This window comes from Acipenser ruthenus, chromosome 38 (assembly GCF_902713425.1).
Source record: "Acipenser ruthenus chromosome 38, fAciRut3.2 maternal haplotype, whole genome shotgun sequence".
Taxonomy (NCBI): domain Eukaryota; kingdom Metazoa; phylum Chordata; class Actinopteri; order Acipenseriformes; family Acipenseridae; genus Acipenser; species Acipenser ruthenus.
This window is the reverse complement of record NC_081226.1, coordinates 5,097,738-5,169,826: the sequence shown is the minus strand read 5'-3', so window position 1 is coordinate 5,169,826 and position 72,089 is coordinate 5,097,738. Positions and strand designations below refer to the sequence as shown.

The 72,089-nt window shown below is 44.8% G+C and overlaps 2 protein-coding genes across 3 annotated transcripts; both read right to left on the bottom strand.

Annotated features, from left to right (window-relative positions):
- Positions 1-24,477: 24,477 nt before the first annotated feature.
- LOC117433957 (FK506-binding protein-like) lies at positions 24,478-31,920 on the bottom strand. 2 transcript variants are annotated; one of them, XM_034917487.2, is made up of 3 exons: positions 31,769-31,920; positions 27,662-27,973; positions 24,478-27,376 (listed from the first exon to the last, which is right to left on the bottom strand). In XM_034917487.2, the coding sequence occupies exons 2-3, from the start codon at positions 27,944-27,946 to the stop codon at positions 26,801-26,803; spliced, it is 861 nt and encodes a 286-aa protein (XP_034773378.2). In that variant the 5' UTR covers positions 27,947-27,973; positions 31,769-31,920; the 3' UTR covers positions 24,478-26,800. The 2 variants fall into 2 exon arrangements, with proteins under 2 accessions (XP_034773378.2, XP_033912305.2); XM_034056414.3 differs by lacking the exon at positions 31,769-31,920 and adding an exon at positions 28,937-29,412.
- A 21,723-nt stretch (positions 31,921-53,643) lies between these two features.
- LOC117969565 (major histocompatibility complex class I-related gene protein-like) lies at positions 53,644-70,868 on the bottom strand. Its single transcript, XM_059009240.1, has 6 exons — positions 70,679-70,868; positions 60,084-60,347; positions 58,872-59,153; positions 57,734-58,012; positions 56,657-56,779; positions 53,644-54,820 (listed from the first exon to the last, which is right to left on the bottom strand). Exons 1-6 carry the CDS (start codon positions 70,728-70,730, stop codon positions 54,801-54,803), a joined length of 1,020 nt encoding a protein of 339 aa, XP_058865223.1. The 5' UTR covers positions 70,731-70,868; the 3' UTR covers positions 53,644-54,800.
- Positions 70,869-72,089: the final 1,221 nt, after the last annotated feature.

Below are 72,089 nucleotides of genomic sequence, written 5' to 3'. Positions count from 1 at the left end.
GCTCCAGCCACATTCTCACATGTTTTCCTGGCAGGGAGGAATTTTAACCCCCTCCCTGCCAGTCCCAACCACGTTCATAAAGACGGGGCAGTCCCCCGTCACAGGGACAGACTGACCATTTGCACCCTCAACTTCTAGAAGATTGTTCAAAGGCCAAATTGTATGGTTTGGCAAATTCTTCTGATAAAACGACAATGATAGAGTGCTGACCTGTGACCCCGTATCTAGAAGGCAATTACAAGCTACACCAGCTACACGGATACTAGCTGTACATTTTGGACCAACCAACCCTTTAGGCAGTTTGACTTCTTGCTGTGCAAGATGCGAATGTATCGTCGATCTGTGTTTTTTTTCTTGGTGGGGACGTGATGGTTGACAAGTTCCTGTTTGTCCCTGTCACAAAGACGGCCGGAGTGGGTGGTGTCAGACCAGAGACAGGAAATAAACAGACAGAGATTTGTGGTTTGGTGCAGCTGAGCGAATGCTTTCGCTCAGCATTTAATCAACAGAACAGAAAATAAAAGGTTGGAACACAAAAACAGGACACGGCACTTGCGCCAAAATAAACAAACATACAAAACGACTAACACTAAACAAACGGTGCACGGACAGACACACAAACACGGTGAGTGAAAACACTTCTTATTATTATTACTTTGCTTTGCTTTTACGTTCTCCTCTCTCTCCCGTTCTCCACTCACCGAACACCTAACCAACCACTGAGTGAAAATGTGCATCTATATATACTGTTGTGCTGGGATTCAATTACTAATTAATTATTCACTTGAATCCCAGCACGTGAATTAATTACGTGAAACCCCGTGTTCACATATTATATTTTAAATGCACGTGCGTGATGTGCAATCCCGTGCCTAAATACAAATCTACACTTTTTAAATATACGTGAAACACAGACCCGTTTATATCCCGTGTACCAATGACTATACACCAACATTAACATACGCACGCATACATACACAAAACACACAAATGCACACAGGGGCGGGGCACTTTGCCACATATACCCCCCCTTGTGCGCAGCACACATGGCCTCAACGGCCACCTCCCCCCTTAAAAACCCAGCAGTCCAGAACAAAGTCTCGGGCTGGGAAGGGAGGCTTCAGTGGGCCCTTGGCTGGCAATGCTGTCAGCACCCCTGCCGGTAGTGGCACGGCTGACAGCCTGTTGGTCCCATCCTGCAGCGAAAAAGCTGCGGGGGCAGGTGGTCCCCCGACCTCCCCCTTCTTCGTAGCCGGCAGCTCCCTCCTGTGGGGCTCCGGCCACAAGAACTCCTGCAGCGAAACTGCTGCTGGGGAAAGTGGTCTCCAGACCTCCTCCCCCTTCTTCGTGGCCGGCAGCTCCCCTTTCTGGGGCTCCGGCCACCGTACTCCCTGCGGAGGTACGGGCAGCAGAGGCAGCTCCTGCTCCTCTGCTCCGGGCGGTGGCGGAGGCAGAGGCAGCTCCAGCTCCTCTGCTCCTGGCGGTGGTGGAGGCAGAGGCAGCTTCAGCTCCTCTGCTCCTGGCGGTGGTGGAGGCAGAGGCAGCTTCAGCTCCTCTGCTCCTGGCGGTGGTGGAGGCAGAGGCAGCTCCTGCTCCTCTGCTCCTGGAGGTGGTGGAGGCAGAGGCAGCTCCTGCTCCTCTGCTCCTGGAGGTGGTGGAGGCAGAGGCAGCTCCTGCTCCTCTGCTCCTGGAGGTGGTGGAGGCAGAGGCAGCTCCTGCTCCTCTGCTCCTGGTGGTGGTGGAGGCAGAGGCAGCTCCTGCTCCTCTGCTCCTAGTGGAGGAAGCGGTGGAGGTGGCGGAGGCAGAGGCAGCTCCTGCTCCTCTGCTCCTGGTGGTGGTGGAGGCAGAGGCAGCTCCTGCTCCTCTGCTCCTAGTGGAGGAAGCGGTGGAGGTGGCGGAGGCAGAGGCAGCTCCTCTGTTCCTGGCGGCGCTGGCTCCCTCCGCTGTGGCGGCTGGGCTGGTGCGCGCCGTGCTGCCTTCAGCAGCATGAATAGAGGCTGCTGGGGGACACCAGCCTCCTGCCCCTCTCCCCCCCAAAAATTTCCAGGGGGTTGGGCCTGTAACTCCTCCCTTTCCGGCTCTTGGGGCTGAACCAGCAGGCATTTTCCCTCTGCTGGTGGCTTGGGTCCCAGAGTTGTGGAAGCCCCGACTTGCCTCCCTTTGGGCTGTGGACGCACCGACTCCTCCCTTTTGGGCTGTGGACGCACCGACTCCTCCCTTTTGGGCTGTGGACGCACCGACTCCTCCCTTTTGGGCTGTGGACGCACCGTCTCCTCCCTTTTGGGCTGTGGACGCACCGACTCCCCCCTCTTGGGCTGTGGACGTTCGGGCTCCCCCCACTCAGGCGTAGGACGTTCGGGCTCCTCCCACTCAGGCGTAGGACGTTCGGGCTCCTCCCACTCAGGCGTAGGACGTTCGGGCTCCTCCCACTCAGGCGTAGGACGTTCGGGCTCCTCCCACTCAGGCGTAGGACGTTCGGGCTCCTCCCACTCAGGCGTAGGACGTTCAGGCTCCTCCCATTTGGGCTGTGGACGCTCAGGCTCCTCCCGCTCGGGCTGTGGACGCTCAGGCTCCTCCCATTTGGGCTGTGGACGCTCAGGCTCCTCCTGCTTGGGCACTGGCGAGCTGGCATAGGGGCATCCTGACCAGTCATGTCCCCCTTCCTCACACCGCCCGCACCAGTTCGGTGGCACCTCGGAGCAGTCCCTCCAGCGGTGATCCACCTCTCCGCACCAGGTGCACCAGGGGAACAGGTTCTCTGGCTCCTCTGGTCGCTGTTGCACTTGTGGCTGGGGCGGTGGGAGCAGCAGTCTACCTCCCCCTGCTGGTGGTGGAGACTGAGGCGACCCCTGCTCCTCCCTCTCCTGATGGACAGGGCAGTGGGCCACGAAGTGCTCACCTCCGCAGATGGGGCATCGTTGGGGTAGCTGTCCGAGGGGGTACCAGGGGCAGTTGGTGCTGGAATGCCCAGGCTCAGCACAGCAGTAACACCCGGGCTGCTGTTCCTCCTCCTCCTCACCTTGGAAGGGGCAGATCGCCACCGTGTGTCCTTGGACCCCACAGGCCATGCACCAGCCTTGGTCCTCGAGGCCCCCGAGGAGGTCCTCCAGGTCCCGGCAGCCGTCTCTCCAGCCTTCCATTTTCCCCTCGGGGTGCACCAACCAGTCCCATATTTTTCGGGACGGTGGGGAACCCGGTGGCAGTGGGGTGGCTACTGCTGGTTGGGGTGACCGCTGCTTCGGCTGCTTCCTGCAGCTCTTTCTCCCCATCCCTCTTCTTGCTCTTTTTTTTTTTTTTTTTTTTTTTGTAATCCAGAAATGCTGTTCCTGCTCTGGCCTGAGTCCTGGAGGCGCTGTAGATCCCACGCAGGACACCACGTGTCACAAAGACGGCCGGAGTGGGTGGTGTCAGACCAGAGACAGGAAATAAACAGACAGAGATTTGTGGTTTGGTGCAGCTGAGCGAATGCTTTCGCTCAGCATTTAATCAACAGAACAGAAAATAAAAGGTTGGAACACAAAAACAGGACACGGCACTTGCGCCAAAATAAACAAACATACAAAACGACTAACACTAAACAAACGGTGCACGGACAGACACACAAACACGGTGAGTGAAAACACTTCTTATTATTATTACTTTGCTTTGCTTTTACGTTCTCCTCTCTCTCCCGTTCTCCACTCACCGAACACCTAACCAACCACTGAGTGAAAATGTGCATCTATATATACTGTTGTGCTGGGATTCAATTACTAATTAATTATTCACTTGAATCCCAGCACGTGAATTAATTACGTGAAACCCCGTGTTCACATATTATATTTTAAATGCACGTGCGTGATGTGCAATCCCGTGCCTAAATACAAATCTACACTTTTTAAATATACGTGAAACACAGACCCGTTTATATCCCGTGTACCAATGACTATACACCAACATTAACATACGCACGCATACATACACAAAACACACAAATGCACACAGGGGCGGGGCACTTTGCCACAGTCCCTCAACAGAAACTGATCCTAGTTTTAATGTGGAGAGTTAGAGAAGCTGTGCTGGGCTTCCCAAGAACGCTGCTTCTCTCTCAATTCCTCCTTTTTCATTTCAACAAGCAATGCATTAGGTACATCGCTACAAGACCTCGCAACGTGTCCATCTTTCCCACACTTAAAACAGTACCATGGTCTGGGTTTCCCATCTGCTACTGCACTTTGCTCATGGCTTCCTGCAGCCACCATTTCTTGGTGCTTGTTCACCTTGGGTCGGGACGCCTTGTGAGAAGCTTTCTTGCAACTCTTGTCATTTGCAGCTTTCAAACTTGTTAGCTGTTTCTGAAGGTCAGCAATTTGTTTCCTTAGTTCTTCAGTCCCAATTGGAAAGACCTCGGGACCATGATCAGTAATGTCATGTTCATTTAAATATGAAGCATATACAGACTGGGGGTTAGATATTGTTTTTGTTCTAGAAAGTCCAAGGTGTTGCTTCATTCTGCTAACTTTTGCAGCTTGTCTATCCTCCTCAGTGCGTAGCAAAAGCAAAAGCTCTGAAAACAAAGGTGGTGCATTTTTTTCTGCTCCAGTTGAAGGTTAACAATAAACGAATTGTCCCAGTTTTGTGCAAAACTGTTTTAGCAACTGTCGGTTAGATTCATAAGAACATAAGAAAAGAACATAAGAAAGTTTACAAACGAAAGGAGGCCATTCAGCCCATCTTGCTCGTTTGGTTGTTAGTAGCTTATTGATCCCAGAATCTCATCAAGCAGCTTCTTGAAGGATCCCAGGGTGTCAGCTTCAACAACATTACTGGGGAGTTGGTTCCAGACCCTCACAATTCTGTGTAAAAAAGTGCCTCCTATTTTCTGTTCTGAATGCCCCTTTATCTAATCTCCATTTGTGACCCCTGGTCCTTTTTTCTTTTTTCAAGTCAAAGTCGTCCCCCGGGTTAACATTGTCTATACCTTTTAGGATTTTGAATGTTTGAATCAGATCACCGCGTAGTCTTCTTTGTTCAAGACTGAATAGATTCAATTCTTTTAGCCTGTCTGCAAAAGACATGCCTTTTAAAACCAGGATAATTCTGGTCGCTCTTCTTTGCACTCTTTCTAGAGCAGCAATATCCTTTTTGTAACGAGGTGACCAGAACTGAACACAATATTCTAGGTGAGGTCTTACTAATGCATTGTAGAGTTTTAACATTACTTCCCTTGATTTAAATTCAACACTTCTCACAATATATCCAAGCAACTTGTTAGCCTTTTTAATAGCTTCCCCACATTGTCTAGATGAAGACATTTCTGAGTCAACATAAACTCCTAGGTCTTTTTCATAGTTCCCTTCTTCAATTTCACTATCTCCCATATGATATTTATAATGCACATTTTTATTGCCCGCATGCAATACTTTACACTTTTCTCTATTAAATTTCATTTGCCATGTGTCTGCCCAATTTTGAATGCTGTCTAGATCATTTTGAATGACCTTTGCTGCTTCAACAGTGTCTGCCACTCCTCCTATTTTTGTGTCGTCTGCAAATTTAACGAGTTTGCTTACTATATCAGAGTCTAAATCATTAATGTAGATTAGGAATAGCAGAGGACCTAATACTGATCCCTGTGGTACACCACTGGTTACCTCGCTCCATTTCGAGGTTTCTCCTCTAATCAGTACTTTCTGTTTTCTACCTGTTAACCACTCCCTAATCCATGTGCATGCATTTCCTTGAATCCCTAGAACAATTCGCCTGGAACAATGCCATCTCTTTTCACTGCGGCATTCAATATTGATTGCAGTCTGTGTAAGTAATCAGAGGGTTTCTCCCCAACATTTTGGTGTGTATTTAGAAACTTAGCAAAGAGCTCATCTCCATCCTCAACAGTACCAAAAGCAGAATCCAATAGATCTAAATAGGCTCTTGGAGTTGCTTCTGCTCCTAAGGGCTTAACAATTTCAATTTCTGGAGGCAGAAGACTCTCTAGAATCCTTCTGGCTCAATGCACATCTGAAACAGTAGGGTCTTTCAATAGCAGCGCAACATTGTTGCACCATGTGTCATAATCAACTTCATGGTTTGGCCGAGGGCATTTACCCGAGAAGGTTCTAAGCTTAGTAGGTACGGGGAATTGAGATGCAACTTCCCCACTCTTTACAATATGCTCCACTACTAATCTTTGGACTTCAGGAGGGTTCATTTGATCAGAATTCAATGAAATGGGTATATTAGCGACATCCCCAAGCTTTAATAGAGTGTGGGTTACATCAATAAGGGGGTCCCTTAGGATGGGCACTGCTGTTAACCCAGCATGGGGGCTAACACTGGGTGGCACTGCCAATAACAGATCATCATGTTTTGGTGATGGGCTATGCACTGCAGCTTCTTCACTGCTGTCAGTTGATGCTCCTATGGAACCTTGCATCCTCGCTAGTTCTTTTTGTAGGGCATCTTCAAAACTTAAACCACTCAATTTTGCTATTCCCTGTAATTCACGGAGGTAAGATCGTGTTGTATTGTCACCAATTTTACTGGTGTAAACACTCGTCAAGGTCCTCAGGTGGCAAGTGATGCATGGATCAATAGAACTTGTCCTGAGGCATGGTAGATCAGGGTCAAGAGGTTGGATTGCAAGCCCATGCTCATATTCAACAATGACCTGTCCACTAAACTCAGGATCAAGATTAGTGACTTTTATTACTCTTGAAATTGACCCATAAGCTTTTAGGAAATCAGCTATTTCTTCATCCAAATCAGCGCTAGTCAGTCCACTAACTATAACAGAATTAGGGATTTTGATATTCTCTTTATCTATGGTATTCATTTTCTTAATTAATAGCTAGATATTATTAATTGCAAAATTAACTGCGCCTCTGGTGAGTTTCCTTACAATGAAACACTTCAGAAGGGTAACACATGTAATATAAGTAGCACAATTATTAGGGTCAGTCGGCTGCTTAAGCAAAACACACTGAGCATACATGTTTTCTGACAATTGTCAATTATTCACACTTCAAATTATTCTAGTAACCTTCTTCTGGCTGGGATCGCCAAGTTTTATGTAACCCAACTTTGGCTACTTCTAATTCTAGGTTCATATGAGCGGTTAGTATAACTAGAAATTAACAAAAGAATATTCAGTGTGTTTTTTTTTAACAGCTGGCATACATTTATTAAGACAGAAAGGTGTACCATATAAACATATATTCAGTACCTCTTGTCTAAAATAATACAGTTAGTTTGAAATAAGAAGTTCTAATTAAAACCAATGTCCTTGTTGGTGTGTATGTAGTGTGAGTCGATGTTCTCTGATGAATTTTAAACGTACAGCCCAATTATAAAATTTAAAATTAGGGATTGCCAGACATTTTTATTGGTAGTTGTAATTTTTTGAGCTGGTATCTTGGTTTCTTCCCCGCCCATAGAAATGTTCTCACTGCCTGATGTATATTTTTTAAATCCTTGCTCAGAAGTGGTATAGATATCATTTGAAGGGCAAATAAGATTCTGGGCAGCACATTCATTTTAATTATTCCTGCTCTTCCCATAAGGGACAGAGGTAGGCAAGTCCATCTTTCTAAATATTTTTTAATTTTATTAATTAATGGGGAAACATTATCCCTACATAAATTTCCAGAGCATGGAGATACCCATATTCCCAAATATGTCATGCCTCTTGGAGACCACCAAAAAGGCACCATAGGCAGGGGGTTAGCCTGAGAGGAGTTTATTGGCATAATCAATGATTTATTAAAATTAATCTTGTATCCCGCAAAGGCTCCAAAGGATTAAATCACCTCCACAAGTCTAGGTATTGATATATGAGGTTTAGTCAAAAAAAGTGATATTGCCTGCGTACAAAGATAGATGGTGTTGTGTTCCACCAATCTGAACACCATGAATATTGGGATTGCACCTTATGGCCTCAGCCAATGGTTCAATTACCATAGCAAACAATAGAGGCGAGAGTGGACACCCCTGTCTTGTACCCCTGCAAAGAGAAAACATAGACCATTCGTGATTACAGAAGCCATTGGATTCTGGTACAGAACCAGCGGCGACGCGTGGGGGGGGCACGCCTGGTCACGTGCCCCCCCAGATTTCTGCCAGGCAGTGGCTTAGCCACTGTGTTAGGATCGTTCACACTGAAACCTGAATAAGAAATAAATAAATTGCAATATTGTTATATTTTTCGCTTCCCATTATAGTCTACCTGTGTGTTAACACAGGACGCGGCGCCGGACGTGGCACGGGCGGCGTTGATTTTTCTTTTCGCTCGAGCGAACTTTTTATTTACCGCGTTGCTATCAACCAATGAGAGTACATAAGCAAGCTGCACTCGCTCAACCCCACACAGATGCATGTAACATACAGGCTATGATTACTGTATAGGCTGTGTATCCTAGCTACTACTACACAAATAGATGGGGTAGAGAACATCTAATATGTAATAGTAACCTATGTATTTACGTAGAATGCAATCGCCTCTCGACATATCTTGCTGCCAGCTGACCTCTCCAGCGGCCAGCCTACTAATAGAATTATCATTTTTCACGGATTGAGCAGCCAGCTTCATCAAGGCACGGTAACCAAGTCCATCCAGGTCTTGGAGATGGAGTAGTAAATGTACAACATATTATTAATTGAATAACTAAAGAAATAAATTAGAATGAAAAGAGTTCTGGACACTGCTAAGAGAGAAACGTCAAAACTGTTTCAATTCCTGAGTTCGGTTACCTATTCGTTTTCATTCTGATTATTTGTTTAGGCTACAGCGTGTCCGTCAGCTCAACAAAGCCCGATAGGCTAGCGAATGTCAGTGCAGTTCGATACCATAAAAACAAGTGGCTGGATTTGCTGTCAATCAACCAAAGTTTTTTGTTGGATCAGTTGTTCGTACATTTTTTACAATGTAGTTAATGCAACTGTGTCAGTCAAACGGTAATAAATTAGTCAGCATTTGTGAGATTAAATAAAATGGTTTGCTTTGAACACCAACTGTTAGTTAACAAAAATGAACAACCATACGTACAAATGAAATTATATCTAGTTATTTTTATTTATTATCATAATGTGAAATTGAAATCTGATGCGCATGTTAAAAGTTCAAGTCCTTTGCTTTGTATTTCCTTTTTTGTTTTTAATCGGGTGTTCTAAACAGAATCTTTTTTTTTTTTTGCACAACAGTGTATTTGGTTATTGGATCTTCTGTTAAAAAAAAAGATTGTTCTTTATTTTTCGAAAATAAAATGTCAATGCACTAATAAGAAATCAGGTTGCCAATTGCACCACTGTGACTCTGTTGCCAGAGTTTATTATTTAAAAATACGTAAGTGCGCAGTTTATTTCAAACTTTCAAGCCATGAGTCGCCACTGTACAGAACTCTAATATATTTGATATATCTCTCTCCCAGGCCTATACGTTGCAATACTTCAATCATGTATGGCCACTCCACCCTATCAAACGCCTTCTCAGCGTCCAAACCAACTATAACAGTTTCTACTTTGGTATTTTGTGAGTGCTGTATTACATTCAACAGTGGTCTCATGTTGTTATTAGATTGTCTGTTTTGTATGACTCCTGTCTGATCTGGATTAATAATATTAGGTAAAATACGCTCAAGTTGTCGGGCTAGCACCTTAGCAAGGACCTTTGCATCCGTGGTCAATAAGGATATGGGCCTATATGATGAAGTGTCTTCGGGATCTTCTCCCTTTTTCAGAATTAAGGTTATATTGGCTGATCTGAGTGACGGAGGAAGAGTACCCTTCCGAGATGCATCATTAAACATATTAAGCAAAGGCTGATTAAGAAGAGGAAAGAAAGTTTTATAGAATTCTATTCCAAATCCATCAGGGCCTGGGGATTTGTTATTATTTAAACATTGTATTGCTTCTGTAAGCTCAGTTTTGGATAGGGGCTCCTCCAGGCTCCATCTCTCACTGTCTGAAATCTGTGCAATATTGATTTTATCTAGGAATGTACTCATCACGGGTGGAATTTCCACAATCAGATTTATATAGGCTCTCATAATACTGCTTAAAAATATTATTGAGATCTTTTTTTAACATTTTTTTATTTTTATACTTATCTTTAATTGATGATATGAAGTTACTCTCTCTATGTCCCTGCAACAATTTGGCAAGATATCTTCCTGGTCTATTGCCATATTTATAGAAGCGCTGTCTTGCATATAATAACATGGAGCCTGCTTCTTGCGTGAGCAAAGCATCCAGAGAAGCGTGGGCAGCAGTTAATTCCCTAGCAATCTTTTTATTAGGAGACGCTATCATTTTCTTTTCTAGATCCGCTATTTTTTTTCTAAATCTGTCTCTTGTATTTTCCATTGTTTTTTTCTTGTGGGAAGAATATGATATTATCATCCCCCTAGCATAGGCCTTAAAAGTTTCCCAAAGCAATGATGGGTCTGTATCAGGCAAGTCATTGGTCTCTAGAAATATTTAAATTATATATTATTTAAATATTTATATATTATTATGTTTCCTATAGATGCCCTAGTAATTTTTTCTAGAGACTTCTCTGCTGATAAAAAATAATCTATTATTGAATGAGTCTGATGAACTGTTGAAAAATATGTAAACTCCTTGCTTCTTGGATTAAAAAGTCTCTATATCTAGAAGATCAAACTCTTTACAGATCTATTTTATGCAAGGGCCTCTATGGCTCAATATTACATGGGATCTATCTTGTTTAATATCCCAGACGCTGTTTAAATCCCCTCCAAGTATAACGTTTGCACAGGAAAAATCCTTTACCTTGGAGAATACATCCATAAAAAAAATAACATCAAAATTATTTGGTGCATATATATTTCCCAAAACAATTGACTCACCATAAAGAGAGCCTTTTATTAGTATATATCTACCCTGTGTGTCTTTCACACACTCTTCAATGATAAACGGCACATTTTTATGCATTAAAATGATCACCCCTCTACTTTTAGATGTATATGAGGAGTAGTAGATTTGCCCGATCCATTCTCTTTTAAATTTCTCATGTTCAATGTCACTTAAATGGCTTTCTTGAAGGAAAGCAATGTGGACATGTTCCTTCTTAAGAACATTTAAAATCTTTTTCCTTTTGATGGGATGATTGACCCCCCTCACGTTCCAGAAACACATCGTAATTCCCTTAAAATCAGCCATTGTTAGTTAGCGTAGCTTGTATTACGGATAATATATCAGACATTAAATCAGTAGTGTATATGTTCCTGAAATGCCCTGATCCTCTTCTGAACTGCTCTTTACATATTTGCCACATGTATCCATGGTAGATTGTAAATTTCTTATAACAACCTTTTTGTATTTAGTTAATTAGTTTTTGTTAATTGTTTTATTATTAATTATCCCCTGCACCTGGTAGCTATTGTTAAATTGGGACCAGGTGCAGGGTATTTAAGAGGTGCAGTCAGTCTGCTCAAGGCTGCTGAGTAGAGGGAGGCAGAAAGAGGTGCTCTGCTTCCCAGCAGTCATAAAAGAGTAAGTGCTGTGTAAACCCTTGAGTTTGTTTGTGTTGGTGCCAGGTAAACGGCTTAGCCGTCCTGCAAGTTAGTCAGGGAAATTACCTGTTTAGTTAGTACTCCAAAACGGAGTTAGGTGTTTGTTTGTATTTTGTTTTGTTTTGTGTTTGATTAAAACTAGCGCAACCGTGCTGAAAACTCCATTTCTCTGTGCTGGGTCAGTTATTAAAGGGGCAACGAACCCGTGAGAGGTGCAATCGTTTCACACACACACACATATATACATACATACACACACATTCTAACTGTATGTGTCAATGCCTAAGGGCAGTACACCATAAGAAAAAATATACATTACTAAAAATAAAGTAGACATTGTCTTGAAAATGCTATTTTACAACTTAAAGTGAAGTCCATAACTAAAGCGATGCAGCTGAACTGGCGTGTGTTACCTTATTCCAGTGTTCAAAGTCTCACTTGACAGGCCCAGAAGCATGCAGTTCATCTAGGAAGGCCTGAGCTAATTGCAGAGTTTTGAAGAATCTTGGTTTTCCATCCTGAAATATTCGGAGTGTGGCAGGGTACAGCAAAGCAAATCGAATGTTGTCATCTCGTAATTGCTTGCGTATTGAGTCAAACTCTCGGCGGTTCTTCTGAACGGCAAACGAAAAATCCTGGAAGAACATTATTTTCCTCCCGTTGAATCTCAGATCGCCCTTCTTTCTTGCAGCTTCCAATACAGCTTGTCTATCCCTGTAGTTGTGGAATCTCACGATAATGGGTCGCAGCCTTTCTTCAGCTCCAGGTTTAGGTGCGAGCGAGCGGTGAGCCCTCTCTATTTTAAGGATTCCATGCTTGGCTGTAATATCCAGTTGCTCGTGTATCCATTTTTCAAAAAAGTGTATTGGTGATTTACCCTCTGTGCTCTTAGGCAGACCTATGATTCTGACATTTTTACGCCTCCCCCTGTTCTCGGCATCCTCCACTTGCTCTTGTAACTCTTTTATCGCCTTCTCAGCCATCACTATACGCTTATCTCGATCAGTTTCTCTGTCCTCAATAAAAGATATACGTTCTTCTGTTGCTTGAATCCTTTTACCGGATTCAATAATTTCTGCCTTTAGAGTGTCGACTGAGCTGATAATTCGTTCAACCTTTGTGTCCAGTATACTTTAGATTCGTGTAGAGACATCTTTAACTATCTGCAAGATGAAGGCTTCAGGTATACAACAGCGGTCGGCATCTTGTCCCTCATCATGTCAGAGTAGCACTCCTAGTTTTGGGATTTTTCTTCGTTGATTTTGTGTTTATCTCGGTCAAATTCGCACAATATTCATCCAGGGACATTGTTACTGAAGGTTTAATATTTGTTACTGGCGAAGTAGAACAGGAGGGGGTCAAATGGTGGCAAAATACGATCAGGTTATGCGGAGCTCGTCTCTTTCACATCCACTCAGTTTAAGATTCACATGCTCCCCCATAGTTTGCTTTTCTAAAATTGTAAACCTTAGCTTTAGTCATTATTTTTGGGGTTTTAAAAAACACTTCAAATGAGATCATGTTGTGGTCTGAGTTTGCCAATGGCTCTCTGACCTCTGTTTTAGTTATTCTGTCTTCGTTATTTGAAAAGACTAAATCAAGGCATGCCTCCCCTCTAGTCGGTGCCTTGACAAATTGCGTTAGGAAACAGTCATTTGTCATTTCCACCATTTCAATCTTACATGGGAGGAAGTTGAAATCCCCCATTACTATGGCTTCTCCTTTTCTACACGCATCTGAATTTGGCGTGTAGAAACCACAACCACATTTCTGTAACACCTATCACATCGTAGTTACTTGTTAGTGTATTAGCTTCAAGTTCTAACATTTTGTTTCTCAGACTTCTACCATTAAGATAAATACATTAATAGCTGTCTTACCTGAGTTGTTGCCTTTGTTTTGATGTGGTCTCCCTTCTGTTTTTTTTTGTTTTCTCCCCACTTCCTTTCTAGTTGAAATACTTCTGGACCTCCTCAAGGATTCTATCTCCGAGTAGATTGGTTCTCTTTTTGTTTAAGTGCAGTCCGTCCCGCCTATATAGATAGTCCTTGTTGTAGAATGTGCTCCAGTGTTCAACAAAGGTGAAGCCTTCCTGTGTGCACCATGATTTCAGCCATGCATTTTGATTTTGTATTTCCAACTGTCCATATGGTCCTTTGCGAGGTGCCGGCAGTATCTCAGAAAATACCACAGTTTTGGACTTGTCTTTTAATTTCCTTCCTAGCTCTCTGAATTTGTTTTGCAGGAATCTTGGCCTGTCTCTTCCAATATTGTTTGTACCGATGTGGATGACTACTACCGGGTCGTCTCCTGTTCGTTCTAGTAGCCTGTACATGTTCTCAGTGATGTGCTTGACAGAGGCTCCTGGAAGGCAGCACACTGTTGTAGTAAGGGGGTCCAAACTGCGAACTGAACTTGCTGTGTTTCTCAATATGGAGTCCCCAACAATCATGACCTCCCTTCTTTTTGCTGCCTGGCCACCACTGTTTATAGGGTCAGGGATGTTGTTCCTTTCGTTCTCTTGATGTTGGTTTTGGTCATCTAAATGTTGAAGTGACTCAAATTTGTTGGATGTCTGGATTTCTGGTGGCTGTGTTTGACAAAGTTCATTTTTTTCCCTACTTCTGCCTATCTGAACCCAGCTGTTTCAACCCTCTTCCATCTCCCTGGTGGCTTTCAGTCTGCTAGGGGTGCAGACTTCCATGAATTGTGGGTGTGTCAGCTCCTCAAGCTCCTGTTGCTGTCTCATTTCCTCCAGCTCCATTTCTAGCACACTAACTAGTTTAAGCAAGTCCTGGTTTTTGCAGCACTTTACACACACTTGGTTGAGCTCTGTTGGAGAGCAGCCAGGACCCCGCACAGCAGCTCTGGGGCCCGTGCGCGCAGTGGCAAGGTGGCAGGTATTGTTTGGCGAGCCGCCGGGATACCGCACAGGGCACGTGCGCACCCAGAGAAAGTGGCAGGTATCGTTTGGTGAGCCACCAGGACACCGCACGGGGTCGCTGGGACACATGTGCGCCCGGAGAAGGTGGCAGGTATCGTTTGGTGAGCCACCAGGACACCGCACGAGGTCGCTGAGGCCCGTGCACGCGCTGGCAAGGTGACAGGTATCATTTGGCGATCCACCGGAACATCGCACAGAGCACGTGCGCACCCGGAGAAGGTGGCAGGTATTGTTTGGCGACCCGCTGGGACTCTGCAAGGGGTCGCAGGGGCCCGTGCGCGCGCTGGCAAGGTGGCAGGTATCGTTTGGCGAGCCGCCTGGACCCGTGCCTGCCTGTTGACAGTGGCAGGTATCGTTTGGCGAGCAACTGGGACACTGCACGGGGCCTGTGTGCGCACTAACAAGGTGGCTGGCATTGGTTGGCGAGCTATTGGGACCCTGCACGGGGTTGCTGGGGCACGTGTGTACCCAGAGAAAGTGGCAGGTATCGTTTGTCGAGCCACTGGGATCCCACACAGGGTTGCTGGGTCCCGTACGCGCCCGGAGAAGGTGGCAGGTATCGTTTGGCGAGCCGCCGTGACCCCGCATGGGGTCACTGGGGCCCGTGTGTACAGTGGCACGGTAGCAGGTATCGTTTGGCAAGCCACCGGGACACCACACTGGGCCGCTGGGGCCTGTGCGTACCCGGAGAAGGTGGCAAGTACCTTTTGGCGAGCCGCTGGGACCCCGCACGGGGCCCGTCTGCACCCGGAGAAGGTCGCCATTATCATTTGGCGAGCCGCTGGGACCGCGCACAGGGTCGCTGGGGCCCGTCCGCGCCCAGGGAAGTTGCCAGGTATCGGTTAGCGAGTCACTGGGCCCGTGCGCGCGCTGCAAGGTGGTATGTATTGTTTGGCGAGCTGTCGGGAACCCGCACAGGGTCGCCAGGAGAAGGTGGCAGGTATTGTTTGGCGAGCCGCTAGGACCCCACATGGGGTCGCTGGGGCCTGTGCACGCGATGGCAAGGTGGCAGGTATCATTTGGCGGCCCGCATGGGGTCGCTGGGGCCCGTGCGCACCCGGAGAAGTTGGCAGGTATCGTTTGGCGAGCCGCTGGGAGCCCGCACGCGGTCGCTGGGGTCCGTGCGCACCCGGAAAAGGTGGCAGGTATCATTTGGAAAGCCACCGGGACCCCGCATAGGGCCCGTGCGCACCCAGAGAAGGTGGCAGGTTTCGTTTGGCGAGCCGCTGGGACCCCGAATGGGGTCGTTGGGTCCCATGCGCACCCGGAGAAGGTTGCCATTATCGTTTGGCGATCCGCTGGGACTGCACACGGGGTCGCTGGGGCCCGTCCGTGCCTGGGGAAGTTGGCAGGTATCGGTTGGCGAGCCACTGGGACCCTGCACATGGTTACTGGGGCACCTGCGCGCCCAGAGAATGTGGCAGGTATCTTTTGGCGAGCAGCCGGGACCCCGCACTGGGTCGCTGGGGCATGTGCGTGCCCTAAGAAGGTGGCAGGTATCGTTTCGCAAGCCGCCGGAACCCCGCACGGAGTTGCTGGGGCCCAGAGAAGGTGGCAGGTATCTTTTGGCAAACTGCTGGGACCCCGCACCGGGTTGCAGGGGCCCCTGCGTGCTGGCAAGGTGTCAGGTATCATTTGGCAAGCCGCATGGACCGTGTACTGGGTCGCTGTGGCCCGTGTGCGCCCAGATAAGGTGGCAGGTATCATTTGGCGAGCCACCGGGACCCCACTCGGGGTTGGTGCGTGCCCGCAGAAGGTGACAGGTATCGTTTGGTCAGCCGCCGGGACTCTGCACTGGGTCGCAGGGGCACCGTGCGTGTGCTGCAAGGTGGTATGTATCGTTTGGCGAGCCGTCGGGAACCCGCACGGGGTCGCCAGGAGAAGGTGGCAGGTATCGCTTGGCGAGCTGCTAGGACCCCGCACAGGGTCGCTGGGGCCTGTACACGCGATGGCAAGGTGACAGGTATCGTTTGGCGATCCACCGGAACATCGCACGGAGCACGTGCGCACCCGGAGAAGGTGGCAGGTATTGTTTGGCGACCCGCTGGGACTCTGCAAGGGGTCGCAGGGGCCCGTGCGCGCGCTGGCAAGGTGGCAGGTATCGTTTGGCGAGCCGCCTGGACCCGTGCCTGCCTGGAGACACTGCACGGGGCCTGTGTGTGCGCTAACAAGGTGGCTGGCATTGGTTGGCGAGCTATTGGGACCCTGCATGGGGTTGCTGGGGCACGTGTGTACCCAGAGAAAGTGGCAGGTATCGTTTGTCGAGCCACTGGGACCCCACACAGGGTTGCTGGGTCCCGTACGCGCCCGGAGAAGGTGGCAGGTATCGTTTGGCGAGCCGCCGTGACCCCGCACGGGGTCACTGGGGCCCGTGCATACAGTGGCACGGTAGCAGGTATCGTTTGGCAAGCCACCGGGACACCACACTGGGCCGCTGGGGCCTGTGCGTACCCAGAGAAGGTGGCAAGTACCTTTTGGCGAGCCGCTGGGACCCCGCACGGGGCCCGTCTGCACCCGGAGAAGGTCGCCATTATCATTTGGCGAGCCGCTGGGACCGCGCACAGGGTCGCTGGGGCCCGTCCGCGCCCAGGGAAGTTGCCAGGTATCGGTTAGCGAGTTACTGGGCCCGTGCGCGCGCTGCAAGGTGGTATGTATTGTTTGGCGAGCTGTGGTGGTCGCTGGGGTCCGTGCGCACCCGGAAAAGGTGGCAGGTATCATTTGGAAAGCCACCGGGACCCCGCATAGGGCCCGTGCGCACCCAGAGAAGGTGGCAGGTTTCGTTTGGCGAGCCGCTGGGACCCCGAATGGGGTCGTTGGGTCCCATGCGCACCCGGAGAAGGTTGCCATTATCGTTTGGCGATCCGCTGGGACTGCACACGGGGTCGCTGGGGCCCGTCCGTGCCTAGGGAAGTTGGCAGGTATCGGTTGGCGAGCCACTGGGACCCTGCACATGGTTACTGGGGCACCTGCGCGCCCAGAGAATGTGGCAGGTATCTTTTGGCGAGCAGCCGGGACCCCGCACTGGGTCGCTGGGGCATGTGCGTGCCCTAAGAAGGTGGCAGGTATCGTTTCGCAAGCCGCCGGAACCCCGCACGGAGTTGCTGGGGCCCAGAGAAGGTGGCAGGTATCTTTTGGCAAACTGCTGGGACCCCGCACCGGGTTGCAGGGGCCCCTGCGTGCTGGCAAGGTGTCAGGTATCGTTTGGCAAGCCGCATGGACCGTGTACTGGGTTGCTGTGGCCCGTGTGCGCCCAGATAAGGTGGCAGGTATCGTTTGGCGAGCCACCGGGACCCCACTCGGGGTTGGTGCGTGCCCGCAGAAGGTGACAGGTATCGTTTGGTCAGCCGCCGGGACTCTGCACTGGGTGAGCAGGGGCACCGTGCGTGTGCTGCAAGGTGGTATGTATCGTTTGGCGAGCCGTCGGGAACCCGCACGGGGTCGCCAGGAGAAGGTGGCAGGTATCGCTTGGCGAGCTGCTAGGACCCCGCACAGGGTCGCTGGGGCCTGTACACGCGATGGCAAGGTGGCAGGTATCGTTTGGCGATCCACCGGAACATCGCACGGAGCACGTGCGCACCCGGAGAAGGTGGCAGGTATTGTTTGGCGACCCGCTGGGACTCTGCAAGGGGTCGCAGGGGCCCGTGCGCGCGCTGGCAAGGTGGCAGGTATCGTTTGGCGAGCCGCCTGGACCCGTGCCTGCCTGGAGACAGTGGCAGGTATCGTTTGGCGAGCAACTGGGACACTGCACGGGGCCTGTGTGCGCGCTAACAAGGTGGCTGGCATTGGTTGGCGAGCTATTGGGACCCTGCACGGGGTTGCTGGGGCACGTGTGTACCCAGAGAAAGTGGCAGGTATCGTTTGTCGAGCCACTGGGACCCCACACAGGGTTGCTGGGTCCCGTACGCGCCCGGAGAAGGTGGCAGGTATCGTTTGGCGAGCCGCCGTGACCCCGCATGGGGTCACTGGGGCCCGTGCGTACAGTGGCACGGTAGCAGGTATCGTTTGGCAAGCCACCGGGACACCACACTGGGCCGCTGGGGCCTGTGCGTACCCGGAGAAGGTGGCAAGTACCTTTTGGCGAGCCGCTGGGACCCCGCACGGGGGCCGGCTGCACCCGGAGAAGGTCGCCATTATCATTTGGCGAGCCGCTGGGACCGCGCACAGGGTCGCTGGGGGAAGTTGGCAGGTATCGGTTAGCGAGTCACTGGGCCCGTGCGCGCGCTGCAAGGTGGTATGTATTGTTTGGCGAGCTGTCGGGAACCTGCACAGGGTCGCCAGGAGAAGGTGGCAGGTATTGCTTGGCGAGCCGCTAGGACCCCACATGGGGTCGCTGGGGCCTGTGCACGCGATGGCAAGGTGGCAGGTATCATTTGGCGGCCCGCATGGGGTCGCTGGGGCCCGTGCGCACCCGGAGAAGTTGGCAGGTATCGTTTGGCGAGCCGCTGGGAGCCCACACGCGGTCGCTGGGGTCCGTGCGCACCCGGAAAAGGTGGCAGGTATCGGTTGGTGAGCCACTGGGACTCCGCAAGGGGTCGATGGGGCCCGTGCGCACCCGGAGAAGGTGGCAGGTATCATTTGGAAAGCCACCGGGACCCCGCATAGGGCCCGTGCGCACCCAGAGAAGGTGGCAGGTTTCGCTTGGCGAGCCGCTGGGACCCCGCATGGGGTCGTTGGGTCCCATGCGCACCCGGAGAAGGTCGCCATTATCGTTTGGCGATCCGCTGGGACTGCACACGGGGTCGCTGGGGCCCGTCCGTGCCTGGGGAAGTTGGCAGGTATCGGTTGGCGAGCCACTGGGACCCTGCACATGGTTACTGGGGCACCTGCGCGCCCGGAGAATGTGGCAGGTATCTTTTGGCGAGCAGCCGGGACCCCGCACTGGGTCGCTGGGGCATGTGCGTGCCCTACGAAGGTGGCAGGTATCGTTTTGCAAACTGCTGGGACCCCGCTTGGGGTTGGTGCGCGCCAGCAGAAGGTGACAGGTGTCGTTTGGTGAGCCGCCGGGACTCTGCACGGGGTCGCAGGGGCCCGTGCGCGTGCTGCCAGGTGGTATGTATCGGTTGGCGAGTCGTCGAGAACCCGCACGGGGTCGCCAGGAAAAGGTGGCAGGTATCGTTTGGCGAGCTGCTAGGACCCCACACGGAGTCGCTGGGGCCCGTGCACGCGATGGCAAGGTGGCAGGTATCGTTTGGCGAGCCACAAGGAGCCCGCACCGGGTTTTGGGGCCCGTGCTCATGGTGGCAAGGTGGCTGTATCACTTGGCGAGCCGCCGGGATCCCGCACGGGGTCGCAGGGGCCCGTGCGCGTGCTGCAAGGTGGTATGTTTTGTTTGCTTAGCCAGCGGGTCCCCGCACGTGCACGCCCAGAGAAGGTGGTAGGTATCAGTTGGTTGCGCCGCTCTGACCCCGCACGGAGTCGTTGGGGCACGTGCACGCCCGGAGAAGATGGCAGATATTGGTTGACGAGCCGCTGGGACCCATCACGGTGTCGCTGGGGCTGGTGCGCGCCCGGAGAAGGTGGCAGGTATCATTTGGCGAGCCACTAGGACCCTGCTTGGGGTTGGTGCGCGCCAGCAGAAGGTGACAGGTATCGTTTGGCGAGCCGCTCTGACCTCGCACAGGATCGCTAGGGCCCGTGCAAACAGTGTCAAGGTGGCAGGTATCATTTGGCGAGCTGCTGGGACCCCGCTTGGGTCGCTGGGGCCCTTGCGCGATCTGGGAAGGTGGCAGGTGTCAGTGTGTGTCTCAGTGTGCGTCTCTGTGAGTGTGTGTGTGTGTGTGTTATGTATGGTTGTGTTCTTTACCTGCATCACTCTGTGGATGACTGGCTTGGGGTCATGAAGTTCTCCGCTGTGGAGCTGCTGTGTGAGCAGGTAGGAGGCAGGGTCTTCAATCTTCTCATTCTGGACATCTGCATACGAGCGAACCTGAGAGAGGGTCTTCAACAGGAACGCTGTGAGCCTGAGAGAGAGGGAGATGAGAGGGAGACTGAGACTGACAGAGAGAGACTGAGACTGACACAGAGAGAGAGAGAGAGACAGAGAGAGAGAGAGAGGGAGACAGAGAGAGAGAGAGAGGGAGAGAGAGAGACTGAAATGGAGAGAGAGAGAGGGGGAGAGAGAGAGAGGGAGAGAGGGAGAGAGAGGGAGACAGAGAGAGAGAGAGAGAGAGAGAGGGAGACAGAGAGAGAGAGAGAGATAGACTGAGACTGATAGAGAGAGACAGGGATACTGAGACCGACAGAGAGAGACAGAGACTGACTGACAGAGAGAGAGAGAGAGAGGGAGACGGAAACGGAGAGAGAAACACGTCCACCGAACAAACAAACAAACAAAGGAAAAATATTTGACTGTTTTATAGATTTGAAAAAATAATTTGATTCAATTTGGCCGGAAGGTCTATTCTTTAAACAACTCCAAGGTGGTCTAGGGAGTAAAGTATATGACATTGTAAAGTGTATTCAGAAAAGTGCGATGTGAAAATTGGTAACAAAAGAACAGAATTCTTCACACAAGGATGTGGAGTGAGACGGGGCTGCAGTCTGAGCCCAGCACTGTTCAACATTTACATAAATGAGTTGGCTACAGTGCTGGAACAGTCTGCAGTCCCTGGTCTCACTTTACACAACACAGATATTAAATTCCTGCTCTATGCAGATGACCTGGTCCTGCTGTCACCCACAGAGCAGGGTCTTCAACAGAGCCTGTCACTGCTAGAGCAGTACTATCAGACCTGGGCCCTGGCAGTAAACCTGGACAAGACCAGAGTTATGGTCTTCCAGAAAAAAAGCCAGATCTCAGGGAAAACAGGTACCGCTTCACTCTGGGCAACACCACCTTAGAGCATAACACCAGCTATACATACCTGGGTCTGACCATCAGTGCATCAGGGAGCGTTGACCTGGCTAGAAAAGCATTACAATTTGTCTTAATTATTGACAGTATTATTGAACTGACTCTTCTCTATGGCAGTGAAGTGTGGGGACCACTCATAAACCCTGATTACAAAAAATGGGACAAAAGCCCAACTGAATCATTACACCTGGAAATTGCAAAAACTATTCTACAGCTACACAGAAACGTACCCAACAATGCATGCAGGGCTGAACTGGGCCGGTACCCATTGCTCATCAAAATTTAAAAGAGAGCAATAAATGACTGGTTCTGTGTAAACCAAGCTGACCCACGTGCGTACTACATAGCACTGCAGAGCGACACACTGCACCCAGAACAGAATCCTCTCAGCCAGCTGGTACTGAAGGCACACACCTACACGCATCTACCTGACTGTCCGACATAAAAAAATCCTGGAGCGCCAGAGAAAACCGGCTGTGCTGTCACTTCCTGTTACACTGCCCTAAATACAGGCAGGCACTGCCCAGCAAGTCACCCTATCCCTCAGAAGATGCAACAGTGGCTCTTGAATACAGCATGCCTGACAGAGAGCAGCCGTGTCTAATGGCCCTGCACACCGAGAAAGGTTTGCTCAACCCATTACTAACCTTTAAAACGCTAAAAACATTTGAGCATAAGAGCTCTCTGTAAAAAATAAAAGCAGGGCCAAACCTGAAGGCTCTCAGCACTTTTACAAGGTAGGTGTGGTCGACCCTATCAAAAGTGTTCTCTTGATCAAGGGAGACCAATCTCACATTAAAAAGACATGTTTCACTCAATGTTAAAAAGTCTCTAACTAAAAACAGGTTATCAAAAATAGATCTTCCTGGGATACAATAACTATGTATTTACACATTTTACCTCTATTTGTGAGACATTTAGAAATTATTTTTAAATCAGCACATAACAGTTCCTTAAAAGGCAGAAGGTCTCCTTTCTTGGGCAGCAGTGTGATCACTGCCCTGCGGCAGCTGAGAGGCAGCTCTTTTCTCTCCAGACTCTCCTTCAGCACTTGGAAGAAGTCCTCCTGGATCACCCCCCCCCCCCCGGAATGATTGAAAAACACAGTGAGGAGGTTGTCTATCCCAGGCCCCTTCCCACTGGAGAGCTGTGTGATGGCAGTGGTCAGTTCCTCAAAGGTCAGATCTTTATCCAGTCCATTCTGCTCCTCCTCACAGGCTGTGTAGATCTTGGAGCAGGCTCTCCATGTCTCCAGAGTCACACTGTTCTTTTGTAAATAGCTGTGTGTAGAACTCCACCGCCACCTCGCTGATCTCCTCTCTGCCGCAGGGCGTCCGCACACACCTCAGCTGCTGGCTGCACATTCTCTTCTTCTTCAGGCCAAAGAAGTAAGAAGTGGGTGTGTCGATGTCCCTCAGCCCCATGAAGTGAGAGTGCACTACCGCCCCCTTCACCTTCTCCTCCAGCAAGCTGCCCAGCACATTTCTTTTTTCTTGTATTTTTTGGAAGGTTTGCTCATTAGAGTGATCTTTGTTATATTCTATATTTATTATCTATTTCTCTATCTCCCTGTCTGCTTTGTCCAGTGACCTGGTTGCCTCCAGGGTGTAATGAAGAACATAAGAACATAAGAACATAAGAAAGTTGACAAAGGAGAGGAGGCCAATCAGCCCATCTTGCTCGTTTGGTTGTTAGTAGCTTATTGATCCCAGAATCTCATCAAGCAGCTTCTTGAAGGATCCCAGGGTGTCAGATTCAACATTACTGGGGAGTTGGTTCCAGACCCTCACAATTCTCTGTGTAAAAAAGTGCCTCCTATTTTCTGTTCTGAATGCCCCTTATCTCCATTTGTGACCCCTGGTCCTTGTTTCTTTTTTCAGGTCGAAAAAGTCCCCTGGGTCGACATTGTCTATACCTTTTAGAATTTTGAATGTTTCAATCAGATCGCCGCGTAGTCGTCTTTGTTCAAGACTGAATAGATTCAATTCTTTTAGCCTGTCTGCATCCGGCATGCCTTTTAAACCCGGGATAATTCTGGTTGCTCTTCTTTGCACTCTTTCTAGAGCAGCAATATCCTTTTTGTAACGAGGTGACCAGAACTGAACATAATATTCTAGGTGAGGTCTTACAAATGCATTGTACCGTTTTAACATTACTTCCCTTGATTTAAATTCAACACTTCTCACAATATATCCGAGCATCTTGTTGGCCTTTTTTATAGCTTCCCCACATTGTCTAGATGACATTGTCTAGATTGCAATTCTCACATTGCACATAAGGCAAGTTTTCACCATTTGGCTGCTGACATACAACATAGTGTACTGTTTTCAGAGTGGTCTTCATTCTTACAGTCTTAACATAAGAACATAAGAAAGTTTACAAACGAGAGGCCATTCCCTTGATTTAAATTCACTATATAAAAAAGCATTTTGTTGGCCTTTTTTATAGTTTCCCCACATTGTCTTGATGAAGACATTTCTGAGTCAAAATAAACACCTATATCTTTTTCATAGATTCCTTCTTCAATTCCAGTATCTCCCATATGGTATTTATAATGCACATTTTATTGTCTGTGTGCAGTGCCATTTACCATGTGTCTGCCCAATTCTGAATGCTGTCCATATTATTTTGAATGACCTTTGCTGCTGCAGCGTTGTTTGCCACTCCTCCTATTTTTGTGTTGTCTGCAAATTTGACAATTATGCTTACTATACCAGAATCTAAGTCATTACTGTAGATTAGGAAGAGCAGAGGACCTAATACATCCCTGTGGTACTCCACTGGTTACCTCGCTCCATTTTGAGGTTTCTCCTCTAAACAGTACTTTCTGCTTTCTACATGTTAACCACTCCCTTTAAGTAAGACCTGTTGTAATTAATACTGTAGTGATCCGTGCATTTGTGTTTATGTACCGTACTCCTAGCTGTCTGTTTGTGTTTGCATGCTGTGTGTGATATTCCCTCCCTGCTGTATTCCGCCATTGCTTATTTACATTTTGTGTCTTTATAAAATGGGTCATTAATTTTCTCTGTCCTGATTGGTCAAAAACATGGGGATGTGAATACTACAGTATTTTCCAATGGGTTTAAACCTTTTTCCAAAAAGGGGCGAATCACTTGTAGATATCCATACACCACTAGAATTTTGAAGAAAAAAAAAAAAGGTAGCCATTTTAAATTTATCATTATTTGTTTATTTAGCAGACGCCTTTATCCAAGGCGACTTACAGAGACTAGGGTGTGTGAACTATGCATCAGCTGCAGAGTCACTTACAGTTATGTCTCACCCGAAAGACGGAGCACAAGGAGGTCAAGTGACTTGCTCAGGGTCACACAATGAGTTAGTGGCTGAGGTGGGATTTGAACCGGGGACCTCCTGGTTACAAGCCCTTTTCTTTAACCACTGGACCACACAGCCTCCTAATTTATTAATTTATATTAATAAACATGACTAACCACATTTAATATATAATTATGAAAAAAACCATTAGGCATATTTAAATTCGCAAAAAAGATGGTGGACAAGTTATATCAATTTTTATCTTTTGGGAAACCAAACTCGATGAGATTTTGGATGAGTCTGAATCAGACACCAACACTTATTCAAGTGGCAAAAAAATGTAATACTGCTAGTATCAAACTTACTGATGCACAGCTTCTGGACATAGAAAAAGAAAAGGAAAAAAAATACACAGAAGTCCACTGCCTGGGCATCGTGTGTCCTTTTTAGGCCACTGTCTGAGTATTTCAAAATGCAAACAACATCTTTGTTGTTACTGGAAATGGTACCGCAAATCTGGCATGAATACCTCCTGTCACTGCTCCCGGATCACAAAGGAAAAGAAGGTCAGCGTGACTGTCCTGCTCCACTTCCTCAGACAACGACAAGGGCAACAATGAATCAAACACCATGGTGCTCGAAATCGCTTGCTGCAGCTCCACCTGCTAAATCTAAAAAAGGGCCTGTAAATCTTCAAAGCTGCCATTTCAATGGCAATGTTCAATTTAACATCTATAAATAATGCTCCGGCTTTGCCTCGTGACTTACAACGCACCCGGGGCGTGTGGATATTCGAGTACATCCCACACCGTCGTGCCTTATTGCCTACCGGTCAGACCACAGGGGTCGCTGGTGTACGGTGAGCCGAGGATACCCTGGCCGACCTAACCCTCCCACCCCCCGGGCGGAACTCGGACAATTGTGCACAGCCCCCTGGGAGCTCCCGTCGTCGGTCAGCAAAGGAATCGAACCGGCGACGTCTAGATTATAGGGCGCATCCTGAATACTATTCAGAATAAATTACAAATTGTACTAAATGACCCAGCCCGGTGGATTATATGATTTTCATTTTTAACCGATAAACGATCAAACACCACCGATACCAAAAAATTATACTGGTGGATAGCCAATAAACACCGGAACAACTGACTTGTTTCTATCATTGGTTCGTTCTGAATACTTTAAACCCACCCCAACTACTGAGTGACTGCATATTCCTACATTTCTATTGGACTCCGCTTGCGAGATTTAAAACGAGATTACAATCAGGAATGGAGACTTGTTCACAGGATTTAAAGCTGTATTACAGTTAAGATACAGAGGATTTAAAACAGAATGGATGATCTCCAGTTCGACACTGTTGTGAGCTCATTGCAATTGACCCTGAGACTTTTGTTGAAATTAATGCTTGTAGGCCTATCACTATTGACCAATCAATACACTACTACAAATATTTTGTATGAAAGACTTTTAAAAGTGGAAAAAGACAACAGTTGATTTTTTACACTTTAAATACAGAACAGCACATTGCTTGCTCATAGCCCTGGCTAGCTGCCCTCTTTCTCTTCTCCTCTCCACCCTCTGTCCCTCTCCTAGTTGAACAGCTTGCTCATAGCCCTGGCTGGTTGCTCTCTCCTCTCCTCTCCACCCTCTGCCCCCTCTCTCCTAGCTGAACAGCTTGCTCATAGCCCTGGCTGGCTGCTCTCTCTCTCCTCTTCTCTTCTCCACCCTCTGCCCTCTCCTAGTTGAACAGCTTGCTCATAGCCCTGGCTGGCTGCTCTCTCTCTCTCTCCTCTTCTCTATTCCACCCTCTGCCCCTCTTCTAGTTGAACAGCTTGCTCATAGCCCTGGCTGGCTCTCTCTCTCTCTCCTCTTCTCCTCTCCACCCTCTGCCCCCTCTCTCCTAGTTGAACAGCTTGCTCATAGCCCTGGCTGGCTGCTGCTCTCTCTCTCCTCCTCTCCTCTCCACCCTCTGCCCCCTCTCTCCTAGTTGAACAGCTTGCTCATAGCCCTGGCTGGCTGCTCTCTCTCCTCCTCTCCTCTCCACCATCTGCCCCTCTCCTAGTTGAACAGCTTGCTCATAGCCCTGGCTGGCTGCTCTCTCTCTCCTCTCCACCCTCTGCCCTCTCCTAGTTGAACAGCTTGCTCATAGCCCTGGCTGGCTGCTCTCTCTCTCCCTCTCTCCTCTTTTCCTCTCCACCCTCTGCCTCTCTCCTAGTTGAACAGCTTGCTCATAGCCCTGGCTAGCTGGCCCCTCTGCTCCCTCTCTCTCCGCTCCAGGTCTCTCAGTGCCTGCAGAGCTGATTTCGAGGCTGGTTCCAGCTCCAGGACCCTGCGCAGGTCAGCTCTGGCCTGCTTGAACTCCCCGAGCATGGAGAGGGCCAGCCCCCTGCGGTACAGGGCCTTGGTGCAGCACGGCTGGAGGCCTAGGGCACGAGTGGCGCTCAGTAGGGCATTGTGTGGTTGGCCCAGGCGGAGCTGGCAGGCCGCCAGGTTGGCGTGGAGCTCAGAGCGGACTCGCTGGAATTCTGGGTCCCACTCGGCTGGCACGACCCTCTGCAGAGTGACAGCGAGGCGCGTGGCCAGGGAGTATCTGTGCGCTGCGCCCCACATGTCTCCCTCTCTGAACCTCACACCCCCCTTCTGCTTGTGCCTCGCGATGGAACCCCACTTCTCATCGAAGCTCAGCTCCCAGGAGTCCCTCCCTGGGGTGAAGCTGTGCAGCTGCAGGGTGAGGCGCAGCTCCTGGGTCTGCAGACAGGAGGAGCTCTCCAGCCTGCTGATCACCACCTGAAAAATACAAAATACAGGAATGGCCATAAGACTCCTGTTGCATAGTGGTTTTATCCATTCCTGGTTCTACTATGAGTTTAACAAGACACACCTGAGCTTGTATACACTGTGGCTGACCAGGCTCGTACTAAAACCTGGACTGGGTGAAACTGTTATGCTAAAGTCGTATTTCCATCCTTGAAATATATATATCCGATACCTTAGGGGGACTTTCCATTGACTTCAATACATTTTATAGCTCAGTTTTGTTTTTGCAGTTTAGGCTGCATCTCCCCGACTCACCTCGCAGCGCTCCCCTGCCCGCATGCCCTCCAGCACCCCCTCGATGATGTCACACTCCCCCTCCCCCATGGTGAGCGGGGTCCAGTGGTTGATGGGATAGGGGAGGAGCTGGCTGCAGAGGGGGTCTGTTGCATCGCTCTCGATCAGGATTCGACAGACTGATCCCCCTCTGGGGGTCTCATCCCCACCGCCTCTCTCCAGAAAGCGCCGCCTCACCACACTGCACCGCCAAACCGGCACCAGCTCCCAGGCTGTGAGGTCATCACAACCAGCACCGCCCTCCATCGATTATGACGTCATCACCCTCTGAACCTGCAGGAAGATTATTTATTTTAAAGGCGATTATACTGTTTATTCAACACTATTTTTTAGGAGCACCTTTTCCTTGCCTCCAGAAAATGACACACAAGGCATCTGTATTTCAGAAGTTAGTATTACACTAGTACACTCAAATTATCAACCTAGGGGTGTATAGGCTGTCTGTCACAGTAAAGGTCTCCACACACCATACGTGATGAAATTTGTTTGTTGATAAAATGGTATTTTCGCTGCGACACTACCTTTCACACCAGTGGCGATTGTCATGGCAAATTTCACCCACCCCCCCTAAAAATATATTAACAAAAATTATGAATATGCATAAAAATAACAAGCACTAATGTTGTGTCTGTATGAGACAAAATGAGTTCAAATGTATTAAAATTAGGTTCAATACAATATTACAAATAGTTACATGTAAATATGTGAACACACACACACGCATGCATATCTATGGTTTAAATATGTATATCTATATCTATCTATCTACGTCTCTATCTAATTATATATATTATATATATATATATATATATATATATATATATATATATATATAGCAATAAAACCATATTTTATGTTTTATTTATTTTACTGTAAAGGTTATGTATTTAATCACATGCAGATCAATGTAATGTAAAGCATCCAGAGATAAGAAAAGTATCCACATAACAATTAAACACTAATAAAACCCACACAAGTATCTGAGTTTGTGTTGATCCTGTGTTTTTCTGTTGTTATTTAATACATTACTCTCACATACCACACGCAGATCTTTTTCATTTGTCATTTTTGAAACTATCACGCAACTGGTCAGGCGATAAAAAGTGAAAGGTATTTATGTCATTTCTAGCACAGACAAACATCTGATTTTTGTATACTAATTAAAAAAAAAAAAGCATGCAATGTTACTACAAGAGCGAAAAAACTGAAATGACAGCGAGGGCAAGAAGAACAGACCATCGCTGGACCAAGAAGATACTAGACTGGATCCCAAGAGACATAAAGAGATCAAGAAGACGACCTCCAGGAAGATGGCAAGATGAACTTAGGAAACACGCCGGAGCAACATGGATGAGGGACGCAGCAGACAGGCTTGTGTGGGGAGGCCTTCATGCATTATATAAAAAAAAAAAAACAGATGGGCTTCAGTGAGTTAAAGGAAAATAATTCCATCTCAGGTTTCTGTGACAGTTTATAAACTAGTCAGCCTAACAGTCTCAGAGTTTATTTTTATTACGTCACATAATTTACCTGACATCAAACTACGAGACCGTATACGTTGTGTTGTGTAATTTATTCTGACCTTTTGTGCTGGCTATTAATTTTGAATTTTTTTTTTTCTTACATTCTCTGGTTAGTTACAAATGTATAATATTTTTCAGCACTATAAAATTGGTTATTATATTTTATATATATAAAATCACACATACATTTTGAAATATGTCATTTAAACCTTTAGTGTACATCCAAAACACCTTTTCAATTACTTTCATATCTTTCATTTTGTAAACGTGTACCACAGGGATCAGTATTAGGTCCTCTGCTATTCCTAATCTACATTATTGATTTAGATTCTGGTATAGTAAGCAAACTCGTTAAATTTGCAGACGACACAAAAATAGGAGGAGTGGCAGACACTGTTGCAGCAGCAAAGGCCATTCAAAATGATCTAGACAGCATTCAGAACTGGGCAGACACATGGCAAATGACATTTAATAGAGAAAAGTGTAAAGTATTGCACGCAGGCAATACAAATGTGCATTATAAATATCATATGGGAGATACTGAAATTGAAGAAGGGATCTATGAAAAAGACCTAGGAGTTTATGTTGACTCAGAAATGTCTTCATCTAGACAATGTGGGGAAGCTATAAAAAAAGGCCAACAAGATACTCGGATATATTGTGAGAAGTGTTGAATTTAAATCAAGGGAAGTAATGTTAAAACTTTACAATGCATTAGTAAGACCTCACCTAGAATATTGTGTTCAGTTCTGGTCACCTAGTTACAAAAAGGATATTGCTCCTCTAGAAAGAGTGCAAAGAAGAGCAACCAGAATTATCCCAGGTTTAAAAGCCATGTCGTATGCAGACAGGCTAAAAGAATTGAATCTATTCAGCCTTGAACAAAGAAGACTACGCTGCGATCTGATTCAAGTATTCAAAAGTCGACCCAGGGGACTTTTTCGACCTGAAAAAAGAAACAAGGACCAGGGGTCACACATAGAGATTAGATAAAGGGGCATTCAGAACAGAAAATAGGAGGCACTTTTTTTACACAGAGAATTGTGACAGTATGGAACCAACTCCCCAGTAATGTTGTGGAAGCTGACACCCTGGGATCCTTCAAGAAGCTGCTTGATGAGATTCTGGAATCAATAAGCTACTAACAACCAAATGAGCAAGATGGGCTGAATGGCTATGAAACTTTCTTATGTTCTTATTTTCTTATGTTCTTATCACTTGTTAAAAATTTCAGATTGAGACTTTCTATGTTGTAATTGACCAGTTATTAACTTGTCTTCGTTACCGACTGGATGCCTATAGGTTGCTGAACGATCTGTTTGGAGTAATATTTGACATTCGCAAGCGTGCCACTGAACTTGCGGCAGTTTACGCAAATGACTTGGGGATAAAAACTTTCCTGATGAACTTGTACAGTTCAAATTCTTTGTCTAGGATGAGCCTAAAGTCCTGCCCAATTGCTGCAAGTTATCAGGCAAAGCGGCCTCCAATCAACATTCCCTAACGTGTACGTTGCTCTGAGAATCTTCCTGACTCTAGCAATTACAAATTGTGAAGGAGAATGTTCATTTTCAAAGTGGCAAGGATCAAAAATGAACTAAGATCAACAATGCGTCTGAATGCCTCATCTCTGATGGCAGTGGAGTCAGAACTGGTACGACAAACACTTTGACCAGATTATACAGGACTCTTCTTATTATTTATTTCTTAGCAGACTAGTATAATGGCTATACCTAATTTGTAAATAGTCTTAGTACGGTACTAATTGCGACATTTACTGACACCACGTGCTCTTAATACAATAATGGCTCGCCGGCAACCGCAGTTGTTAATAATTCTCAGGAAATAGGAGTCTGCAAGGTCGCTAAAACTAACGTCATTTCGTTTTCATGTTATTTTTTTTTCCCCGCGATTCCATTAATCTAAATCAGTTTCCAAAGGCATATATTTGAGCAGTTAATTTAGGCATAGTGTATTACTATGCAATTGCTTTATTATTAGTGCAGTGTAAACGGTAAGTCTATGTATTCATGCGTTTTAATATATTCGTGTCTTCTGGGGTTGTTGGGGCCTAAATGTTATTTGTGCCCAGGGCCCCAATAAATCTTAATCCGCCTCTGCACAAACACACACACACGTCTGCGTTACCATGTTTCAATACCATTGTTATATTAGGCTACACCGTGCTTCGCTATATAATATTGTATCTTTCTTAAAACCGTTGTATTATCCCTGTGGGATGCTGCTGCTAGCAACGTAAACTTATTCAGATTTGCAGAGAATTTAGTGCAAATGAGGAGCTTTAGGAGCTAAAGTCTGGGGAGGGAACGATGGACATGTTATTCACAATCAAACCTCTGAGAAACAAAACCGCAGTCTATACGTCATCAATTCATTAAATTACCAATTAATGCGACCGTCTTTTTAACATAAAGGAGGGCGTACTAAAAACTAGACAAGACACAACGGCGCTGTACTATAAATCTCTTCCACAATACTCCTGTAGTGAGTCGTTTCTATTAGTATCATTACACTTCAGACTCACCGTTCTTTTACTTCGCATCACCAGAGGAAAGCCACTTCCTGTGCTGCTCATCCTCTGCCCGCTCTATTCTAGGTCTCTCCGCGGCGCCACACTGACACCCTGTGGAGACAGCCGGGATAACACAGAGATCCTCCAGTCATTACGCCGCTTCCCTGTTCAATGTATCACAGAAATGCAGTGGTTAAAATGGGACGGTATACGCCGGAATGCATACCGGTAAGAGAACAACTGTCATGGCATGCCGGTGTTGTGTAACCCTGGCACAATGCGCATGCGTAAAATGCGATCGGCCACATGCCCGTCTATTTTTTTCTGCTCGTGTCTGAGGTGAATTACTGGTGATGTGCACGCGCAGAATACGCGTTTTCGACAGGACGACGTGATTGCTTTGTGATGTACAATCAGCTGTGGTTTGTTTTCATTGAAAACGTCTGTGTTCTTTGAAACGCAATCCTGTTATCACAAGGATACTCTATATTATTGTTGTGTGCGTTATAGTTCCTCGGTTGTTAACTCTACGAGGCTCAACTGTAATTTAGTACTAAATAATGCAATTACTTTGAATACTACTTCACAAAATGACTTTGTTTTATTAAAAAAAGTATCATGTTTACCATACATGAGTTTGTGTACAGGAATAGCGGGTAAAATGACTATTTTAGATGAACTCGACTACTCTCCTCCCTCCCCTCAACTGTCCTGTTAGGTGACTTCAATATCCATTTCTCCAACCCCAGGCACTCTGCCGGATTCCTTCTTCTCCTCCACTCCTTCGACTTCTGTCTCTCTCCATCCCCTCCTACCCACAAAGCTGGCCGTCAACTGGACTTCACCTTCTCCAGGGCCTGCTGCCCCTCCACCCTCTCTGTCATCCCCCTGGACCTCTCTGATCACTATTTCATCTCTTTCTCTGTCTCTCCCCTCTCTCCCTGCTCCTCCTACCCCCACTGTTACCTCTCGCCGTAACCTGCGCTCTCTCTCCCCCTCTGTCCTTGCCTCCACTGCTCTCTCTCACCTCCCTCCTATCGACTCCTTCTCACAACTCTCCGTAGACTCTGCTACCTCCACCCTCTTCTGCTCACTCACCTCCTCCCTCGACTCCCTCTGTCCCCTCACCTCCTGACCTGCTGATGCTTATATTTTCCTCTCCTTCCCCACCTCTGACCCCTCCATCACCTCCCGTATCTCTACCTGTCTGTCTGCCATCTCCTCCTGGATGCACTCACATCACCTCAAACTCAACCTCTCTAAATCTGACCTCCTTTTCTTTCCCTCCTCTGATCTCTCTATCTGTTCACAACTGTATTATTACTTGTACTGTGATCCTTTAAATGTATTTTTGTTTACGACTGAAAGTTTCCCTGGATAAGGGTGTCTGCTAAGAAATAAATAATAATAGTAATAATAATAATACTTGGTTTTTTTGTAGCTCAGACAATTCTTGTTTCGATGCCTGTGAATTTCTAGCTTACCCTAACATTGGTATTGCTTAACATTTCAACTATGATGGCCATGCAAAATCAATCTTTATTTTATATAGCGCCTTTCATAGCGGACCACCATCACAAAGCACTTTACAAGATGCAGTAACAACAAGAAAATCAATAATACTTTAAAATACAGAGCAAGGAATAAAACATGATACAGTAAAAAATAATGTATAATACAATACAGTGAAAATGCATAATACATTATATAGTAGCAACAACACAGCAGCAAATAACAGATATCAGGCTTAAAGGGCATGGAAAGCAAGAGAGAACAAGTAGGTCTTGAGAGCTGATTTAAAGCGAACGACGGTGGGAGCATCATGCACCAAAGCTGGGAGAGAGTTCCAAAGAGTCGGAGCCATGAAGCTAAACAAGCGTTCTTCAAGTGTGCTGCACTTTTGCTTGGTGATAACAAGCAGGCCAGAGTCGGAGGACCTCAGCTTGCGGGCAGGGACATAACTGGTCAGCAGGTTGATGAAGGGCATTGTAGGTGAGCAGGGGAGTTTTGAAAATAATCTGAACTTTACAGGTAGATGGGCAAGACTGGGGGTGATGCGTTCACGTTTTTTGCATCTGGTAAGGTTCCTAGCAGCAGCATTCTGAACTAGCTGCAGTTGGTTTATGGTGCGTGCCGGGAGACCACCATATAGAGAGTTGCAGTAGTCGAGAGTAGACAAAGTATCTCTGCATCCGTGAGGAAAAGATAGGGACGGACTTTGAAGATGTTTTGAAGATGGTAGAATGAAGATTTGACCATGGAGGAGATGTGGGCATCAAAGGAGAGGTTGCTGTCAAGAAGTACACCAAGGCTTCATACTGTGGGGGAAGGCAGCAGCAGAGAGTTTCCAAGGTTCAGGGCAGCTATATTGAGATTCTTGAGTTGAGTTTTAGATCCTACTAGAAGGAGTTCAGATTTGCTAGTGTTCAGCTGATGAAAATTGGCAGACATCCAGGCCTCGATGTCTTGAATGCAAGCTGAGAGCCGGGCCATGGCAGAGGAGCTTCCAGAGTCGGGTTTTAAGTAGAGCTGGGTGTCATCAGCACAGCAGTGAAGCATGAGGCTGTGTTGGCGGATGAGGTGACCCAAGGAAAGCATGTAGATATTGAAGAGAAGGGTCCCAAGAACAGATCCTTGGGGGGGACACCACAAGTGACTGGGTTTGCAACACCACTGCGTCCAGCATAGAAAACAGACTGCAATTGTCCGGATAGGTAAGAGGACATCCAGACAGACAGGTTCTAGAGATTCCAGCATACTTCTGAAGGTGGTCAAGAAGAATGCCATGATCGATAGGGTCAAAAGCGATTGTTAGGTCAAGGAGGACAAGCACAGAGGAAGCACCAGCATCAGCATTAAGCAGGGGATCATCTATGCGGTCCATCTAACAGCACACAGTATTTACCCAGTTTGATGACCATGACAGGATAGCGGCGAGACAGAGACTCAGAAGCCAGAAAACCACAGTACAAAGCACAAACGTGCACAACAAAATAACACACAAGTACAAACAAAAAGGCACAAGGGCAAAAATAAAGGTTTAAATAAAACACAGAATGGAGGCTGGCCGTTCGCCTTCACTACTTGCAAAAATACAAAAATTGTTCAGGCTGGGCACAGCCTTCACTGAACTTTTAAAGAAAACATACAGCAACAACACAGGCTCACTCACCAAACTCCTCTCCCCTAGTGGAGCCCTGGGCTCTCAATTTAGGAGCAGCCACATTCTCACATGTTTCTGTCAGGGGCAGGAATTAACCCCATCCCTGCCAACCACCACCACAACTGTGGTACAATGACGTAAAAAAAAACAACTGAGAAGTGAACTTATATTTAAATCATCAATATGCTCAGACCCAGAAGTAAACTTTCATCTTCACACGTTGAAACTGCACTAACCTCAACTTCACCGTGTAAAACACTTTTTATGATGCTTTTTGAAAACAACTAGAAATTCACAGCAATTGAAGCCAGACTTTTTTGAGCTAAAAAAAATGTTGTCCAACTAAAATAGTTGTTTTATTTGTATTTGTGTTTTGCACTTTAGGGCCTCAGCACCCATGCTTTCACTATGCATTTATTAAACAGAATAGACAACGCTTTTGAGATTGTACACCTACATGATTATTAAAAGACAATCAATACATGAGTAAAGAAAAAACACGCTGAATACATATACAATTATTTTAAACGACGAGGGATCGAACTAGATATGCCAGAAGAATTGATGCTGTTTTGATGGCAAAGGGTGGTCACACCAAATATTGATTTGATGTAGATTTTTCTTCTGTTCACTCACTTTGCATTTTGTTAATTGATAAATATAAACTATTGACATGTCTATTTTTGAAAGCATTCTTACTTTACAGCATTTTTTCACACCTGCCTAAAACTTTTGCACAGTGCTGTGTATATATATATATATATATATATATATATATATATATATATATATATATATATATATATAAAGAGAGGAAACTGATTCCCTGCAGCTCCTGCGCAGACGTCAGTGGCTGGCTTGTGGTGGGACTCCCATCTGTAGATACTGCAGCCCGGTGAGCTGATGATCATTTGTTTGCTTCTCTGCCGGACATCGTTGATTGTTTTCGGTACTCTTGTGCAGTTCTTCGAATGCTGGATGAAGAAGCATTCATAGATGCAGCTATCTGTTCCCATGCCTCTTTAACCTGGTTTGCCCTGGGTGCTCGATTGTATATATTATTATTCTCCTCGCTTCACCTTCTGCAAAAATATCTAGTCGGTGGTGTGAAGCGTTACTTTCGTTGTCTGGGAGCTGCCAAATTCCACTTCATGTTTGCACACAGAGCTAGCGCTGCTTATTCTTTTTCTCAATGCATAGTTGCTGAGCGTAGTGGCGACAGCGGAAACTCTCAGTGACTCGTTCCCTCTCTTGGGACAGTGACTCGTTCCCTCTCTTGGGACAGTGCCTCGTTCCCTCTCTTGGGACAGCCCCTCCCTGCAGGGGTACCTCAGTGACTCGTTCCCTCTCTTGGGACAGCCCCTCCCTGCAGGGGTACCTCAGTGACTCGTTCCCTCTCTTGGGACCACCCCTCCCTGCAGGGGTACCTCAGTGACTCGTTCCCTCTCTTGGGACAGCCCCTCCCTGCAGGGGTACCTCAGTGACTCGTTCCCTCTCTTGGGACAGTGACTCGTTCCCTCTCTTGGGACAGGCCCCTCCCTGCAGGGGTACCTCGGTGACTCGTTCCCTCTCTTGGGACAGCCCCTCCCTGCAGGGGTACCTCAGTGACTCGTTCCCTCTCTTGGGACAGCCCCTCCCTGCAGGGGTACCTCGGTGACTCGTCCCCTCTCTTGGGACAGCCCCTCCCTGCAGGGGTACCTCAGTGACTCGTTCCCTCTCTTGGGACAGGCCCCTCCCTGCAGGGGTACCTCAGTGACTCGTTCCCTCTCTTGGGACAGGCTCCTCCCTGCAGGGGTACCTCGGTGACTCGTTCCCTCTCTTGGGACAGGCTCCTCCCTGCAGGGGTACCTCAGTGACTCGTTCCCTCTCTTGGGACAGGCTCCTCCCTGCAGGGGTACCTCGGTGACTCGTTCCCTCTCTTGGGACAGCCCCTCCCTGCAGGGGTACCTCAGTGACTCGTTCCCTCTCTTGGGACAGCCCTTCCCTGCAGGGGTACCTCAGTGACTCGTTCCCTCTCTTGGGACAGGCTCCTCAATGCAGGGGTACCTCAGTGACTCGTTCCCTCTCTTGGGACAGGCTCCTCAATGCAGGGGTACCTCAGTGACTCGTTCCCTCTCTTGGGACAGGCTCCTCCCTGCAGGGGTACCTCGGTGACTCGTTCCCTCTCTTGGGACAGACCCCTCTCTGCTGCGCTGCCTCAGTGACTCGTTGCCCTTGCGCTTGCAGCCGTGTTATAAAAATCGGGCCCCTTGACTCTGGTCTTTTGTTTCTTTTGTTTAGCATCAATGGTTTGAACCGCGGTGCATTTACAGATAAAATATGAACTGTTTGAGTTATTTCATGTTATTGTTAATGTACATTGTTTTTTAAAACCTAAACGAAACTGTGTTTACATAGATAAGTCATGACAGTTTTCCTCACAATGTTTTGGCCGTACTTCTCAGGAATTGCATTTCCATGTAGTTATGATTTAGGACGACAAATCGGGCCGTAACAATGCAAATTACTGCAGTCATAGTGATTCAGCGGAGGGGATATTTAAATGACCCTGTCTGTATACTAATTAGGGAAAGAACGGCTTTTAAAATCATGAGGAGAGCTTACATGCCTTGCCATGAAGATAAAAACATTTAACAAGATACTGTACATGAATTCACGTATTGCCGTGCATTAGCTACTTGTTTGTCTGGTTACCTTTCCAACACACACACACGCACACACACACACACACACACACAATTACATAAAATATAATTTCTACAAGTTTTACTACTTGGAACTGATATTTGTGTTTGTGTGTGTGTGTGTGTGTGTGTGTGTGTGTGTGTGTGTGTGTGTGTGTGTGTGTGTGTGTGTGTGTATGGAACATCTAAAAGTTACATTTCATTAACACTAGAACTGCCTTTTACAATACATGTTTTTATTTTTAATATAACCAACAATATTCAATTTATTTATAGTGCGCAGGTGTAGAGGTGATGTGATTACAAAACAGAAGACAGACAACAAAGTTCACAATCCAAACAACACAGAGGTTTATTTATTTTTTAAAAAAGTTCTGAAGGCTCACTGAACAGAAAGACGCTTACTTGTCTACTGTCAAAGTGAGTTCCAGTATCACACACAGTATCACGAGTACATCTAGTCTGCTGTGTGCTGAACACGCCTTCACTTCTCAAAATACACAAGCAGCTCTTCTGCTACATACAACAACAATACAACAAAGAATTAAATCAACCAGTTTAGACAGAAATTCACGATCGCTGCAAGCCCATGAACAAGCGAAGTATGTAATTATTATTATTATTATTATTATTATTATTTTTAATAAGCCGCGGTGCTGCTTTTTTGTTGTGCTAAGTATGTAAAGCCTACCACTTGTTCTTGTTAGTTTGCAGGTTTTGGATATGATGACAATGTTTTTTTATGTTCTCTTCACAATTAACAGTTCATTTCCTAGAAGTGCTTACTGTAGCTGCATATTTATAATTTTATTTAAAAAAAAACTAATTTATTTCAGTCCACAAATCACATTTAAAAATAGATATATCCTATTTAATCTATTTTGTGATCTCTGTATGCTGCTGATCAGGCTTGAACCGCATGTTTTATTTTGTTGGTTGTACAGGACACCCTCGCTATAACGCCCTTCATTATAACAAACCTGGCCCCTGGACCCCAAATAAAAAAAAAAGATAATATAAACACACACGCAACATCCCGGTCTGTACGCAGGGGATGCCACCTCCACAGTGAAGTCAACTCTTATCTTAATAAAAAGATAATATAAACACACACTCAACATCCCGGTCTGTACGCACGGGATGCCACCTCCACAGTGCAGTCAACTCTTATCTTAATAAAAAGATAATATAAACACACACTCAACATCCCGGTCTGTACGCACGGGATGCCACCTCCACAGTGCAGTCAACTCTTATCAACATCCCGGTCTGTACGAAGGGGATGCCACCTCCACAGTGCAGTCAACTCTTATCTTAATAAAAAGATAATATAAACACACACTCAACATCCCGGTCTGTACGCACGGGATGCCACCTCCACAGTGCAGTCAACTCTTATCAACATCCCGGTCTGTACGAAGGGGATGCCACCTCCACAGTGCAGTCAACTCTTATCTTAATAAAAAGATAATATAAACACACACTCAACATCCCGGTCTGTACGCACGGGATGCCACCTCCACAGTGCAGTCAACTCTTATCAACATCCCGGTCTGTACGAAGGGGATGCCACCTCCACAGTGCAGTCAACTCTTATCTTAATAAAAAGATAATATAAACACACACTCAACATCCCGGTCTGCACGCAGGGGATGCCACCTCCACAGTGAAGTCAACTCTTATCAACATCCCGGTCTGTACGCAGGGGATGCCACCTCCACAGTGCAGTCAACTCTTATCTTAATAAAAAGATAATATAAACACACACTCAACATCCCGGTCTGTACGCACGGGATGCCACCTCCACAGTGCAGTCAACTCTTATCAACATCCCGGTCTGTACGAAGGGGATGCCACCTCCACAGTGCAGTCAACTCTTATCTTAATAAAAAGATAATATAAACACACACTCAACATCCCGGTCTGCACGCAGGGGATGCCACCTCCACAGTGAAGTCAACTCTTATCAACATCCCGGTCTGTACGCAGGGGATGCCACCTCCACAGTGCAGTCAACTCTTATCTTAATAAAAAGATAATATAAACACACACTCAACATCCCGGTCTGTACGCAGGGGATGCCACCTCCACAGTGCAGTCAACTCTTATCTTAATAAAAAGATAATATAAACACACACTCAACATCCCGGTCTGTACGCAGGGGATGCCACCTCCACAGTGCAGTCAACTCTTATCTTCATAAAAAGATAATATAAACACACACTCAACATTCCGGTCTGTACGCTCGGGATGCCACCTCCACAGTGCAGTCAACTCTTATCTTCATAAAAAGATAATATAAACACACACTCAACATCCCGGTCTGTACGCAGGGGATGCCACCTCCACAGTGAAGTCAACTCTTATCAACATCCCGGTCTGTACGCAAGGGATGCCACCTCCACAGTGCAGTCAACTCTTATCTTAATGAAAAGATAATATAAACACACACTCAACATCCCGGTCTGTACGCACGGGATGCCACCTCCTCAGTGAAGTCAACTCTTAATAAAAAGCACGCACTGTGTAACTGCCTCCGAAACGAAAATCAATTTATGTTGCAACAAAGCTGGAAACTATAATGATGGTTTGAAAAAAAGTAGTAATGCAGGCATAACTCTGCAGTGAATATAAGTTGACAGAAAGCACTATTTTTTGGCTTGTTCAGCAACCATGCGGCAAAGCAAAATTTGACTTAAAGAACAACAACAAAAAAAAAAACCTTGAAGATCTGATTAACTCTTCATGTCGGGTTGATTTTGGATAAAAACTGTTTGGGATTCTTGCAAGATGGATTAAGATTTGGTGCAGTTTGAAACGATTCGTGTCAGATTGACTTTGAAAAAAAGTTCAGTTTCAATTCGGGATTTTTCTTGTACTGCGTTTTAATTTGTTAATGAATGGGATAAAGCAGGTACATGTAATTCTACTTGTATTCACAATCTCATCTCATTAATTCACTCCAACAGTATGTTTTGATTGTCCTTTCTCTAACGAACCCCTCGATATAACAAACAAAAGGCTTGGACCTGAACAGGTTCGTTATAGCGAGGGTGTACATGTATTTGTAATTTCTAAATTTTTGACCCTACTAGATTTTGGTGACGGTCTCAATGGGTACATTTCCTAGTTAAATAAATACATTTTAAAACGATGTTATTTACAGTTAAGGATAATAATAGCATCAGTAATAAAACACATTTACATTAGATGGAGGTAGTAATTGTATCAATTTAATATGCGATTAACAAAGATACATTTTTTTTTTTTTTTAATTGCGAGATTAACCGAGATAAATTTTTTTTAATCACTTGACAGCCCTCGTTTTAATGTTTTGCCTTGAAAATCTGGTAGGACTGTCAGTTTGCTTTCTGTCTTGGTTTCGATCCTATCTCTCAAACAGGTTGCAATTTGTTAAAATAGAGGAGGAGACTTCTTTTTTGTCAAAGGTTACAGACGGGGCCCACAGAGCTCAATTCTTGGCCCCTCAGTTTTCTTTGTATATGCTGCCTATGGGCAATATTATGCGTAACTATGGGGTTAATTTTCATTGTTACAGCTATATTTATCCCTGAAACAGGGGGACACCTCAACTGTTAATATTTTGAGCTCCTGTCTTGCTGACATAAAAAAGGGTGCTTGAAAACTTTTCAATGCTAAACTAAAGTGATGATTCTGGGATCTCAGAAGTAACATGTCTGATTTAGTCTCTTATGAACTTGCAGACAACATGAGAAACTTGGGTGTGATCTTTGACCCAAATCTTTCTTTTGAGACACACATCCGGAATACTACTAAAATGTCTTTTTATCATCTAAGAAATATCACCAAATTGAGAAGTATTCCCCATCAGATCCTGAGAGACTAATGCATGCTTTTGTATCTTCTAAAATTGATTATTGTAATGCGCTATTCTCTGGTACTCATAGCAATCTTATATCTCGACTGCAACTTATACAAAATGCTGCAGCTAGAACTTTAACCAGGACTAATAGACAAGATCACATGACTCCTGTGCTAGCATCTCTGCACTGGCTTCCGGTCTTTCAGGATACATTTTAAGGTGAAGCTTTTAACTTATAAGGCATTAAATGGCCTTGCACCATCATATTTAAATGATCTTTTAATACCATATATTCCAGAAGCCCACTCAGATCACAGAATGCCAGGTTGCTTACTGTCCCACAAATGAAAAAACAAAACAACCCCCCCCCCCCCCCCCCCAAGAAAAAACACAGGTGGTAGAGCATTAAGTTATAGGGCCCTGTGGAAGGGTGGTAGGCAATTCTCTGACACACACAGGAAATTGAAGGTTTAGTTGAAAACACTGCACTGGTGCCCAGTTTTATTATTTTCTGTTTGATTTATTTTAGCCTGCAGATACCGACAACAGTAAACAGGACCACAGTAATACCAATACCGGTAAACAGTCAAATGCTGGCACACTCACAGGTGTTTTGAAATAATAATAAATAACAAAAGGCAAAAGAAAAAGGTAAAATAAAACACAGTAATAAAACTACAAAATAAAGGTGCTGTCTATGCAGTGCCTCCACTGTCGCTAAATCGGTCAGCTTGGGTATCCGTGCGTAGGTTCCCCTCTATTTACACACGCCCCCCTAGGGTACATAACAATTTATTTTAATTATAATTTTCTTTATTTATGGCTGGCTGTCTTCTTCAGTGGTGCTTGCCTGTTTCGTTCATGCTCGCCTCCTCAGCAAGCGGCTCTGAGTAACCCATATCTTGGCCAACTGAATGCACAACCAAGCACAGTACTTATGGGAAAGCCAACACAACCTCTTCTCCACCTCTCCGTGTCACTGCCATGACTGACATGCGGATCTTACGAGGCTGCTGCCTTCTTCCTGCAGAACAATGCATGCGCCAGACAGTCAGCACAGATCTCCCGTTACAGGCCCCAAAACTCTGGAATGATCTGTCTAGCTCTGTAAGGGAAGCACTAAGTGTTACTGCTTTTAAAACAAGATTAAAAACACACTTTCATAATGTAGCATTTTTAAGCTAAAATGTTCCTTTTATTCTCTGCCTTGTTTTACTGTTCTGTGTGTTTCTTTTGTTTTTATTGCTTTTCTTGCATTCTTTTATGAATATTTGTCAGTGTTTTATCATGTCAAGGGCTTTTCAGCAATTTTTATTGTGAAAGGTGCTATATTAAAACAAGATTATTATTATTATTATTAGTAGTAGTAGTAGTAGTAGTAGTAGTAGTAGTAGTAATAAATATAAGTTATAACTAATTTTTTTATTATATACAGTACTGTGCAAAAGTTTTAGGCAGGTGTGAAAAAATGCAGTAAAGTAAGAATGCTTTCAAAAATAGACATGTTAATAGTTTATATTTATCAATTAACAAAATGCAAAGTGAGTGAACAGAAGAAAAATCTACATCAAATCAATATTTGGTGTGACCACCCTTTGCCTTCAAAACAGCATCAATTCTTCTAGGTACACTTGCACACAGTTTTTGAAGGAACTCGGCAGGTAGGTTGGCCCAAACATCTTGGAGAACTAACCACAGTTCTTCTGTGGATTTGGGGAGCCTCAGTTGCTTCTCTTTCTTCATGTAATCCCAGACAGACTCGATGATGTTGAGATCAGGGCTCTGTGGGGGCCATACCATCACTTCCAGGACTCCTTGTTCTTTACGCTGAAGATAGTTCTTAATGACTTTCGCTGTACGTTTGGGGTCGTTGTCATGCTGCAGAATAAATTTGGGGCCAATCAGATGCCTCCCTGATGGTATTGCATGATGGATAAGTATCTGCCTGTACTTCTCAGCATTGAGGAGACCATTAATTCTGACCAAATCCCCAACTCCATTTGCAGAAATGCAGCCCCAAACTTGCAAGGAACCTCCACCATGCTTCACTGTTGCCTGCAGACACTCATTTGTGTACCGCTCTCCAGCCCTTCGGCGAACAAGCTACCTTCTGCTACAGCCAAATATTTCAAATTTTGACTTATCAGTCCAGAGCACCTGCTGCCATTTTTCTGCACCCCAGTTCCTGTGTTTTCGTGCATAGTTGAGTCGCTTGGCCTTGTTTCCACGTCAGAGGTATGGCTTTTTGGCCGCAAGTCTTCCATGAAGGCCACTTCTGACCAGACTTCTCCGGACAGTAGATGGGTGTACCAGGGTCCCACTGTTTTCTGCCAATTCTGAGCTGATGGCACTGCTGGACATCTTCTGATTGCGAAGGGAAGTAAGCATGATGTGTCTTTCATCTGCTGCAGTAAGTTTCCTTGGCCGACCACTGCGTCTACGGTCCTCAACGTTGCCCGTTTCTTTGTGCTTCTTCAAAACAGCTTGGACAGCACATCTGGAAACCCCTGTCTGCCTTGAAATTTCTGCCTGGGAAAGACCTTGCTGATGCAGTATAACTACCTTGTGTCTTGTTGCTGTGCTCAGTCTTGCCATGGTGTATGACTTTTGACAGTAAACTGTCTTCAGCAACCTCACCTTGTTAGCTGAGTTTGGCTGTTCCTCACCCAGTTTTATTCCTCCTACACAGCTGTTTCTGTTTCAGTTAATGATTGTGTTTCAACCTACATATTGAATTGATAATCATTAGCACCTCTTTGATATAATTCTTTAATCATACACCTGACTATATGCCTACAAAATCCCTGACTTTGTGCAAGTGTACCTAGAAGAATTGATGCTGTTTTGAAGGCAAAGGGTGGTCACACCAAATATGGATTTGATTTAGATTTTTCTTCTGTTCACTCACTTTGCATTTAGTTAATTGATAAATATAATCTATTAACATGTCTATTTTTGAAAGCATTCTTACTTTACAGCATTTTTTCACACATGCCTAAAACTTTTGCACAGTACTGTCTATATATATATATATATATATATATATATATATATATATATATATATATAGGTTCCATGTTTATTAACCACTGCAGATCCAGGATGTATGCAGGTGAGTCAAGGTTTGTTTGCAGTTTGGGGGGTAGGGGGCATTTTTATCCATTAGCATGCCTCACAAACATTCCTTGTGTCTGTGAGTGCTTTGAGAAGAATGGAAGATACAGCAGCAAACAACTGCCATCTAAAGGTGTATATATAGTATTTACTTTCATTTTGGTAGTTTATTTGCAGTATTACTTATTTACTTGTATTGTATATTGGTATAACTTAATTGTTATTTCAAACAAAATACATCACTATATAAGATTGATTCAGACACCGGAAGTAAATGTTCATGTGTGATCAGGGGTTTTGAAAACAATAACTTTGAAAGGTTTTATTTTGTAAATAAGAGGAGGATGATGATGATGGAGGAAGACCTGACGCTGAAATCATATACAGCAAATAGAGCAATCACCCTGCTGTTCATCTCTGTATGCTTTCAATAGAGCAATCACCAAGCTGTTCATCTCTGCATGCTTTCAATACAACAATCACCCCATCGTTCATCTCTGCATGCTTTCAATACAGCAATCACCCCCATCGTTCATCTCTGCATGCTTTCAATAGAGCACCACACCCCACCGTTCATCTCTGCATTCTTTCAATAGAGCAATCACCCCACCGTTCATCTCTGCATGCTTTCAATACAGCAATCACCCTGCTTTTCATCTCTGCATGCTTTCAATAGAGCACCACACCCCACCGTTCATCTCTGCATGCTTTCAATAGAGCACCACACCCCACCGTTCATCTCTGCATGCTTTCAATAGAGCACCACACCCCACCGTTCATCTCTGCATGCTTTCAATAGAGCACCACACCCCACCGTTCATCTCTGCATGCTTTCAAGGTGTTCACATTCCTCTGTGCACTCGCACCAGCAACAAACAAGCAAGTACGCATCATATAGGAATAATGTGCATGTTATTGTGGAGTAGTGGTTAGGGCTCTGGACTCTTGACCGGAGGGTCATGGGTTCAATCCCCGGTGGGGACACTGCTGCTGTACCCTTGAGAAAGGTACTTTACCTAGATTGCTCCAGTAAAAACCCAACTGTATAAATGGGTAATTGTATGTAAAAATAATGTGATCTCTTGTAAGTCGCCCTGGATAAGGGCGTCTGCTAAGAAATAAATAAATTAAATTAAATTATGTTGAATAAAGTATTTTTATTCATCACAAATCTAGCATATGTAGGTTTCCTGTTTATAAAAACTTAATTTATATTCTTCAGAAGTCTTATGTTTTGTAGGTATTATACTGTTTACAAATACATCGTTTCTTTTATTATTTTATTATTTTATTATTTATTGCATGTGTTGCTATTGAAAAAAAAACATAGCAATAAAATGTAAAAAAAATGTAAAAAAAACATTTTCATTTCTATTGTGTATGATGTTGGTGTTTTTGTCAAAAATACACATTTTTTATTGTTCATAAATTCATATCAAAGGTGTATGTCTTACTTATTATACTGTTTCCTGGTGTAACAGGTTAAATATATACAGCTGCAGTCAAAAGTTTACATACCCCAATGGAAATTTATAGTTTAGAAAACAAATAAAAAGTTACAAGAAATAGATTTACGATTATTTATTTCAGCATTTTCTTTGCAAAACTCCTAAAATGCTAATTCAAAAGTATTCATACCCTGACAAGGAAAATTAAATTAATAACTAGTTGAGGCACCTTTAGCAATAATAACTTCTTTAAAACTATTAGGATATTTGTCAATGAGCTTTGGCATGATTCTTTAGTGGTTGTTGACAATTTCTCAACGCAAAATTCAATTCAATTCCGAAGACTTAAGAACATAAGAAAATGAGAAGGTTTACAAACGAGAGGAGGCCATTCAGCCCAACTTGCTCGTTTGGTTGTTAGTAGCTTATTGATCCCAGAATCTCATCAAGCAGCTTCTTGAAGGATCCCAGGGTGTCAGCTTCAACAACATTACTGGGGAGTTGGTTCCAGACCCTCACAATTCTCTGTGTAAAAAAGTGCCTCCTATTTTCTGTTCTGAATGCCCCTTTATCTAATCTCCATTTATGACCCCTGGTCCTTGTTTCTTTTTTCAAGTCAAAGTCCCCTGGGTTGACATTGTCTATAGCTTTTAGGATTTTGAATGTTTGAATCAGATCGCCGCGTAGTCTTCTTTGTTCAAGACTGAATAGATTCAATTCTTTTAGCCTGTCTGCATACGACATGCCTTTTAAACCCGGGATAATTCTGGTTGCTCTTCTTTGCACTCTTTCTAGAGCAGCAATATCCTTTTTGTAACGAGGTGACCAGAACTGAATACAATATTCTAGGTGAGGTCTTACTAATGCATTGTACCGTTTTAACATTACTTTCCTTGATTTAAATTCAACACTTCTCACAATATATCCGAGCATCTTGTTGGCCTTTTTTATAGCTTCCCCACATTGTCTAGAGGAAGACAATTCTGAGGTCTTTTTCATAGTTCCCTTCATCAATTTTAGTATCTCCCCTATGACATTTATAATAAAAACAATGATACAACATTCCTGGAAATGAACACACACACATGACTGCATACTTACTATTAGAATCCACAGGCACACCAACAGCTGTAAAGAAACAACAAGCCTGTCAGTGACACTGATCCCCAGCGCTGGACACTGAACAACAAGCCTGTCAGTGACACTAATCCCCAGCGCTGGACACTGAACAACAAGCCTGTCAGTGACACTGATCCCCAGCGCTGGACACTGAACAACAAGCCTGTCAGTGACACTGATCCCCAGCGCTGGACACTGAACAACAAGCCTGTCAGTGACACTGATCCCCAGCGCTGGACACTGAACAACAAGCCTGTCAGTAACACTGATCCCCAGCGCTGGACACTGAACAACAAGCCTGTCAGTCAGTATTTTTACATGAGATCAAGTTCTCCGAAAACAAATGTATTTGGAACTGAATCAGAAAATTGGTTTTCTGAAAACAACACTTTTCTGTGTTTACATGACTTGGAATAGATAATCAAATTACCCTTCAGATAAATTCAAACTGTGTACATGGATTTAATTTTTCGTAAAAACATAGAGCATTTGCTCATTCGCAGTAGCGACTAGGATGGGAACAGACAGGGCTCGGTTCAGTCTGCAGTAAGACTAGGATGGGAACAGACAGGGCTCGGTTCAGTCTGCAGTGAGACTAGGATGGGAACAGACAGGGCTCGGTTCAGTCTGCAGTAAGACTAGGATGGGAACAGACAGGGCTCAGTTCAGTCTGCAGTAAGACCAGGATGGGAACAGACAGGGCTCGGTTCAGTCTGACTAGGATAGGAACAGACAGGGCTCGGTTCAGTCTGCAGTAAGACTAGGATCGGAACAGACTGGGATACTCCATCGACCCACTGTGTCAAGACCGCCCCCAGACCAACATCCCAAGTGTTGGTGTGGAGGAGGAATTCCTTATCAAAATCTGGTGTTATCAGGGCGGGGGCTTGGCAGAGTCATTGCTTAATGGTATCAAAGGCCCCCTGACATTCTCCTGTCCATTTAATTAAATTTGGTGCGCTCTTTTTAGTGTGGTTTACTAGGGGGTTCACTGTGGCGTACTCGGATGAATCGGCGGTAATAACCGGCCAACCCCAAGAGAGACCTCACCTGGGACTTGGTTTTCGGGATTGCCACATTCATCAAAGCCTGGACTTTGGTGGCGACGGGTTTCACCTGCCCATGTTCCATAATAAATCCTAAATATTGGGTTTCTTCTTTGGCAAATGCACATTTACCCAAGTTGGCTGTCAGCCGGGCTACCCTCAGAGACTGCAAGACGACTGTGACCCTAGCCAAATGCTCCCGCCAGGTGGAGCTATAGATAACCACATCATCAATATACGCTGCTGCATATTCATGATGAGGGCGTAAAACCTGGTCCATTAGTCTCTGAAAGGCAGCAGGCGCACCATGTGGCCCAAACGGCATGGTTGTGAAATGAAACAGACCATCAGGGGTAGAAAATGTAGTTTTCTCACGTGATCTGCGGGTTAAGGGGATCTGGCAGTATCCCTTTGTCAGGTCCAAAGTCGAAATTAACCTCGCCGTTCCCAGTCTGTTGAGAAGCTTGTCGACCCGAGGCATGGGATATGCATTGAACTTGGCAATAGCGTTTACCTTGTGGAAATCAACACAGAAGCGGTTGGTGCCGTCCTTTTTGGCCACTATCACAACTGGACTGCACCACTCGCTCCTGGAAGGCTCAATCACCCCAAGCTCGAGCATCGCCTGTACCTCTTTGCGAACGCCACTCCGTCGACTTTCCGGGATCCGGTACGGTCTCTCTCGCACTGTGACACCTGGGGGAGAGACAATGTCATATCCAACGAGATTAGTTCTGCCGGGCACATCAGAAAAAACATCAATGAATTCCTCAATTAACCTGCGCACAAAATCATCCTCTACCTCGCCTGGGGCTATAAATAAGGCTTCTCTTGCCTGCCAGGGCTTTAATAAATTGACATGGTAAATTTCCTGTTTGTTGCGGCGATCAGGCTGCCGAATTTCATAATTGACTTTCCCTATAGCCCGAATCACCTCATATGGTCCCTGCCATTTAGCATATAGCTTGGATTCCGACGTGGGAAGAAGCAGCATTACCTTGTCTCCTGGCCGAAAGGTCAGAATCCGTGCATTTTGGTTGTAATGCTGCTGTTGTCGGTGCTGAGCCGATTTTAGATTGTCCTGGGCCAAACGACCGACCAAATCCAGGCGATCACGGAGTAGGAGCACATGCTGCACTACGTTTTTGGACGAGCCTTTGTGTTCTTCCCACCCCTCTCTCAACAGATCGAGGATGCCGCGAGGCTGTCAGCAGTACAAGAGTTCAAAGGGGGAGAACCCTGTTGAACTCTGCGGCACCTCTCTCACTGCAAAAAGGAGGTAGGGGAGAAGCGATGACCAATGTTTCTGCTCCTGATTCACAAATCGTCTCAGCATCTGCTTTAATGTTTGGTTAAAACGTTCCACCAAACCGTCCGACTGTGGATGATAAACAGATGTCCGGATGGGACGTATTTTTAACATTTTATATACCTGCTGTAGCGTTCGGGACAGGAAGTTAGTTCCATGATCAGTCAGTATCTCTTTGGGGATCCCTACTCTCGACATAATCTGCACTAGTTCTTTGGCTATTGCAGCGGCACTAGTGGACCTCAAAGGAACTGCCTCTGGGTATCGTGTTGCATAATCCACCACTACTAATATGTGCGTATACCCAGAGTCAGAAGGTAGCAAAGGGCCCACTATGTCCATTGCAATGCGCTCAAAGGGAGTGGAAATTATTGGCAGTGGGACCAAAGGGGCGGGGCGCACTCGCCGGCAGTCTAGGCATGTGCCTACATATTTCAACACATCACTATGAAGCCCTACCCAATAAAATCGAGCCAATATGCATTCCCTCATCTTGTCAGCTCCCAAGCGTCCTGCAAAGGGGCTGTCATGTGCCAGCCTCATGACCTCGGGCCGACACGACAGGGGAACCATCAATTGGAGACTGTGTGGTCCAGTGGTTAAAGAAAAGGGCTTGTAACCAGGAGGTCCCCGGTTCAAATCCCACCTCAGCCACTGACTCATTGTGTGACCCTGAGCAAGTCACTTCACCTCCTTGTGCTCCATCTTTCGGGTGAGATGTAATTGTGAGTGACTCTGCAGCTGATGCATAGTTCACACACCCTAGTCTCTGTAAGTCACCTTGGATAAAGGCGTCTGCTAAATAAACAAATAATTGTGTTACAGGCTGTCCTGTGCCCGTGGCAGGGTTTACCCTATACAGTAATTGCCCCTTGATAATGAAGTGCGGATATACCAGTACCCCAGCGCCTTCAACATCCTTACCTTCAGTAGACCGGACCTGTCGCCAAGCATGCACCAGTGTGGGGTCATTTTTCTGGTCCCACACTAGGTCCGCGCTTGAGCCCCACATGTCCGGTACATTGAGAGGGGCTGGAGTAACATCTGCTCTGGATGGCCCAGTAACCTCACCCTCTCGATCACACTGCGTACCTACTCCCCTTGAGTGGTGTTTGATACCATCCACGCTCTCTCCCACCAGTCACCAGCCTCGTTTCAGAGATGCACCTTCCCATTTTTCGATCCGTCTCTTCTTTGTTTTCCTAGGACAAAAAAGGAAAGAGAACAGGTCAGCTTGCAGGGGAAAAATCTCACCTGCTCTGTCTGCCACGTTTACGTGTGCGGTCGACCATTTCCCCGTTCCTTACCTGCTTCAGATGCCAGATAGCATGTCGCCACGTTGCACTCCATTGCCGAGGGGCACATGCGGGCGATGTGTCCCGGTTCATGGCACCTAAAACAGATAATAGGGGCAGAAGGCACTGGGGTTAGCGATCTGTCCTGCTGCTGATAAGGCAGCAGGTCGGGGGTAGCAAATCTACCCCAGCTGGGGGCTAACTGCTGCCTCCATGGTGAGGAGGTGGGTCGGCCCATTGGGATCGGTGGTTTGGCCGGTCGGGGTCCCAGGGGAGGAGGAGGTGTTGGTGGTACTGCGGGCGCTGCTCCTCGGCTGGTGAGAGGAAGAAGAGGGGTCAGTAGTCCGGTTCTGATGGAGACCCGGGAGTCCTCAAAGTCCTCCGCCAGTTTGACGGCGGCCTCCAGGGTGTCTGGGTTGTGACGCCGTATCCAGTCCTGTGTCTCTGTGCCGACCATGGCAGAACTGCTCCAAGACCATTGCCTCGCCCATCTGTGCACCGGTCTTTTGTGCAGGGCTAAGCCAGTGCACCATGTGGTCACACAGTTTCTGGGCAACCACCCTGGGACGGGTCTCCCGTGGTCCCCGGTATTCCCGGAAACGCAGCCGATGGGTTTCCCCCGTGATGTTGAGGCGTTGGAGGATGGCCCGCTTGACTAGGTCGTACTGGCTAGCCTCCTCCTCAGCCATGGCTTGGTATGCCTCCCCGCTCAGACAGGGACCCAATTGACTGGCCCAGTACTCCTCTGGCCATTGCGCAGTCGTGGCCAACTGTTCAAAGGCAACCAAGTATGCCTCGGTGTCATCTTCTGCGCCCGTGCCTTAGGGGGCGCCATCACGGGTACCGCTGGTGCCTGGCGTGCGTTCCCGAGCCCGACCCTCTCTATCAGCGCCGTGTATCTCTCCTCCCTTTGTCTCTCCTGTCTCCCGTCTCTGTTCCAGCGCTTGTAATAGCGCAGTGAGCATGGCAACGTCCATCTCCCGTACTGACACCACGTGTGAACGTGTGGGTTGCAGTGCGTAGTGAAAGGGTGATGCAGGTGCTCCAGACAAGGACAAACACAAAGTTCACGGTTCAAGTTCCTTTTTATTTCTTGAACAAAAATTAAATAATAAAGCTGGCTCTACCCAGCAAAGGGTATTTCCAGCACAAAACCGGGCTCAAATAATACAGCTGGCTCTACCCTATTGCCAGGGTTGCAGTACCGAAATAATAAATCACAAAAACCACAAACACAACACAAACACAGACACGTCTCCGGACAGTGCGTGCTCGTAGTGCAGGTGCGGTGCTGGAAACAGTGATGCTTGGTTAAGTGCAGGTGCGGTGAAGTCCGGGTGAATCGCTGGCCCCAGGATGCAGCTCCCTGATCCGCGCTTAATTATTCTGGCAATGATAAGACACACGGCTGCAAAACAAACACAAAACACTTAACTCTCGCTCCAAACAGTCCTCATTTCCTCCCATCAACCACAACAAAGGAACCAATTATGACGTCACGTCCCCCTAAAGTACCCTCAGCCCCACCCCCTCTGATAGTTAGTTCAATCACGTCTCCTCCAATTCATGAATGAAACTTTGCTTACCGTACTAGGGTGGGGACTCCTGGTACCGTGACGCCATCTCTTTCCTGAATGGCCGGCTTCCGACTGCCCCCGGAATGAACTGCCGAAACATTCAGTACGGGGCACGCAATTCCTGCTGTACAGTGCTCTCACAGGTCGAGAGGGAGATTGTTGATTCAGATTCATTCGGTCTTTGTCACAGTGGTATAAAGTGTGGAAGCCAGCTCCCTCGTTGTACCGCCTGTGTGCAGCACATCATGTAATGCAGTAAAATTCTGAAATATAGGCGAGTGGGTTATGCCATTTTGTTTGAAGTTTTGTATGTTTTTCCATTAAGCACCAAACAGTAATTAGGTGAGAGATTATGAGGCTGAAGTGTAACTTACATTGTTTGAGGGGAATGCCAGAATAGACTAAATCTTGAAGTCTATGTGGGAATACGAAATTTTCCTCTAGCTGAGACAGGAATATTATGATCAAACCAGACTGTGGCAGGTTGCAGGACAAATGACCAAAACAAATTTATGAAATTTGCCAACGACAATCTTCCTGCAGTTTTCTCACAATGTAGTGATTGATAGGAGACCACTTTAACCTCCATATATATTTAGATATCAGAGAGTGTAACTTATCCCAATAACCAGTAGGGGGGAAGTGGGAGCATTGAACTGAAGCTGTTGATTCGAGGCAGTACAGTCATTTTTATCATGGAGATGTTTGGAGCAAGTTTGGGAGGAGCGCCCACCTGTTAAAAATCTTATTAAAGTTATTAGTTGTGATGGAATGTAAAGAAGGGTATATTTCTACACCAAGATATGTAAAATGCTTGACGACTGCTATATTTGAGGGTAAGTCCCTCATTACACCATTCAAGGGCATCAGGGTAGACTCAGACCAGTTGATTTTGTACCCTGATAATAGGCTGAACTCATCGAAAATATCTAGTAGATGTGGAAGCGATTGGGAAACATTTTTAACAAATAGTAAAATATCGTCAGCATAGATGGAAATGTGATGTTGTGTGTTCTTGACAGTGATAGGGGTAAAAGTAGGAGATAGGCAGACCGCTTGGGCGAGTGGATCGAGTGACAGGGCAAATAGTAGAGGGGAAAGCGGGGAGCCCTGGCAGGTCCCCCTGGAGATGATAACCTGAGGAGCATCTACTGCCTGTGAAGCTCATCCGTTTCTTCATAAAGCTACTGTACATACAGTGCTGTGAATTCTTATTGCATTTTACCGAGCTAGAATTAATTTGCTGCAGCAACAATTTCTGTGTGAACAACTATAGTAATAATGGAGTTTTCTTTTGATCAAATTATTATTTATTATTTATTTCTTTCTTACCAGACACCCTTATCCTTGGCGACTTACAATTGTTACAAAATATCAAAGTACAAAGCATCGCATTATAAAATATCACATTACAAGTTATCACATTATAAAATATTAAATTACAGAATATCATAATGCAGATAAGAGCAGTTATAAAGGTATGATAAGATCCAATTCAAGTAACAGCAAACTAAAGAATACAGTAAATAATTCTAAGTAAGCGCGAGATCAACTAAGAGCAGCTAAAACTTACAGCAAATATTATATGAGTAAAGTCCAGTAAGAACACGTAGTAAGTATGACAAATGGATGAGAATGATTTCAAATAAGAGCAATTACAAAAAATGTAGGTAAGGTTACCTATAAGTAAAATCAAATACAAGATACAGGAAGTGGTTATAGTTAGGAGCAGTAGTTGGATGCGGCAAGGTAAGGAGTAGTTCAGTGCCAGTACAGGCTGGATGCAAGTACTGGCACAATTGGGTGCCTCTAGTCCAGTATGGTTGAGAGTTGTGATGTTTCCAGATGTTGTCTGAACATGTGTGTTTTGAGGAGGCGTCGGAAGGTGGTCTGGAACTGAGCAGTCCTGATATTCGTGGGTAGGTCGTTCCACCGCTGAGGGGCCAGGGTGGAGAAGGAGCGGGCTCTGGAGGCGGGGGAGTGGAGTGGGGGGGGGGGGGGGGGGGGGGTGTGGGTACAGCTCGCCTGCTGGAGGTGGAGGAGCAGAGAGGGCGAGAGGGGGTGTAGGGAGAAATAATAGTCTAGAGATAGGAGGGAGCAGAAAGGTCAAGACAATGATAGGCGAGTACAAGAGTTTTGAATTGGATGCGAGCAGCAATAGGAAGCCAGTGCAGAGAGTGGAGCAGCGGTGTGGTGTGGGAGAAATGTGGAAGGGAGGAGACAAGGTGAGCAACAGAGTTTTGGATGGGCTGGAGTGGACAGGTAGCAGAGGCAGGAAGTCCGGCCAGGAGGGAGTTGCAGTAGTCAAGGCAGGACAGTACCAAGGCCTGAACTAGGAGCTGTGTGGGGTAGTCATGAGGAAGGGGCGAATTCTGAGTATGTTGCTGATGAAGAAGCGACAGGTGCGTACCAGAGTAGAGATGTGCTGAGAGTAAGAGGGAGGGGTCAAGGGTGACGGTAAGGATCTTGGTGGATGAGGAAGGAGAGAGGGTGGTGGATTCAAGCAGAATAGAGAGAGAGATCAAAAGACAAAAGACAAAATAAAAAAGCATTATTCACATTAACTGCTCGGGTACTTTCCCCAACCCTGTCTCCATCGCTAGGAATATGCTTTTCAATTGCCTGGAGATACAAGTGTGCCTTTACTAGTGCTGGGACAAATATCCGAATATTTGAATGCATATTTTTTTACATGTATTCGGATACAAAAATAAAGATGTTCATATTCGCTAGAAATGACAAAAATACCTTGCACTTATTTACCGCCTCACCAGAAATTGCCTGACAGTTCAAAAAATGACAAACGAAAAAGAGCTCTGTGTGACGTGTGAGATTAATAAAAAACAATCACAGGATCAGCACAGCAGCTCTGGAGCCTCTATTTAAAAGTTTTAGATGGCAAAAAGTAAACAAACCAGATTATGTGCGTGCAAACATAGTGATCTCTATGGAAAGCCATTTGGTCAAAAAAGCGCTGTGCTGCTTTAGAGCGAGTCAGAAACTCATGGGACAGAAAAAAGGCAAGAATGTCAGTCTGATCCACCTCGCATAAACGTGCCCAACGTGCTGGAAATGTTGTGCAGTGATTTTTATATCGATTGTATATATTATATATATTTTTTGTTGTGACTTTGTTACGTGGAATGTAATGAACTAGAACCAAAACAGTGAGTTTTCCCCTTCATTTTACAACGCCGTTCCCACGTGTTATTTGACGAGTTTAAAGTTACATTTCAGTTTTCGTTTGCTTGTTCAGCTACACAAAAGGCACTGCTATTAGAAAAGCACACTTCTAGTTCATTTTTATTTGCTCTACTGTATTTCTTTCTTGAGCACAAATATTGGGTAAGGATTTAAAATTATACCAAAGTTCATCTTAAATCCTAATGGTCCATCTTTAGTCATCACGTAATTATTACTGCTCCAGTGTTATACAATTACCACCAGTAGATTTTTTATAAATTTAGTCGTTGCCAATTAGTTTTTATTATTTTCTCCCTAATTTGAAATGCCCAATTATTTTTAGGCTCAGCTCACCGCTACCACCCCTGCTCTGACTCGGGAGGGGCGAAGATGAACACACGCTGTCCTCCGAAGCGTGTGCCGTCAGCCGCCCGCTTCTTTACACTCTGCAGACTCACCGTACAGCCGCCTCAGAGCTACAGCGTCGGAGGACAACGCAGCTCTGGGCAGCTTACAGGCAAGCCCGCAGGCGCCCGGCCAGACCACAGGGGTCGCTAGTGCGCGGTGAGCCGAGGACACCCTGGCCGACCTAACCCTCCCTCCCCCCGGGCGACGCTCGGCCAATTGAGCGCCGCCCCCTGGGAGCTCCCGTCCACGGTCGGCTGCGAAATAGCCTGGATTCGAACTCGCGACGTCCAGGCTATAGAGCGCACCCTGCACTCTAGCGAGTGCTTTTACTGGATGCGCCACTCGGGAGCCCACAAAATATTTTTTAAATAATAAATTCAAAGAGTCTCCACCAGCCATATAATTTCTAACTGCAATGACTGGGTGAGGGTTTAAACAGGGCAGTTTCACCCATTCCAGGTTTTAAACAAGCTTGATTATACCCAGTGTAGAGGTAACAAGTTTAGGTGAGTTAATTAAACTCCCAGTGAAACCAGGAATGGATCAAACTGCTATACCACGGGATTCTTATTAAAATCTGAAATCCTCATGGTTATTATTTTGTTATTACTTCATTATTTACATATTTTTTTTACTGTGTAGTTTTTGCTTTTTGTTTTTTTCTTAGTCTGTTGATCAATCTACCAATTGTCTACCAATTAGTCTCTTACCACATGTCTTCTTGTAGATAATGAAACCGATCCCTGCAGCAGCAAGACCAATCAGAATCACAATCACAATCACAATCACAATCACAATCCCATTCGAGGTCCCCTCCCCAGGCACGACTCCATCTTCACAAGACAAAACGCACAAAGAGGGACAGGGTCAGTCAGTCACACACTCCCTCATACAACTTTATTTTTGCACTTTTCCCATGCTTTTCCCATGGTTATACTACGCATTTACCATAGTTTATCATGGTTTGCTATGTTTATTAATATGCTTTACCATACCTCGCTATTCTGTATCATATTTTAACTGTGCTTTGTTACACTTTGCTGTTACTATGAGAAACTTTATAAGGGCTGTTACACCAACTGCAGTATATGACACTGTACTGTCCAAACCTGTATGGACTGGGCTACATTCACACATTCTGGGATGCCAAGTCACACAAAGAATAACACGTTTATATATTTTTGTTTACTATTTAAACTTTTTAAAATATTTTACTGGATGTTTAATTAATCAGAAATATTTTCTTCTGTGAGGATCTTGCATTTAACTTTTTGTTTCCAGGTTTAATCTTTCTGATACACTGTAGGGCTGCAGTGTGGAGTAGTGGTTAGGGCTCTGGACTCTTGACCGAAGGGTCGCGGGTTCAATCCCAGGTGAGGGAAACTGCTGCTATACCCTTGAGCAAGGTACTTTACCTGTATAAATGGGTAATTGTATGTAAAAATAATGTGATATCTTGTAACAATTGTAAGTCGCCCTGGATAAGGGCGTCTGCTAAGAAATAAATAATAATAATAAATCACTGCAATTGGATGATGTCTGCAGAAAATAACTACATTTTAAAATGAACAAAACAGTAAAATATAATAAGTACAAATGTGTAACAGTTTAAAACCGCACTGAGAATCAACGTCCCCGGTTGACAGTGACTGATAAAAGCACAGAAGCTAAACGTGATCGGTCACACACAACATTCTGAACTTGTGTTGCCTCACTTAAATTCTTTGACTAAAATGATCAGTTCCTTCTATTTAAAATGCATTGCAACTCTAACTGTTGTCTCTTACCCCAGTGTGTAAAGAGCGGTTCTGGTAAGCTGCCGTGCAGCACTTCACAGGAGTATCCCTTGCCCTCCACTGGGTCGATCTCCAAACTCGATCTCAGCTGGAAGGTGTTGTCGTTGTTAGGCAGGGCCCAAGTGGAATTCATCTCCTCACCCAGCCTCTGCTTGTCCTTGTTCCAGTGAATGTGGATTGTCTTGGGGTAGAAGCCCGTAGCCATGCAGGTGAGAGTTAGGTTATTTTTATCTTTGTCTGGCTTCGCAAAAACTGTTACTGCAGGCTTGACTGTTCACCAAGAGAAAAAAAAAATCAATAACAATGTACAGGTTAGATTAACAATGTACAGGTTAGATTGCAACCCCACAGGCATACTGCCCAGGGTCCTTTGTAATAAGCACCAATCTGGAAGGCTAGGCGTTGCTGCAAGGGTCAGTGTTAATTCAGGTTTTCACCTTTCTCTGGAGGTGGATCAATCTGGGAGGCTTGGTGGCACTAGTGGGTTATTATTATTTATTTTCTTAGCAGACGCCCTTATCCAGGATGACTTACAATTGTTACAAGACAGAACATTATTTTTACATACAATTACATTATTATTTACACATTATTTTCACATACAATTACCCATTTATACAGTTGGGTTTTTACTGGAGCAATCTAGGTAAAGTACCTTGCTCAAGGGTACAGCAGCAGTTTCCCCCACCTGGGATTGAACCCACGACCCTCCAGTCAAGAGTCCAAAGCCCTAACCACTACTCCACACTGCTGGGTTAATGTTAAAAAGGCTCTTTTTGGTTTAACAAACTGACCCATGCTCCTAGGTCCACATACAAAAACTCCCGTTGTTGCTGATGAATGATAATGGGAAAGATGGTGATAATAAATTTGAATTACTACACAACAGCATGCAAATTTGTTAAAAGTTTTCTTGGATTTTCACTTTGATTTCATTCTCGTCCGACTCCTGCTGCACACGAGGCCATGCTGTTGTCACGCAGGTAAGCGCACACACCCTGTATACGTGCTGGCACCTATTGTAGTGATTATACAGTAAAGATAACACACTATAGACTAGCCTTTCCCCTTTCCTCAGGAAGCCTGGGATCGCCTCTGTAGTGTTATGCATGACTGCGTGGTCTCTTACCAGAGCGATAGATATCCCTTTCTCCGTAGCGCAGGAACATCTTAAGCCAGTTGATGCACTCGTTCTCCAGGTAGCCCTTGGTGTACTGGTTCAGAATTTTCTCGCCGTCCCATTTTCGTTTGGTCGCGATGGCTGGCTGCATGGGGGCCACCCACTGCAGGTGATTCTTGTCGAAGGCCAGGAAGTCATTCCCATCGTAGCTGTACTGGTCGTACCCCTGAACCTCTTCATTGTTGTCCTCGTCCAGCGTACAGCCGTGCATCCACTGCAGAACGTGTGGTCCTGAAATCAGAGAGAACAGGCTTGTCTGAGCATTAACACCTGACACATTCAATGTGCACTCTGAACTGTATTCATTCAAGCAAAAAACATGTTGTGCAGCCGGGCTGTTGTGCTGTGCGTAACATGACGATGCACTGCGGTAGATGCCCTGATGTCAGTGGTTAAAGTGGGGCGGCATGCGCAGGTATGCATACCGGCAAAAAAAAAAAAAAAAAGACATAAAACAAAAATAATATGAAGTTTTACTATTGATGCAAAAAACCAAAACCCTACTCGCACATCTTGTGTCTTCCATCAGCATAGCCCATCAATATGATGAATTTCCTGTCAGGAGTCCTGGCAGGGGAAATTCACAGGAAATACATACTACGAGGCTTGCTGCGCCTTCAGAGGTCGTTCACTGTCTGTGCAAGTTGGCTATACACACTACATCTGTACTATACACACTGCATCTGTACTATACACACTACATCTATACTATACACACTACATCTATACTATACACACTGCATCTGTACTATACACACTGCATCTGTACTATACACACTGCATCTGTACTATACACACTACATCTATACTATACACACTACACCTGTACTATACACACTGCATCTGTACTATACACACTGCATCTGTACTATACACACTACATCTGTACTATACACACTGCATCTGTACTATACACACTGCATCTATATTATAAATCACTACAATTTACCTGGAAAACCTTGTTTTTGTTTTTCAGATCACTTTATATTTGTTGCTCACAGTGTATATTTCTGCTCAGTTTTTTTGAGGTTGTGAAAGGATTGGGCGCACACGTGCACCTAAAACAAACCTGATGTTCACATCAACAACTTTTTTGGTTGTATATGCGACCAAATTGGGCTAAATAAAAAAAAAAAAGAAAGTAACATCTGTCTCTCTCACTTTTTGTTTCATTGAACCTTTTCTCCAGAATCCTGACGTTGACTTTGAACCACTGCTCCTTGCTCTTGCGAGACTTCGTTCCTTTCTCCCAGTAATCCGGAGCCATGTTTTCCTTCATCCAGGTCTGCTTGGACTCTTTCTTCTGATTGACGCTGTCGTAGTAATCAATCTGCATGTCATCCAGCAGACCCATGGCTGTGAATTCAGGAAACCCCTCCTGAGGTTTGGACATGGCCGTGTAGATGTACCTCAGGGTGTGGGTTCCTGAGAAAACCAAACACAAGACAGTGAAATAGGGAGACAGAAGGGTTACGTTTTTACAGGGATGAGGCAGAGTATTTATAATGCTAGTTATGTGAAAGTGTTTGGCCTCGTTCATGCATAGTGTTCAGTTCAGTGCTGACAGATATGAATGCCCTGTGTTTAGTCAGTACTGTTCTTGGTAAGTCCAGCATTCTCCCTGGTATCCATGAGACCAGGAAAGCAGAGCGCTCCACTTGTTGTTTTCTGATCTCTTCCTCTTATATTAGTTCATTGTTTATTAGGGGTGAAATGATTAAAAATGCATCAATGAATCGAGATGCTGTCTTTACACAATATATTGTATTGCAATAGAGGTATGCATCGTCACCAAAGGCTTCTTAATGAAGAAATAAATGTGTTTTATAGTTTTACATTCTCTCACTATCTCATTACATTTTGTCTTTTAACACATGGTCCATCATTAAATGATCATTAGATCTTATTTTGCATCATACAGTAGCCCATCAGGACCATTAAATGCGATGCACAGCGTATCGCAACCTGCATCTCACGATATTATATACAGCGTTACATCCCTATTGTTCATTTCTCTATCTAGTAGAACTGGCCAGTTTTTAATAAAGAAAGATGGTGTTCTGAATAAAAGTCTTTTCAGAAGCAGCCCCAGCACGCTATGGAATGATATACTGTACTAGGAAAGAAAAAGGAAGTCATTCATTTTCCAGATAAATATTTTATTAAATATTTAGGCTAAATAAAATCGTTATTGTAAACTACTTTCCATTATTATACACAGGAGTCATTTCATATATTCAACAAAGCATTTTATGTTCACATTAATGGACCCAGGCCCTGTATGGATATATTAACCCCATAGCAGCCCTCATCGCTACACCCGATTCCTTTCGTTTGTTAGACTTCTATGTAATTCACAATTTTACGCACTCAGAATTCCAGTCTTCTTCAAACATATAACGTATTAACTTTTTCTAATTAATTCCTGGGCATTATCAAATCCTTTTTTTCATTTTATGTTCTAAATTACGTAAGAACATAAATTACAAATACATGTTCCCAACTTCAGCGGCAGCAAAATCTTTATCAAATCTGACTACTCTAAATTCTTGGCAACTTTGCTCTCATTTGACAGTATGGCTAATTGACAATCTTTTTTGAGTCATCGTTGAGCGCAAACGCGTCTTTATCAATCCCCCCCTCTCCCCCATTTGTTTTTAGTGTGCTGTGTTACAGTAAATATCTTTTCTAAAGAAAAATTATTTCGTAAATTTAAAAGAGGGTGTTTTAGATGTGGGTAGATACTCCATTCAGAAATAGGGTATTTTACTGGGTAAAAAAATACAAAATCTAATTCACAAAATGATGAACGATATTAGAAACAATCGTGCTGTATATTTATATACAATCGCTTAACACCAAAATTGCTGTAAGATTAAGAAACCTAAGACGGCAGATCCGAGTAGCCCAAATGTTCGACATATTAACACAAAGAATAGCTTATGAATTCATTGAATTCAATGAATGAACTAATTTGGTTTTAACATAAATCCATGACTATATGCATCAAACCAAAGCATGAGTATTTTTTAATCAACAACATGTGTTTATAAACTAGCAAAGATGAACTTTCGCGGTAAATGAAGAAGCTTGCGAACACGAAACCATTTTTCACAATGTATTGTTTTTGTTACCCGTGTGTCGACTTTTGCCCACATACCTTTTTGACTTGCTGAACAAAGCTGTCATTCATAACTGTGTAAAAGTCCACTGCGACATGTTTGCTATCACTTTCCGACACGACACGCACCGTCTCTCCTGTGTGTGGATGAGTGTGGGCGGGTCATGTGAGTAGTGCAGACCCAATGAGAAACTATCATCATCTATGTTTGCTACTAAAAAAACTATAAAAAAAAAATAAACATGTCTACTGGCGCCAGATTTTAATGTTGCTGGCGCTACAGACCAATAAGCCTGACTTCTATTCTATGTAAACTTATGGAAACTATAATAAGATCCAAACTGGAAAATTATCTATATGGTAACAGTATCCTGGGAGACAGTCAGCATGGTTTTAGGAAAGGGAGATCGTGTTTAACTACTAACCTGCTTGAATTTCTGAGGATGCAACATTGACAATGGATAATTAATTGCAAAGCATACGACACGGTTTATTTAGATTTCCAGAAAGCTTTTTGACAAAGTCCTGCATAAAAGATTAATTCTCAAACTGAATGCAGTAGGGATTCAAGGAAATGCATGCACATGGATTAGGGAGTGGTTAACATGTAGAAAACAGAAAGTACTGATTAGAGGAGAAACCTCAAAATGGAGCGAGATAACCAGTGGTGTACCACAGGGATCAGTATTAGGTTCTCTGCTATTCCTAATCTACATTAATGATTTAGATTCTGGTATTGTAAGCAAACTTGTTAGATTTGCATGTGACACAAAAATAGGAGTGGCAAACACCGTTGCAGCAGCAAAGGTCATTCAAAATGATCTAGACAGCATTCAGAATTGGGTAGACACATGGCAAATGAAATTTAATAGAGAAAAGTGTAAAGTATTGCATGCGGGCAATAAAAATGTGCATTATAAATATCATATGGGAGATACTGAAATTGAAGAAGGGAACTATGAAAAAGGGATCAAGGGAAGTAATGTTAAAACTCTACAATGCATTAGTAAGACCTCACCTAGAATATTGTGTTCAGTTCTGGTCACCTCGTTACAAAAAGGATATTGCTGCTCTAGAAAGAGTGCAAAGAAGAGCAACCAGAATTATCCCGGGTTTAAAAGGCGTGTCGGATGCAGACAGGCTAAAAGAATTGAATCTATTCAGTCTTGAACAAAGAAGACTACGCGGCAATCTGATTCAAACATTCAAAATTCTAAAAGGTATTGACAATGTCGACCCAGGGGACTTTTTCGTCCTGAAAAAGGAAACAAGGACCAGGGGTCACAAATGGAGATTAGATAACGGGGCATTCAGAACAGAAAATAGGAGGCACTTTTTTACACACAGAATTGTGAGGGTCTGGAACCAACTCCCCAGTAATGTTGTTGAAGCTGACACCCTGGGATCCTTCAAGAAGCTGCTTGATGAGATTCTGGGATCAATAAGCTACTAACAACCAAACAAGCAAGATGGGCTGAATGGCCTCCTCTCGTTTGTAAACTTTCTTATGTTCTTATGTTCTTATGTTTTAAAAGTGCATCTCATTTATAATACCGAAAGTTCACATTTTAAAAAACATTAATAACAGTGTAAGTAATCGCATGGAAAAAATGCAATGACCCACACTGACGCATGCGCACATCTCACAATAATCGCAATAGTACTTAATGCAGCATGCAAATAGCATTCGGTACCTTGTGAGCACGTTCTGAATGGAAGAAAAAAATGATATATATATATATCAAAATGAAAATAATGATATATACATCCATCAAATTACTTCAGCCAATTTTCCTGTTTATTATGTGTTATTGTGTTAAGTTTGTTTTTAGGTGTGTATCCCTTTAAAAAAGACGGTCCACAGAGGTATGACACAGGCCCGGTTTTTGGGATGGAACCGCATAACAGTCTCGCGTTTTGATTGGTCCATGTCTGTCACATGAATATGTCGTCACACAAGTGGAAAAGCTCGCAGGTGTTTTTAACATTGTGATCAGAGAGAGAGAGAGAGAGATCTGCTTTCCACAACCTTTCCATTAAAATATAATGTGGTATTACGCTGTACTGATATAACAAACTATGGGTGATTACTTTATATGAATTATCATGTTATGCACGAATGTAAGAATTGGCTTTCTGTGGTGGTGTACTTTTTTCTTTCAAGTAGCATATATCTATAATCGGTTTTGCGATATATTTTAATATAAAATGTATACGCTATTGCAGTTTTGTTAGAGGATACATTAGTTTATCTCTAATGTAATCACAGTTTTACATATAGACTGCCCCTGTTTTCATTTACGTCGCAAATTCTGGGCCGCTTTGGTTTTTAGATAACGTCCCAAATTCTGGGCCGCTTTGCATTTTCGAATTCAGCCCAGTTTTGGGGACTCAGCTGACAGCCGAGTTTCTAAGTCATCCATGCACAGTTTACCATAAACTGGATTGTGAATTCATTTAAGAGTAGCCCTTAGTACATGAATCAAAGTGAATGTGTTTTTTACTCTCCCCAGAAAACATTTAGAAACATGGTATACCAAAAAAAAAGGACATCTCATTTGCTTATGTAATGTCCATCAATATATAGTGAGGAGTAGGGGTTCATCAGAACTTCTGGGTTTAAGAGACCAGTGCCCTTCAACAACTTCAAATAAATCCTATTGTATTGTATTAGTCAAAATTTCCCTTATCTATTCCTGAAAGTTTATACTGTAGGTCAGGGGTTTTCAACCTTTTTTTTTTAAACTGTACCCCTTCTATCTGGAGGTTTCAGCTCAAGTACCCCTTTACAATTTTCGCTCAACTGAACGGTACCTCAGTTACAATAAAATGGAGAATATTCTGATGAACCCCCCCCCTGTTTATTTACTAAATTTGGGTGGCAAACTGCTGGTTTAGGACAGAACAACAAACAGTAGGCTTAATTCTTAAAAAAGTATTTGGATGCACAGAATTAAAAAGACAAGTATTGGGTTAGGAGCACACCTATTGATACCCAGCATTATTTGTTTATTTAGCAGACGCCTTTATCCAAGGCGACTTACAGAGACTAGGGTGTGTGAACTATGCATCAACTGCAGAGTCACTTACAATTACGTCTCACCCAAAAGACGGAGCACAAGGAGGTTAAGTGACTTGCTCAGGGTCACACAATGAGTCAGTGGTTGAGGTGGGATTTAAACCAGGGACCTCTTGGTTACAAGCCCTTTTCTTTAACCACTGGACCACACAGCCTCCTGCATACACTGCAATACCCAGCAAAGTTATACACTGATATTCTGATAGCACAGCAATTCAAATGAAGTTTGTAATTGGTTGTGTTCCTCAAATACACAATAAAAAGTGATATTTATATGGTATACAGTTATACAGCGATACAGTGGTTTCGGACATCTAAGAACAGGTACTGCGAGCATCTGGATTCATACCCAGAGGTACTCTGTAGCCTCCTAGGACATTCACAGCTTGTTTGACACCCTCTTGTAGTTGCCCATTTCTGCATATGAAGCAAAATGCTGTTTGTCAATCTCTCTTTTTTCTTATAAATCAGTCTTTGCAGGAATCATTCCAAAAACACTTGAATCAGTTAGGGACTACCAGTCTGACACTACAGGCCTTTAAACTGCAGTACCAATTTGCAAGTTGCTAAGTGGTTGCGTTCCTCAAATTTGCACTGCAAAGTGATATTTTAAAGAATAGGGTATATAGTGCTTTTTTTCGCCTCTGCTCGCTTTTGGTGCAAAACTATGCTCCGATACACTCAAGCTGATACTGTGATCACAAAACACTTGGAATGGACTTAAATTGGTACTTCTGTTGCATAAATACACTACAAAATGTGCACATTTCAGGTCTTATATATAATGGACATTTCATGTATGTATTTTGCTATAGGAAATCGCGGTCGGGGGGGGGGTCCTCCTGTCGTACCCCATGAGTCCACAGATCCTGGGCCAACAAACTCGCTAGTACTCTCTTTAGGTGCACATCAGTCTTAGCTAAAGAAAATGGGTTCCTTCGAGTTCGTACGACCCACGACCGCCATTGGTTAAGCCTTACCCCGATGGTGTTTTTATAATGGGATTTGCCATAGGGAAGGGGGTGGTCTCTTATCGTACCCGTATCTCCACGACCTCTGGGCCAACGAACTCAGAAGGGCACTCTTTGCATGCACAAGAGTCTTAGCTAAAGAAAGACATCGGCCACGGGTTCATACGCCACCCCACCGCCAGATGGTGGGCGTTGCCCCAAAGGGGTTTTATAATGGGATTTCCCATAGACATTTTTCAGGGTGCTATATCTCGGGTTCCAGGGGTCCCCGAGACTTGAAAATCGGTACGGAGGTCCACCTCGGGGCCCCTGTCGATCCCTCCAAGCTAGAAAGGACACCAGTTTAGACTTTTTTTTGCCAACCTGGAGCTCAAAGGCTATTGGAAATGCAACCTTGACATGCCATCATGCTGAAAATGTGTAAATTTGTTGAAAATGTAGCATTTGAAAACGGGTGGCTCCCTATGACTCTAGGACATGACCCTGGCCCCCAGACATGACCCTAGGAAGTTCAACCCGGTTTCTAGGCCCCGGGGTCATGGAGATATGACCCCGAAAAGGGTAGTTTATGGACATTTTTGAAAGGGCGTATCTCGGGTTCTGTGGGGGTTAGGAACTTGATTTTTTTTTTGCGGCTGGGCCCCATGGGGCCCCGCACAAGGAATCACCATATTCATGGTTCAGATGCCAGGACGGCTTGGCAAAGTGAATTTTTCGTCATGACATGAGTTTTTGGGTGAACCACCACACCTTTTTAGGGGGTGGTTTGGGGTGCTCCCGAGTCTATATCACTTTGAATGGTGGTTCTACGTGCTCGGGTTCGAGAGATATACCTGAAATGTGTTTTTCAACCCTGCCATAGACATGAATGAGGCTGACCACCCTGAACGCCCTGAAAATATATATAATTAAGAACTGCTACGAAACTGGGCATGTTACATTCAGGCTGGTCTAGAACCCTTCGAACGGTGGTTATAGGTGCTCTGGTTCGAGATATATGACTGAAAATGTGTTTTTTAACACTGCCATAGACATGAATGGGGCTGAATACCCGAAAATATATTTTGCAAAGAATTGCTACGGTGGGTGTATGCGTGCAGGGGTTGCATGGTGGTGTGTGCGTGCAGGAGTTGCATGGTGGTGTCTGCGTGCAGGGATTGTATGGTGGTGTGTGCATGTAGGGGTTGCATGGTGGTGTGTGCATGTAGGGGTTGCATGGTGGTGTGTGCATGTAGGGGTTGCATGGTGGTGTGTGCATGTAGGGGTTGCATGGTGGTGTGTGCATGTAGGGGTTGCATGGTGGTGTGTGCATGTATGGGTTGCATGGTGGTGTGTGCATGTATGGGTTGCATGGTGGTGTGTGCGTGCAGGGGTTGCATGGTGGTGTGTGCGTGCAGGGGTTGCATGGTGGTGTGTGCATGTAGGGGTTGCATGGTGGTGTGTGCATGTAGGGGTTGCATGGTGGTGTGTGCGTGCAGGGGTTGCATGGTGGTGTGTGCATGTATGGGTTGCATGGTGGTGTGTGCGTGCAGGGGTTGCATGGTGGTGTGTGCATGTAGGGGTTGCATGGTAGTGTGTGCATGTAGGGGTTGCATGGTGGTGTGTGCATGCAGGGGTTGCATGGTGGTGAGCATGTAGGGGTTGCATATTCGTGTGTGCATGTAGGGGTTGCATGGTGGTGAGCATGTAGGGGTTGCATGGTGGTGTGTGCATGTATGGGTTGCATGGTGGTGTGTGCATGTAGGGGTTGCATGGTGGTGTGTGCGTGCAGGGGTTGCATGGTGGTGTGTGCGTGCCGGGGTTGCATGGTGGTACACGTGTGTGGAGGGGAATTGGAGTGCAGGTTTTGCGCAAAATAGGGGCGGGGAAAAGACTGGGAAGGGTAGGGGAAAAGAAAAAAAATGAGATGTCCTTTTTTCGGAATACCATGTTCCTTCCCAAAAATGTGTTTTAATATTAGCCTTTAATAAAGGAAAACAACTACTTTAATTAATTTTCATGTATCTATTTCAGTGCAATGTAGTTTATTCATGTAATAAGAAATACATTTTTTTAACATTTACATTTTATTTCTGTTTTTTCATAAAAAAAAAAAAAGATTTCTAGGGAGAGTAAAAAATACATTAACTTTGATTCAGGTATTAAGGGTTACTCTCAAATGAATTCACGATCCAGTTTATGGTAAACTGTGCATGGATGACTTAGAAACTCGCTGTCAGCTGAGTCCCCAAAACTGGGCTGAATTCGAAAATGCAAAGCGGCCCAGAATTTGGGACGTTATCTAAAAACCAAAGCGGACCAGAATTTGGGACGTTATCTAAAAACCAAGGCGGCCCAGAATTTGCGACGTTATCTAAAAACCAAGGCGGACCAGAATTTGGGACGTTATCTGAAAAGCAAAGAGGCCCAGAATTTGCGACGTAAATGAAAACAGGGGCAGTCTATATGTAAAACTGTGATTACATTAGAGATAAACTAATGTATCCTCTAACAAAACTGCCATAGTGTATACATTTTACATTAAAATATATCGCAAAACCGATTATAGATATATGCTACTTGAAAGAAAAAAGTACACCACCACAGAAAGCCAATTCTTACATTCGTGCATAACATGATAATTCATATAAAGTAATCGCCCATAGTTTGTTATATCAGTACAGTGTAATACCACATTATATTTTAATGGAAAGGTTGTGGAAAGCAGATCTCTATCTCTCTCTCGCTCGCTCTGATCACAATGTTAAAAACACCTGCAAGCTTTTCCACTTGTGTGACGACATATTCATGTGACAGACATGGACCAATCAAAACGCGAGACTGTTATGCGGTTCCATCCCAAAAACCGGGCCTGTGTCATACCTCTGTTTTTTAATTAGCTGATGCGGACACTGAAAATAGGATATAGTCTCTGGTAAGGGATTAGCGGGTGAGAGGAAACAGGTGAAGAAACGGGAGTAGCGCATATGCGAGAGGGTACACTGGTTGTGGATTTGTTGTTTTTCTTGATTTATAGCTGTTGAATGTTTTAAATACATTTGTTAAATCGGGTTCTTAAAAAAGAAAAACGTCAATCAATGGAATAAAATGGTTCAATAATACGTTATGTGTGGTGTGTGCCTATGAGACTGAACATGATTATATTGTGTTTGTATTTTCAGCAGTATTACATAAAAAAGTCTCTGCGATCGTTGTGATTTTTTTATCCCACCATATCGCGATATGTAAATTATCGATATTGGTGAACACCCCTAATAAATATATTAGCCGCCTAGAGGCATCATAAACTTACTTTACAGCACAAAGGCAATGTTCATGTTGCAGGTCTTAAGAATAAAGAATAACACACATTCTGTATGTTGTTTGGTTGGTGGCGATCACAGTACTCTCACCATCATGAACATGACCCAAAACATCTTGTCCTTCCTAGAATTAACTGCTTGTGTATATCTCAACAGACAACTTAGCCTCTTTTTTCTCCCCCAAAATCAGACACCGGCAAACTCTTCCACACCTCTTCGACTTATTTCAAAGTTGATGCTCACACAGGCGGAACCCCTCTACGTCTCCCATATGTATTTATCCCGGCCCAAAACCCGAGTTTGATAGAAAAAGAGCGGGAAAACATGGCACAGATAGCGCATTCTAGCTGCTTATTCGCATAGAAATGTAACACAAATTGAACAACTGCGGTATTTCAAGGGTGAAATCGCTTTGAGCCACTTATTTCAAAGTTGATAATCACAGAGGGGGAACTTCTCTAAGTCATCCGTGGGTATTTATCCGGGCCCAAAACGGATTTTGATAAGAAAACAGCGGGCAAACGTGGCACATATGCGCATTTCAGCTTCTTATTCGCATTCCCGCAAATGTAACACAAACTGAATCAGTAACTGGGGTATTTCGGGGGCTAAATCGCTCTGGGCCACTGATTGCAAAGTTGATTCTCAACTCACATAGGGTGATCCCCTCAATGTCACCAAACAAATGAACATTGTTTAAGAGCTGCCCCTCTATAAATATCCAGAGAAATTAGCAGCCAACGTGATTTAACCTCTTACATACAAAGCCAATCATTCAGTTTGGAGCAGATCAAAGTCTGAATAAGAAACGACCAAAAATAAACAAGCGAATAAGAAGCCAACTTCAGACTCGTTTCTGTTTTAATATTTTGCCTCATGTCTTCAGGTAACAATAGCAAAAAATGATTGTCAAAGTAACTTTGTTAAAGTCTGTATTTAGGTGTTCAATAGAATTAAATAACTGAAAAATTGTACATTTTCTTGTGGAGTTTATTGTAAAACTGTTTTTCTGCTTAATTGTGTTCATGTCCTAAAGCCACGTGGTTGTGGTGCTGCTTGATTTCCGCAGTAATTCTGAGAAACAGTGCAGAGTATTAAACAACAACCCTTTATAAAGAATACAGAATACAATCATTCATTTTAAGTAATAGAAACAGCCACAGAACCAGTACCTTCTTCAATAGGACCAGCATTACAAAGGAATTATAAAACAGTACTGGAAAAGTACTACAGTACCACATTCTATTGTGTAGAAATGCTGTTGATATAATTATAATACTTACCGGAGCTGGCCGTCTCAAAAACACACAAAAACAACACAAAAATGATCCACATGATGGATATATTATATCCAGCCGAAAACACCGTCAAAGTAACTTATTTGAATGCCATATTTTAGCACTTTCCGTCTCCCTGGCGCTCACAACGCAGCTTCACCCGGCCCTGCCAAACGTGCTGTCTAACTGTACTTTCCAAAATGAGAACTTTGAAACAATCAGTATCCGAGCACCGAGCGCGTCATTGGTATCTAGGCAAAGTCATTCCACACAGGTTGTACAGAACCGCTAGACAGGGGGTTACGACTCAAATATGCACAGCTAAAAATGAAAGTAAAAGAAAATAATGATCTTGATTTATTTATTTATTTTTCAACGGTATTGTATATCTCTAAACCAATGTGCATAAATAAATATTTCATTTTTGTTTAGCTTCGCAAATTTTACAGAGACCATAGCACCGATATTCAGAGCGATGCGCAACCCCCTTGCAAAATGTGGGCCTCGCCAAAAATTGTGCTTTTGCACAAAAATTTATATTTTCCAACACTGCACAAAACAGTTGCGCGAGCTTGGAAAATAGCAGTTTTTTTGGTCAATTCGCAAATGTGTTTGTGCCTCGCAAAACCACCTGCGCATTCAATACCAATATAGCAGAAATGAGAAGAGCTACGCGTGAATGCGCAGAATTGGAATTCTACACGACAATGGACTGTTAACAATACCCTGCCAAGCAGCTATCACATGTGTACAGTACATACCAATACTCCTCACACGAGTCGACACCAGAGGCGCCTAATTTTGTTTGATGGGGGGATTTCCTAAGAAGCTCCTGTAAACCTCATTTTTACTGTTCAATCCTTTTCAAGTCACGGTTTTTGTAATAGTAAACCCACAAAATTGGACATGTGTTTCAACATAAAATATAGAATATTTACTAACTGAGCATTTATTAAGTACAAACACAAGTAGCACCAAATGGCAGATCCAGTTCCAGTTTCATAGCTGCACAATGCTGTACAGTACCTATAATTGCAACATGCAGCTTATTAAAGGGAAGTGCTAAACAAACACAAACAATAACATGCACAACATGGCTTGTTTATTGATAGAGATATTGACATAACTATGTTAAGTTAAACTATTCCTTGCTTGGCTTTGTTTTAAATGTAGTGCTGGATGCTAGAGAATGTTTTTCACCTTTTGTCATTAGACAATGCTGAGCTCAATTATCACAGCGAAACCTGGTGCTACAAGACTTTCAGAAAGTAAACCCTATTGCAGGACAATGCTTGGTGCTGATAGGATAGGTTGAAACAATAAGCACCTGCCCTCACATTGCAATGCTTAGTGCTAATTGATTGAAACACTAAACGCCAGCCCTCGCACAGCCGACTCATCCCACCACAAGAGTGTA

Coding starts and splice junctions, on each gene's coding strand:
- LOC117433957 (XM_034917487.2), bottom strand. CDS start 27,946: ATGGAGGGCGGTGCTGGTTGTGATGACCTCACAGCCTGGGAGCTGGTG. Junction 27,377..27,661: donor GGGCAGGGGAGCGCTGCGAG/GTGAGTCGGGGA, acceptor TGTATTTTTCAG/GTGGTGATCAGCAGGCTGGA.
- LOC117969565 (XM_059009240.1), bottom strand. CDS start 70,730: ATGTGGATCATTTTTGTGTTGTTTTTGTGTGTTTTTGAGACGGCCAGC. Junction 56,780..57,733: donor ACCGCTCTTTACACACTGGG/GTAAGAGACAAC, acceptor TGTCTTGTGAAG/ATGGAGTCGTGCCTGGGGAG. Junction 54,821..56,656: donor TATCTACAAGAAGACATGTG/GTAAGAGACTAA, acceptor TCATCCACCAAG/ATCCTTACCGTCACCCTTGA.